At 49.2% G+C, this 71,040-nt stretch overlaps 1 protein-coding gene across 1 annotated transcript; it reads left to right on the forward strand.

Moving 5' to 3' along the window:
• Nucleotides 1-9,313: 9,313 nt before the first annotated feature.
• Nucleotides 9,314-29,827, forward strand: HERPUD2 (HERPUD family member 2). Its single transcript, XM_090287027.1, has 8 exons — nt 9,314-9,757; nt 18,513-18,590; nt 21,776-21,889; nt 24,262-24,413; nt 24,695-24,817; nt 27,241-27,564; nt 28,400-28,514; nt 28,983-29,827. Exons 1-8 carry the CDS (start codon nt 9,611-9,613, stop codon nt 29,142-29,144), a joined length of 1,215 nt encoding a protein of 404 aa, XP_090143153.1. The 5' UTR covers nt 9,314-9,610; the 3' UTR covers nt 29,145-29,827.
• The last annotated feature ends 41,213 nt before the right edge of the window (nt 29,828-71,040 follow it).

A 71,040-nucleotide genomic window follows, 5' to 3' on the forward strand; every position in this document is an offset into this window, starting at 1 on the left:
GCTTGGGCTTGATCAGCTCTCAGGAGTCAAGGTGGTGGTTGTATGAGGTCTCCTGGCCCCAGAGGGCATAGGTGATTCCAAAGTGCACAGAGTTCAGCAATGAATGAGGCAGGCAGTCGTTGGGGAGGGGGGCAGAAAGTAACAGGGAGTTATATAGTACTTTATATATATTAAATATTAACACAGTGGTAAGTATAGGCAGTGCCAGGACCCCGGCGGCCGACCGGCGGGGACGGAGGTCCGCGCCTTTTGTTCGGATTTTTCAGGCAGGGCGCCTGCCGCCGTTTCCTCTGCCCGAGTTTTCGTTTTCCGTCCAAGATTATACCTTTTCTCACACCACCTTCATGCACAGCAGTAGGTCCTGGTCTCTCTCCGCCTAGCAGTTCCTGCCGCTTCTGCCGCCTCCCTGGACCGTTAGCCGCCGCCCGTTAGACTCTGATAGACTTTGCCCTCCTTCCAGTCACGGAGGAGCTAGACACCCCACCCACTGCGGCAGAGCTCCGCAAAGCCATCGACCGCCTCGCTTGTGGGAAAGCACCAGGAAGCGACGGAATCCCTCCAGAAATCCTAAAGAGCGGGAAACCAGTCCTGCTACAGCCGCTCCACCATCTACTCTGTCTCTGCTGGAAGGAGGGTTACATCCCCCAGGATATGAGAGACGCCAACATTATCACCATGTACAAGAACAAAGGAGACCGCAGCGACTGCAACAACTACCGGGGCATCTCTCTCCTCAGCGTCGTCGGCAAAGTATTCGCCCGGGTCGCTCTTGCCCGCCTGCAGACCCTTGCTTCCCGCGTCTACCCAGAGTCCCAGTGTGGCTTCAGAGCTGGCCGATCAACAGTGGACATGATCTTCTCCCTACGCCAGCTGCAGGAGAAGTGTCACGAGCAGCATAAACCACTCTACCTCGCCTTTATCGACCTCACGAAGGCGTTTGATCTGGTCAGTCGAAGCGGACTCTTCAGCTTGCTACGGAAGATTGGCTGTCCACCACATCTGCTTGCTGTGGTCATGTCCTTTCACGACAACATGCACAGCACGGTGTCCTACAACGGCGCAACCTCTGAGGCCTTCCCAGTCAGCAGCGGAGTAAAGCAGGGCTGCGTCCTCGCGCCTACGCTGTTCGGAATCTTCTTCTCCATGCTCCTCCAATACGCCTTTAAGGACTGCAGCGAGGGTGTCTTCATTCACACCAGATCCGATGGCAAGCTCTACAACCTGGCCCGTCTACGAGCCAAGACCAAAGTCAAAGAGGTGCTCATCCGTGAGATGCTCTTCGCCGACGACGCAGCTTTGACATCACACTCCGAAGAGGGACTCCAGCAGCTAGTCACTTGCCTTTCCCACGCATGCAAGGAGTTCGGACTAGCCATCAGCCTGACGAAGACGAATGTTATGGCTCAAGGCACGGGGACTCCCCCATGCATCACCATCGACGGATACACCCTGGAGGTTGTCAACGACTTCACTTACCTCGGGTCCACCATCTCAAGCTCTCTGTCAGTCGACTTGGAGGTCAACCGGAGAATCGCCAGGGCAGCCACAGTTATGGCCAGACTGAACCGGCGAGCGTGGAACAATTCCAGCCTCACTGAGAAAACCAGACTGCGCATCTACCAAGCCTGCGTACTCAGCACTCTCCTCTATGGCAGCGAGACGTGGACCACCTACGCAAGGCACGAAAGGAAACTCAACAGCTTCCACATGAGGTGCCTGCGACGCGTCCTGCATGTCGCCTGGCAGGATAAGGTCCCCAACACCGAGGTGCTGAAGCGAGCCAATATGAGCAGTTTGCATGCAGTTCTTAGCGAGAGATGCCTCAGGTGGCTCGGCCATGTCAAAAGAATGGATGCAGGCCGTATCCCCAAAGACCTCCTCTACGGCAAGCTAGCAGAAGGCCAGAGGATGACAGGGCGCCCAAAACTGCGGTTCAAAGACATCTGCAAAAAGGACATGACACAATGCTCCATCAATCTCAACACATGGGAAGTTCAAGCAGACGACCGCCTAGCCTGGAGGCTCGCGGTCAGGCAAGGTACGTCACGCGCGGAGGCTGCGCGCAACGAGGAGGCGGCCCAGAAAAGATCGAGGCGGAAGCAGCGTCAGCAGCAGCAACAACAGCCATCTGCCTTCACCTGTACGAAGTGCGGCAGGGATTGTCACTCCCGAGTCGGACTGCACAGCCATTCTCGGCGGTGCAGATAGACTCTCAGGAAGCTACGCCATCGTCTCTCGAGACGGACGGCTGCCGCCGCCGCCGCCGACGACGAGTGAACTAAACATCTTCTGTTGGGGGGGAGGTGGGGGCAGGCAAGGGTGCAGGTAACACACGATGCAGTTACCGTTCCTACCTGCCTGGGCCCAGGGACTCCTTTATCTACAGTATACCGGGAAAGCTCTAGTAATTTAGCTGTATTATTGATTACATGTAGGCCATGACTCCTGGTTTCAATCCATCAGTAACTTGTGGGAGTCCCCTTTAGCTTCACGGACTAACACATGAAATCCGGAATCTCTAGTAAGTGTGCTCATATCCATTACCCTGCCCCAGTCTGGCGCCATATCTCTCCCTCCTCGGTCTAACGGTCTTAGAATATCCTCCCGCTCACGATCCTGATTTCTGCTCATACATTGGGTTGTCCAAAAAGTTCGCTTAGTTTGTTCCATACGATGGTGCTAGTAGTGCTTGGTTGTCTTTAACACCATTCAGACAATTGTGTTAGATTGGATTGTGACAGCTGTCACGTCAGGAAGCATTAAAAAAAAAGCTTATCAGAATTGGTGAATTTTCATGCAGCTATTTGAATATTGAAGATGGAAGAAGATACACAATATTTTTGGCCTATTATGTTTTATTATTTCAAGAAAATTAAAAGCGCAACTGAAACACACAAAAAAGGTGTGTGCCATGTATGAAGAAGGTGCTGTGACTGAATGAATGTGTCATAAGTGGTTTGCAAAGTTTCTTGGTCCTATTGACATTCTGGCCAAATAACTCTTTGCTGCGGGGTTGCCTTATGCACCGGAAGGTGTTTAGCAGCACCCCTGGCCTCTACCCACTAGAAGCCAATAGCGGGTGACAGCCAACATACTCAAAATATCCAAATCAATAAAGTTACTGGTGAAATGAAAAATGTGTCTTTTAATTTACAGAAAAACAAAACAACAACAACAAAAAAACCCAGGCTTTTTGGCCAACCCAATACATTAGCAAAGTCTTACAACCATTTTGGTGTGTAAGCTATTTCTTGCTGGGTCCCAGTGTGTACTTGAGCTGTGCATGCTGACATTTAACCCTACTTACGGGCCTGCCAGCTCTAGGGGTGATTCTGGTGGGTCTGGAGGAAAATAAAGAGCCCCTTTTAAGGAATCTGCCCCCAGGTGAGGTGAGGTTATCACAGAGTTTTTAAGCAAAGGGACGGCTGCATTCACTAAGAGGAGCCTTGGAGTCACTTCTAGTTTCAAGATTGTCAGCTTCATCTGGGCCAAGTAGATGTCCCCATTCCAACGCTCAGGGTCCCCTTCTTTCCCATTCCATACCCTAACTGTCCTATGAAAATGGGATGAGACAGTGAATTCCACTGCTGCTATCGTTCAGCAGTCCTTAAATTAAAATTCCGTGCGAGGACAAGCCATTCTTTCAGAGCGCCCGTGGAAGCATCTGGCCTTGGCCTGTGATTTGAACTGAGAGTTGAAAGACACGAGCTTGTCGTTTTCCTTCTGTAAGTGCTGAGGTGCTCTCAGGAGGCTCTGACTCATACCCTTGTCCTTACAGACAACGTAACTGCCATGATGGCCAAGTGCCGCAGCCACCTGGAAAAACTTTCCAGGAAGGACTGGATTTTATTGGGGCTCCCAGTGCTGTTACCAATGGTCTGTTTGAGGAGCTGACAGAAACTATGGACTCTCTCTAGATAAAGGCACATGTGTATGTATGTACAGTCCTATAGATGATTCAGAGTGTTGGTACCCAGACTAAGAGCCCCTGGGTTAGGCCAATGGCTATTCTCCAGGTCCAATTCCGTGGTTATTCTTAACTTTATTTGCACGTAGAGTAGCAACTAATACCTCCCAAATCAGCAAAGCTATATTTGCTTTTAGCAACAAAGGTACACACTTATAAACATTTGAGAAACATAGCCAACAGTGTTAGATAGTTCTGTTTTTTGGGAGAGGGGCTGGTGAAATTGATCTGAAGAGAGAGTCTGAATGCCAGAGGAAAGGTAAGCTGTTGTGAAACAATTCCAAGGCCATTACTAGCATCTGGACTTGGGTAGCTGTTTATAGAAGGGACGGGGTATCCATTATGACCTGCCGTGCTTTGGTAAGGTACATTATGGTAGCTGGCCTCCAACATGACACCAATGATCCTTACCTCCCAGCATTCATGCTGCTACATTGTCTCCTCCCACACTGACTCAGGGCTGGTCTTTGTGACCAGCAGAGCACTTAGCAGGTGACAGATTATGATTTCTGAGACCAAGTCATGAAAGGCATTGCTGCTTGTGTCTTGGTCTCTTGGATCTCTCATCCTGGGGGATGCAGCCGCCATGTTGGAAGGAACTCAAGCAGTCCTGTGGAGAGGTCCGCATGGGGAGGAACTGAGACCTCACACCAGCAACCAGCCCAAGTCGCCAGCCTTGTGGGTGAGCCACCTTGGAAGTAGCTCCTCAAGTCCCAGTCCAGCCTTCAGGTAACTGAATGCCATCTGCAGTCTTGACTGCAATGTCACAAGAGACTCAAACCAGGACCATCAGCTACGCTGCTTCCAATACCCTGGCCCACAGTTCGGGGGTGATTTGTTTTGTGGCAATAGACACAGACTAAGGTCAGAATTCTCTAAAGGGTTGGTCCCTCCCCACTTCTCTGGTCACCTAGAACAGAAGTCAGTCTAGCTACTTAGCTTCAATTTTCTTCGAGTATCATAAATAAGTCACTAGAGTGAATCATCAGAGAAATAAGACTCTGTGGTAGCCAAATGGTTACTCTAAGCACTGACTGGACAGGTCGTTTTGGAAAAACAGGAGATCCAACTGCTAAACCAGCCTATGAAGGGTTCTAGTACTATAGAGATGAACAGAAATAACACGTGTATCCTGATGAAGACTAGTCTAGAGAAGTCACAGTGTGTCTAAATGTTCATTATGGTCCCCACAATTGACAAGGGTTGTACGAAACAGTGTGTGCAAAGGCAAATCAGTATTCTGAGGGATCTGGAAACTATTCCTGAGGATGATTGAAGGGTCTGGGGCTGTTCAGTTTGGAGAAGATACAAGGAGAGAGCACTTGAAGGAATGGCATGTGGAATAAGAGGTATATTGTGGGTTGGTCAAGAGGAGAAAAGTAGCTTACCGAGACATCCTAGGAATGCGGACTCTAATTCCCTCAACCACCACTGCTGTGTAACAACAGGTCACGCTGAAGCCTTGGAAGGGTTTAGTCTGAACTTGGCTGCCTGCCGTTCGGAGATGTGGGAGGAGTGACTCTGGCAGTGTTGGGAAACTGATCTAGAGGACCTGTAAGGTGTGGTGCCTGAAAGCCTTTCTGTCCTACATGTGTCTTCTCACGCATGGATATCTTTAAGCACGAGAGTTCAGTGTAGTGGGACGTGTGTGCATCACAGAGGAGTAGAACCCTGCTTGGGGGTTACAAGTGGTGTGACTTCGGGCAAGACACTCAGCATTTCCAGGCGTCACTGTCCTTACTACGTTTCGGGGCTGTTCTGAGCACTCTTTCAATGACACATCACTCACATCTCTCATTTGCCATGTGATGGGTATGTGGTTTTCTTCCTTCCATTTTTCATGGTAGGGTTTATAATCAAACATCTGGGACTAATTAAGATTTTGAGAGTGCCATGGTAGAAACGAGCTAATTTTCCCAGGCTTCAAGTGTAGGATTTCATTTGTTTGTCAACAATCAACTTGATTAATATTTGATTAGAAGCTTTGTGGCATAGCATCTTTTTTTTTTTAAAGGAAAAGACAAGTCTGATGTGAGTAGAAATAGAAGGAATCAGAAGCCAGATGGCCAACGCTGTCCTTGAAATTTGCAACTGCAAGATCAGCACTTGACTGGTGTCTTTCCTCTCAAGAGTTATCAAAAACAAAATAAAAAACAAAACAAAACAAAAATCCAAACACCACAAACTAGATTATTCAACTTCAATACAGTATTTTTTCTTCCTGAAGGGTATTTCAAACTTCAGTAAGAAAAACTCAGTAACAAGCACTTTATTTTCTTTAAAATATTAAAAGAAACTGGAATCTAACAGAACGAGTTAATATAGGCTTTCCTAGCTGTCCTACCCACCCCAAAGACTAAAAAAGTTGTAAGTAAATAAACATCCCACAAGTACTAGAAATTAATTTTTAGTATTTGCAAATAACTTTTTACGAATCTGTTTTACGTTAACAAAGAAAGCTACCCTAATGGCAGATGAACCTGAACTCCTGAACATATGCTGAGTAGTTAACATTCTTAAAGGAGATTTAGTCTAAACAATCGCACGTTTTCTGTTATCTGTCAGCATCATACTCTTAAGCGTTCTCATTACAGGCTGTCCTCAGACCACAGATGGTAACCGAGATGCGCAACTGTTCTTTCACATTGCGATTTCTTAGCTGTGATGTGCAATGATTTAAACAGGCAGCTCAAAGCTCATAGTAACCTCTGAGTAACTGCTATCTTTCAAAAAAAAAAAAAAAGATTTTTTTATTTTTATTTTTAGAGAGAGGGGAAGGGAGGGAGAAAGAAAGAAAGGGTGAGAATTATCAATGTGAGAAAGAAACGTTGATTGGTTGCCTCTCGCAGGTACCCCAACCAGGACCAAACTGGAAACCCAGGCATGTGTCCCAAATGGGAATTGAACCGGTAACCTTTCAGTTCTCAGGCCGGCACACAATCTACTGAGCCACGCCAGCCAGGGTTATATACTGTGCCTTACTGTGGCCAAATTCAATAGCATCAAAAGCATTTTTAGGTACTTAATTGAGGTGGCTTTGAAGTATTAAAAAAAATCATTTTTTCAGACCCTATATCATTTTTATATCTATATATTTCAATCTCTTTAATGTTCCTTACATTTTTAAGTATTTTTGTCCATGCTTGTGAACTTTTGACGAACTCTGCTTTAAATAGTGCTTATCATAGTGAAGTGTACATTGTTTTAATATTAATAATTATTAATATGTCTCATTAATGATGTACATTTTACAGTGCCAAATGAAAGGACCCCATGACTCTAAAGGATTCCTGGAAGTCTGAGTCACAACCATAAGAGACAAGATCTGCAGGTTTGGGTGGTTGTGGAGACTTCCTGGCTTAAACAGGAATTAGACACACACACAAAAGACGCAGAGGTGACAGTTGGGGACTTACACGGTGGCACGATCATGCCATAAAGGATCCAGCCTCTGGGCTGCTCTGCCATTTTTGGAATGTAGGTCTTTGCTCTCCTGTTTGTTGCTCTCTGACTGAACTGTGGCTGCCGGACCGCCATTCCTCCAGGAAGAAAGACAGGTATGGGGCGAGGATGTGCACCGATCTGCAGAACGTGTCCATCTAAAAGCTTTCCCAGAAGCTCCAGGAGCAACTGCAACTTTCATCTTATTGGCTAGAATTGTGTCAAATAGCTGCCCCTGGGCGTACGGGAATCTTAAAAAAGTATATATATATTTTTAGCTACAGAAAGGGTTCCGTTAGGATGATTCGATTCTCGGCAGGAAGAGAACAGATTTCTGGTACAGGAAACCTGAGCAAGCTGCCCTTATTCTATGAAATAAGTGAAAGATATGGTGGGAGGTGTCCGATCCCCAAGAACCAGGTAGGGGAGGACAGGTGTAAGGGATCCTGCTGCCCAGCGGCTGAGACAAGACCTTCCCCTTGGTCTCTTAACACAGTGGCAGCCGGCGAGCCTTCACTGACCCTCCCGACACTGACCGGAAAGGGACCAGCTCCCCAAAGGCCGCTCTATCATCTGCTCGCACCCTCCTTTACGTGGAAGCCTGGAGCTGTGAAAATGCACATCCAGCAAACTTTCACTTAGGGTACTCGCCCCCAAACAATGGAAAGTTAAGTCAGCGTTGGGCAGTGAATGCATCTTTTGCATTCCCACGTCTAAGCCATAAGACAGAAAAAGAACACTTCCATGCCTCTTCATCTACCACGGTGCTCAACACACAGTAGGTGCTCAACACACAGTAGGCGCTCAGGACACACCTGTCAACTTTTGTGAAGACGAAGGGGACAGACACGGAAATTAACCTTTATTTGAGAGATCGCCGCTCGCTGGGACTGCAGCGGATGGCTTCCACGCGTTGCTCATTGGCTCATCGGCGCGCCGTTGGGTAGGCGTTACGGTCTCCACCGAGGGAAGGAAACCGAGGCTCGGAGCGGATGCCCAGAGTCACACACAGAGGTGGATTCCAGGTTTATTCAGACAGCCTTTGAGCTTTACGCAATGTACTCTCGCGGCCTCTTCGCCGAACGTGCCGGGACCGTGCTTTGCAGACGGTCGACCCCCAAAAGTGCTGAGCAGAGGTTTGACTTAGCATCAGGGAAGTGCCCCTTGCAGGGACAACTCAGGACGGAGGAACCCTTGTCACAGCGTCAGGGGGCGGCCAAACAGGCTGCGCAAACGCCAGCTCAGCTGACGGCGAGGCCCGGCGCCGACGGGAGTCGGGACCCCACGCGCAGCGAGGCCCGGCGCGCTCCGACGCGCCCGGGGGGCCACGGCGTGACCCGGAACTCCGGAAGGGCGTCCTGGGGGAACCCCGGCGCGGCGGCCGTCGGCGGGGTCGGCCGGGCCCCGCGTGACGCACTTCCGCCCTGCGGCTTCCGGCTTAAAGGGGCCCCAGGCCTGGCTCCCAGCAGCGGCTGCAGCCAAAGCGGCGCGCCGTCGGCCGGCGCCGGGGCTCCAGTCCCCGCCCTCTGCCACCTGCCGCCGCCCGGGCCGCGCCCGGCCCTCTGCCGCGCTGCCCTGCCCCGCTCCGGCCCCCGCCCCGCCCGAGGGACCGGGCGGAGCGCAGGCCGCGCCCCGTGGCCAACTGTCCCCGCGGCCAGCGCGCCGCCTCGCGAGACCCGGGGCTGGCCGTGGCCGCCGCTGAGCCGCAGGAAGGGAGCGGCCCCTCGCGGGCGCGGAGGGCGGCGGTGGCGGGCCCCGCGGCCCTCTCTCAGGTACCCCGGCCCCGGGCGGCGCGGCCGGCGCGTCGGGGCCTTGTTGCGTTGCAGGCTGGGGGCGCGGCGGGGGCGGGGCGGGGAGTCGGGCCGCGGCGCCCCCTCCCTGCGTCCCTCCCTCCCGGCTCATCGATTTCTCTCTCTTACCCGCCGCCCTCCGCAGTCCGGCGGAACCTAGCGGAGCCCGGGCCTGGCGGCCAGCGCTGCACCCGCGGCCGGGCCCCCAGACGCCTCCGCCGCCACCGCCCGTCCCCCTCGGCGCCGGCCATGGCCTTTGTGTGTCCCGATGCACTCGTGACGGACTTGGACGCGGAAAACTAGGAACCCACCCGCTCCCGTCCGCACCCCGGCCGCGCGGGGAGGCGCCACCGCGGCTCCTTCGGGCTCTGGGCTGCCGCTGCTCTTGACCGGCTTCGGCTTTGGGGGCACCATGGACCGCAGTGGGACGGAGAGGCCCGTGACCCTCGTCATCAGAGCGCCGAACCAGAAGTACAGGGACCAGACCATTAGCTGCTGCTTGAGCTGGACCGTGGGGAAGCTAAAAGCGCACCTGTCCCACGTGTACCCCAGCAAACCAGTAAGTGTCCCGAGGCTGGCGCCGCGGCCCCGCCGGGTCGGACGGGCCTCCCCGGGTGGACTGCGGAGCGTTCTGAGTTCCGATGAGCGTGGGTGTCCCCTGAGCGACCGAGCCATCATCAGTATCTTCCTGATGAGGCTCGGTGGGTTGGCACGCGTGTACAGTAAGAGCAAGGGACATAAGAATCGGCAGGTATTTAAAAAAGAAGAAAAAAAGATCACTTTTCGTGGACTTAAAAGTCATCAACCTAATGTGGGATGACAGTTACAGCCTTTAAAAAAATACACTACAGTTCGTATTAAAGCCTATATTGCTTATTAGACTGAAATTCCTTTCTTACCTTCAACCTCTGGCCCAGAAATTTGCTCACTGTTGAGCAATTTCTTTTCCCCTTGGAAATAAGTACATACCCCTGTAAAATTACACTTTGAAGACTAGCGTATATATATATATATATACACACACACACACACACATGTATGTATATATATGTGTGTGTATATATATATTTAAGAAGCAAAGAGTAATGAGCTTTAGATTCACTTTTCTCCCCCCCTCGCTCCCTCCCTCATTTCCCTTCTATACAGGACACAGAAATTTCACTAATTTGGGAGAGAACAGTCCTCCTGCCTGCCCACCACTTGGTACATCTTTTTATTCCTTTCGTACGCCCATTTGTAAATCTGTGTGGCAGGGCTGTCTGCGTATTGCAAAGATACTAAAGAAAGTAGCGGGAGTCCAGCTCCATCTGTCCGCAGTGGTAGGTTTGAAAGGGCATTGCTGATAATTAAGAAGTCTTGATAGGGAAAGAGGGCATTTGATCTATATTGAGATATTGATGAATCCGGGCGGTTTCAGTGTTGCAGTGTGACGTTTAGTGAGTTTAGATTTCTAGAATAACTACAGAAATACCGCGGTTATTGCAAATATAGGAGGTTTAGAAAAACGATCCCTCGTTGGCATTAGCTGTGTGTGTCAGTCCCTTGTGATACAAATATTTTTAGTAGAGGAAATTAAAGCGCTGAGGTATTTAAATTCTTGGGACACGCTGGAACGCTTCGTTTACTCAGATCTTTTGTTTGAAAGTTAAAGTTTACACAGGGGGTAATTTGTTTGAGAATGGTTTGCTTTACAGAAGATTTCCCATTGCTTATGATTCATTTGGCACAGTCTCAGAGTGGAAACAGCTTTGCAGGCTGGTCAGTGTTTCAGGTCATAGACCTCCGTGGTGCTCTTCGCAGCACAGCCCGGTGCGGCTCTAGGGCGCCCGCGTCTCAAGTCTGCGCCCAAGTCTGCGCCTCGGGGAGGCTCTTTGTACTCCTGGGTTAAACCGGGGGGCCTGGTTTGCACGGTGCCAGACCAAACACTTTTCTAAAACTCTCTTTCTGTAAAACCCCTCTGAGAGGCTCCGGTGCCTTATCCGCCCCCGCCCAGGCACTAATCTCCAGCGCAGGCTGGCAGGGCGGTGGGTCCTCAGCCCCGCGGGGACAGATCGGTGGCAGACTCCTTCAGGCCCCGCCCTCCGCGCCTGCCTGCTGCGGGGACGCAGGGGACCCGTGTGCGGCTGTCCCGACAGCATGGGGCCTATTAATTACCTGCTCACCTGACCTGGCAAAGCTGACCTCCCTCCTCCAGCAAGTCTGTGCCAAGTGAGTTGTGATAGCCCACGGGTACAGCTAGTGGGGCTGTTTTTAAGAAAAGGTCCCCAGGGACGTTTTCCTTAGACGACAGTTTTAAGCAAATGAGAGCTTTTAAACAAGTACTGTGTTCTCTCAGAACTAATGTTGCACTGGAATTCTATCCCAGGTTTGTCTGACTTGCGAGTGTCAGCGCTTAACCATTACAGTTCACGTGGTTTGTGATGGTTACGTGGAATAAGATTAAGGAAGGCCTCGAGGAACTTGGCCTTCTCAGTAGTCAACTTGCAACTTAAAAGAGCTATCGTAAGAGCTGTCTGTTCAGATGGTTTGTCATCGAACAGTGACAGATGTCTGGGTAACGCAGCATTAACACTGTTCTAATGAATGTCAGCTTAGTGCGGGGTCATTTCTGCTTAGTTTGTAGATTGTAGGGAAGATACGGGGCACGCTATCTCAAGACCTGAAAGCACGTTGGTTTCCTGTTCCTTCGTGGGACCCCCAGCAGCCCTGCGTTTCTGTGTGCTCTGCTGTGTGACTACGCTGACAGCTGAGCAGGGAGTGTCCCTTAGGCGATCTGGAGGAAATTCTTCCCTAAGCCCTGTTTGCTGGCTCTGCGTACAGTTGTTGCGAGGAGATAAGGGGCAGACAGTTTGGGTAAACTGTGCTTCTGTTTACAGCATTTCTGCATTTCTGGGGCTTTCGGGGGCACTGGATTTAGTGGGTGTGCAAGCGACGTCCCAGTACAAATCCACAGATTTCATTTCCCACGGAAATCATGTTCTGTGCCTGTCTTGGGAACCAGCTCTTTAAAGCTGTTTGACTTGACAGCTATATTAAGTACTGAAATGTTAGTGAAATGTTACTACTTTCAAAGGACTTGGGTCATAGTTCTTTGAACTAACATACAAGTTATAGATGCTTTCACAGGTCTTTGATGGTGTTGAAGTTGGGTATATTAAGAACATGACTTTTTCAGCCATACATAACTATAAGAGACCCATCTAGTTCTTCACATAAAAAAATTTTATCTTTCGATACCAACTGGGTGACTTCTAGAAATATCAAGTGTTGTTGGCTTTGTAAAACTCAACTGCCAGACTCCTGTCAACACTTAAAATACATTAGAGATGCATAGTATTTTATCTGCTTTTCATATCCGATTAAATGTTGAACAGCTAGACTCTTAGATAATAACATATCTAAAGCTTTTAGGAAGAAAAAGAACCTTCCCCCCGTTGAGGTTTGGTTTTTGCATGTTATACTAGGGCCAACCTCCCTCACCGTGGTTTTCGGCAGCGTCTGTTCAGGGGGCAGCAGAGCATCCTGGGTTGGCTGGGTAGGTGGCTCTTTCCCGGGGGTGGTTCCGTTCAGACTAGCAGCAGGTGTGTCTGCTGGGTGGCCCAGCTGCCCCTGCTGTGCCCTGCGTGGCCAGGCTCGTCTAGGACGGAGCAGGGCAGGCGGGACAGCGCCACACCTGTTAGGGTTCGCTGACTGCCTGATGTAGTGTGTGAGCGACAGAAGGGTGACGCCCTGAACAGGTATGGTCCAGTGTGTTTATAGGTTCAGAAAATTGCTTTTTCTCTATTTTCAACCACAGTACAATTAAAGAATTCCTTTTTCTTTTAGAACTTATGCTTATCTGAAGAATATTCAGTTTAAACCAACAGTATTTTTTATTTCAGTAAAATCCACATACTGTAAAACTTGCCCTTTAACGTGTACAACTCAGTGGTTTGTAGTAGTTCACGCTGTTGCACTTGTCCCCACTGATGGCAGAACGTGTGTGTCACCCGAAGAGGAACCCCATGCCCACATGCAGCCGCTCTCGTCTCTGCTCCCCGGTCCGCGCAGCCACTAGGCTCCTTTCTGCCTCCGGACTGGCCTGTCGGGGGAATCTCACGTACGCGGAATCGCAGCACATTCGTGGCCATTTGTGTCCGGCTCCCGTCACTTGCTGTGATGTCTACGAGGCTCATCACGCTACGGCGTATCTCACTCTTCGTTGCTTTTTCCGGCCCAGGATACTCCGTGTCCTGTTGATTGTATTTTGTGTATTCCTTTATCGCCTGACATACGTGGTGGGTTGAGCTTTTTGGCATGAATAATGCTACTGTGAGCATTGCTGGACGGGTCTTGTGTGGCTCTCGGCGTGTACCCAGTCATACGGTAACTCTGCGTGAACTCCGAGGAAATGCCTGACTTCCCCACGAAGGCCGTTCCAGGAACGCCCTCACCGGCGGTGTACGAGGATTCCGCTTTCTCCCCATCTTGGGCCCCACTTGTTTTTGTTTTATGTATTTTTTGGGAGGGTACCGTGTCATTTGTTACACTATCGTATTCTGCTTTTTAAAAAATTGGTATTCCCTTGTCGTGGAAAGGTGAAAGGATATTTGAAGTTGGCTGCTAATTCAGAGCAAAGTTAGTCCTAGGATATTAACACATGGTTGCTTCTTCATAGTAATTCCTAATATTAGCACCATTTGTAGAAATGAACCAGATAGATGGATTTAGCAGCAGAAGGTGTTTTAGGTTAGTATTGTGATTCATAGACTAAATAGTTCATTTCCATTGTTAATGATTACATGGAAAATAACCGATAGAATGAACTTCAGGGGTGTCTTCCAAATCTGTGTAAGCCTTTTGGACTTGGAACACTTTGGTTACCAGTCAGGCACAGGGCTAGGCCCTGAGAACAAAGGGAGGACCTGGACAGACACGACTCTTTGTTCCTGGCGCCCCTATTCCGCTCAGGGAAACGAGCGTGTGAATGTAATTACAGATGGTGGTTTGTGTTATGCAGGCAGCAAACGGGGGTATGTGACAGGGAAGACTCTCATCTGTAAGTCAGGGACGCCCGCTCTGAGGAGGGCCTATTAAAGCTAAGACCTGGAGGCTGGCTAAGAGCTCGCCGTGCGGGAGCCGGGAGAAAACGTGCAGGTGGGCTAGTCGGGAAGGAGCTGGGCCTGCCTGGAGGTCTGAGTCAGTGCCCGTTTGGCTAGGGGGTCAGGAGGGAGGAGCGCCATTGAGGCCGAGACAGAAACCCGGGCTGCTGGGAGCGTCTGGGGGTGGTAAGGAATGAGACGTGAACCCCGTGTGCTGGGGTCCCTCAGAGGGACAGGGCTGATTTGCATGTTTAAAGGGTCACTCTAGTGACTAACTCTGGGATGGAGGTTAAGGGGCTGTCGCAGACGCTCAGGCAGGACGGGACGGTCTAGACTCGGGGGATGGCGTGGAAATGGAAAGGGAGGGACCGACCTGAGCGGGACTCTGGAGGTGCAGTCCCTGTCCGTAGGATGTGCTGATGGTTCGCTGGGGGAGGCAAGTGGCCTTCTTTGAACCAACATCAGAGTGTTTTCTTGGTGTAGAGAAGGTAAAGTTAATGAAAAGCTTTCCTTTTATTATTCACAAATGTCACTTTAAACTGAGACCTGGAAGTTGTTCTGATGTGGCCCAGGCTTTCCTTTTCAGGCCATCGCAGCCCCAGCCAGACCTGCGCGGCGGTGCCCTGGGCCTGTTCTCCTGCATGATGCACGTGGTCTGCTGTGAGCCCTGCGGCCTTCAGTGCTTGCACGGTAGAGCCTCACGGAACTGCGTGATGTCAGAGCGGCAGGGAGGAGAAATTAGCATCAGATGCTCATGGTCTGTTTCCTGCGTGTTGTGCCCTAGTCTAAGATTTATGTGCGTTTTTACTTCCATGAAATAGATACTCTTTTTGCCCTCACTTTACAGGTCCATGAAATACTCTTATTGCCCTGACTTTACAGGTGAGGACGCTGAGGCACAGAGTGGTGGGAGTGGTTCTTGTACAAGTGTCTTAATATTCTTCATCTGTCTCTGCTGTGTTCCTCTGTCAGTCCGACTCCTTCGCCCCTTCTTAGCTGCTCTAGGACAGCGCTTTTTAGATTCTGCATCATTAGCTTTTTCCATCCTACTAGAGTATTCCTGTTGGCGCACAGACATGTTATTTCTCTGTTTTTAAAAACAATAACAAAAACACAAAATAGTAAAACAAGTAAGAGCAGACCCTCTTTTTTTTTTTTTTTCTTTGAGGATATATATTTATTGATTCTAGAGAGAGAGGAACATCGATGTGAGAGAAACATCGATCGGTTGCCTCCTGTACACGCCCTGACTGGGACCGGACCCACAATCTAGGTATGCACCCTGACTGGGGATTGAACCTGCAACCTTTAGTACACGGGACGACACTCCAACCAGCTGAGCCACACTGTCCAGGGCCCCGTCCTCTTTGATTCCACTTCCCTTCTAGCTGTGGCTCTATTTCTTCCCTTGTCCTTAGTGCAGAACTCCTTGTACACTGTTTGTATTCACAGTCTCTAACTGTACCCCTCCCCTTTTCTCTAACATCCCTTCCAGTTAAGGTTTTACCCTGCTCTCCACCAAGATTGCTTTATCAAGATCACTGGGGACCTCCACGTTGCAGGGTGCTCTGAGGGAGTACCGAAATACATAGGGTCCTGTGAAGGAGGGGCGTGATGAGTAATAACAAAAGCCTGGAAATACTCATATCCATCAGTAATGTGGGGCTTCTGTGTAACGGAGCATTACTCACCTGTCAAAAAGACTGGGAAGACATCCTATTCCTGCTACAGCGTCATCTCCAGGGTGTATTAAGCGGGAGAACAAGGCACAAAGGAGTAGGGGCAGTATACTACTTTTTACATGTGAAAAGAAGGAAATACTTGTGTTTATGTTCACATCCGTGGTGTTGGTAAAAAGAAATGATGGAAGGGTAATTCAGAATGAGGGAGGGAGGTAACAGGGACAGAAACTAAACCTCTTTGAGTAGACATCATTCTATATAGTTTTTACTCTGTTGCCATAGAATTTAAAAAATTAAATAGAGAAAGTAACTCCTAACTGGTAACATAATAATTTACTGTCAGGAAGGTGATGTAACTGCAGGAGGAATTATCCCAAGTAATTCTGAAACACAGTATTTGAACTGTGTATTTCTAGGGGGATATATGTAAGGACTGAAGGAAGCCCCAAGGCATTTAAACTCCACCCAATATTGTTATTCTTATTTTGAGATTGTATATAGTCGTCGGCAGCCGTCCGTCTCGAGAGACGATGGTGTAGCTTCTTAAGAGTCTATCTGCACCGCCGAGAATGGTTGTGCAGTCCGACTCGGGAGTGACACGGTATCTGTCTCCTCCCGTGTTGAATCGACATCTTGCGATGACGCTGGAGTGTCCTCTCCAGTGAAGCTGAAGCTACAGAGCCTGGGCAGGGTGATATGGAGGGTCTGCTGTTGCCCATGCAGCAGACCCCCCCTGTCTTCGCAGCTGAAGGGTCCAAGGGAAAGACGGAGTCAATACAGCTTGGCTTCAGGTGCGCCGCAGGAGTTGCCGGTGTTGACTACAACGTCAAACCGCCTTAGGGACTCCGGCTCCGGATTTTCTGTCGGGGTTTACTCCCTTAGCCTTTCCCCTGAAGAGGTATGCCGCAAGGCAGCGGAGGTTTTTTGGAGTCAGAGTTTTCCTTCTCTGATGTGCCCTGACTGGAAGATCGAACCAGCGACACTTAGCTCGCAGGCCGACGCTCAATCCACTGAGCCAAACCAGCCAGGGTCTTGTATATAGTAGGATAAAGCATATAAGTAAGTTTGTGAGTGGCATACGATTGTTAATGTCATTAGCAAGCAAGACTTTCAAGGTGAGAGAAGATAAAAGAAGTAAAAACCATATACTGCCCTATTAATTTAATTTGGAAATGTCAGTATGAACTCTTAAGTATCTCTTTCTAAAAAAATGCATGTTTTCTAGCTTTCCTTAGTGAAGCCTCTTAGAAAGAATGACAACTAACAGTAAAGTAGTCTTAGATCCCAGATTTTGGTCTTTAGATATCACTTCCCATTAAAAGGAATCAAGGCTCCTGGCTGGGGCCAGGTCTGGGGCAAGAAACATGGCAGAGGCACCTGGGGCCTTTTGTGCCTAAAAGCAGGGAACTGTTTGAGATGACAGAGGTCATGTCAGAGTGACACAGGAGCCAACCTGGACTCCTACCGACAAGATAGTCCCAGTTGAGGACTTAAACTGTGGCAGTACAGTGTAAGACAGAGAGTTCTACGAGTTCATCGTGATACTTAAACCAAAACCCTCATGTCTGGTACCTAAGGACCCCTGAACTGTAGGTCTTACTCGGTATGACAGTTTCTGTTACGCTTCTTTTTACTATGAAAACCTCTTTTACCAACCATGTTGAATGTATAGTCTGTTTAAACATTGTTATAGTTCTGCTTGGATTTGACATAAGAGTTGTTGCTATAGCTGCTATTTAATTGCTTTAATGTACTTTAAGGAACATTTGCCCGTTTCTCAATTATGAAATAGGAGGTCTTATGGGGACTATACATAAATGCTTTAATTTTAAATACCTTAATGCCAGTAGTGGGAACGCTTAGCAGATTTATCTTAAGTACAAAATAGAGTAGAGACAACCAGACGTATTTCCTATTTGGGGTTCCTTATAGAGATGACAACTAAATCTCCGTGCAATTCAGTTGATTTTTCTTTAGTCTCATGTTTGAAAAATGTACGAAGCTATCTGTGAGAGTGGTAGGAATGGTAAAAACGATTAAATAGTTGCCTACAGCTATAACTAAATTCAAATGACTCGAATTAAAACCAATAAATTGTTCTGCATGATGTTAGTAAAGAAAAAAATCTTGCATATACTTTTAGATGAAAGGTACTAGCAAAACAATATAAAATACCTCTGGTGACTTTCAAATTTTACCTAGTTGTTGACTATAATAGAAGGCCCCACCTTCTCATTTACACTTGGAACGTTTATGATAGTCACAGATGCGTTGCATTATGGCTGAAAAGACAGACTTCCAATTTACCTTTTTTCTGTTTCTTAAATTTGGCAATTATCTCTTTCATTGCATCTACAGTAAATATGCTACCATTTGCTGAGCTCTGAATGTCTTAAATGGAATTTGGAAAAACAAAAATCTTAAACTATGTCAGTTTTCTGCTTATTTGTGCCTAAAGGAGTTTATTTCACCCACATTAGGCATGTTATTCCCGACCTTTGTCTTGTGTAATTAGAAGAAGTTGAATCCTTTTCTTTGTCCCATTTCTTAGTTGACGAAGGATCAGAGATTGGTGTATTCGGGCAGACTGCTCCCCGATCATCTGCAGCTGAAGGACATTCTCAGAAAAGTAAGCAGCTTTCTACCACTACCTGCTGTGCCAGACCCAGGCAGTGCGAGAAGGGTCGTTCTGAACTTGTAGCGATGTCCAGCCAGTTCAGTTCTCAGGTCCTTAAAGTCAGCCCGTTTGGGCCGCATAACAGGTAAACACGACCTAGGTTCAAGTGAGGAGCCTAACGATCGAGTCCCATTGGTTTAGGTAGCAGTTCTGTATATCTGTCTGAGAGCGGAGTCTGCAGTGCTCAGGCATGCGGCATTCCGGGTAAGAAAACGCCGTCAGCTTAGCAGCGGTGCAGGAGGGGAGCGTTCCGGGTGTGGCGAGGGTTCCCGAGTGGCAGTCTCCTGTCACAGCCCCTTTTGACCAGCCTGCATGACGTCTTAACACAAGGTGCTCAGGTGAGGAGTTGAAGTTCAGGGCCAGAAACAGAAGGAAGCCCAGGTGTCCATCAGTTAGCAACCTTTGAATGCTGGTGCTTGGCGCTCAAATGTATTTCAGTGCTGTTTTTTGACAATCAGCTGGAATGCTGGTTTTTCTTTTTCTTTTTTTTTTTTTTAATGGCTTTTAACTCATGCTTATTTGTGAAATTTATACTTTTATAACTTTTTGCATTTGTGATGCTCCTTTTTGTTTGTGAATGTAGCAAAATTGAATATATAGCTTTGATATTTTGTCTTAGACCTCTGACTTAAATATTTTTGTTTTGTTAATAGTTTATTTTTTTATTGTATTTTTCTCATTACTGTTTATCTCCCTTGGGCCCTCTTCCACCTCCACCCCCCCCTCCCCCTGACTTAACTCTTAATGTTGTTCTGGGTAGCTCTGACCCGACTTAGGAGACCTTCCTCCTCTTCTTCTTGTTCATGATTAGCAGTGGGAAACTTTAAGAAGTCTTATACCAGTATATTTCTTCTGTTCAGAGAGTTGACATTTTAACTTTGCCACTGTGACTTCTTGCTGTCATTTGCACCTTAATCATGTAGTTTCAGGCTGCCAAGGTGGTTTGATACCTTCTTTCTGTCTCAAAAAGTGTGGAATTTGTAGCAGGTTCCCCCTCCCCTCTACCTTTTAAATAGACTTTATTTCTTTAGAGCAGTTTTAGATTGTGCGGAGGTACAGAGGTTTCACACACACCCCTGTCCTGATACCCGCAAGGCTCCCCACGAACAACATTCCACGTTAGAGCGTAGAGTGGTGTGTCTGTTACAGCCGGTGACCCTGCATTCCCGACACATCATGGTCTCCCGAAGCTGCCGGTCACATGCGGGCCCCTTGTCGTGGCGTGCACTCTGTGGGTCTGGACTAATGTGTGATGCCGTGAACTCACCGTGATAGGGTCATACAGAGTAGTTATACCCTCACCACCTGTGCCTCACCTCTTCATTTTTCTCCCTGTTTTTATGCTTTAAAACACACATTAGTTTATTATTTTAACCCTAAGATAGCTAGTTTGCACACGAACACTTTTTAAAAAGGTTCTTGCTGCCAGAAATGGTTTCTGACCAGAAGACTTAAAATAAAGATGGCTTCAGTCAAAGGACTGTTGGCTCCTTATATAAAACATTTTGAATGCAGTGATCCCTCACTTATCACGGGTATTACGTTCTAGACCCTCCGCGAAGTAGGAACCTTACATTTATTCTACACTCTTAGACCTGCGTAACTTTAGCAAGATACGTATACGGTACCACAAAATCCCCGCGATACAGCAAAAAATCCGTGGTAAATAATTAAATACAATATTTTAAAAATCCTGCGATACAGTGAGGCCGTGATAAGTGAGCCACGATATAGAGAGGGACTCCTGTAATGTGTTTATGTTTTAATAGACCTTTGAACTGTTTTTGTTAAAGTCAGTGTACTCCTTTTTTCAGTGAAATGCTACTATTAGCTTTACCTGTTTAGTTATAAACGGTTTCACAGATGCTTTTCTCCAAAGGCGAATGAGTACCATGAGTTAATTGAGTAATAGGACCTTTGAAACTAGGTTTCCAAGGGTAAGGATCTTCTACTTGGGTGCTGCTTAAGGTCCTGTGCTCTGAAGCTAAGGGGCATTGGAAGCGGGAGGGCTCTGGTGTGCCTTGCTAGGCGCCTCTCAGGGCACGCTGGCTCCGGAAATGCCCTGGAAATGCCCCTTCTTCACACCCTGACCTCTCTAAACCCCCCGGGCAGCTGTAGTGTGTGTGGCTCAGCTCTGCGAAAGACTATGTCCTGTATTTCTCTGACCCGCCCGTCGGGTCTGTCTGTTCACGGTGTCCTGAGCCCTGTTAGGGGAGGGGCCGGCCTTTACTTAACTGTGCACAGCGCTGGGTCTGAGGCAGGCAGCAGATAGGCTCAGCTTCTGCTGCCTTGTTTCCCCGGCTCCCAGCTGGGCATCTTCCTTACATTCCTGCCCCTGCCCTTGATCTCACTCTGCTTTTCCTTTTCTTTTCTTCTTTAAGTTGCCGAGCTATCCTGTGTTCTCCTTTATTCTCTCCTTTCTCCATCTTATTTACTTGCTTCATGCCTAAGTGTAAATATACTCATGTAATCACTAACCTAAAGTGTCAGGCCTAATCGTTATTAGAATATTTTTCTTTAGTCATATGTGTAGGTTTGTGGAAACACATGGGATATTTACAGAATTTAGTTCAAATATATGCTTTATATAAACAGAAGTATTATAGGTAAAAATCAGTTTTGACTTAAAAAACAAACTATATATCATCTTGCTAACATTAAGTCAGATGAGATTATGGTGAAATTATTTGAGTTAGTTTATTATAGATGCAAATTCTTAAGTAATGGCAATATTTTTACTACTCGGAGTTTGCAGGTCTAAGCTTCAGTGTGACTATTACAGTTCTGATATTAAGGTGCTAGATGTTTTTATATTGAAATAATAGATTGCTTTGACACAACTTTACAGCACTGTCTGCTTCAAGGCTCCTTCACATAAAAAAGTAATCATTTTTTTCACATAGCAATTACTGAGCATTTTGACCGTTTCCCAAACACAGAGAAAATACTGAATTCAAAAGGACTCCATATTCTAAAATGGTAAATTGACCTTCCAATGGCAGCAATTTCTTACTGACAAATGGCTCTGCTAGAAAGGCACTCAGGTTCTGAGTTAAGTATGTCAGCCTAGCTGCTGCCGGCGTCTGACCGCGCCTTTCCCAGTGCTGCCCCTTCAGTGCCGTCTTCTTCCATTTTAGCAAGATGAGTGTCACATGGTTCACCTCGTCTGCACGTCCCGGACTCCTCCCAGTTCTCCCGGCTCCGGCTCCGGCACCGAAGGTCACGAGGCGCTGGCGTCCAGCAGCAGTTCTGTGAGTTGTCCTGGGAGGAGCGAATGTGGAAGTCTTCGGGTTATCCTCATTCTGCCTGTGGAAGCAAAGTGAAAAAGCAGGACACTTGGAGCTGTGGGTTGTGAGATTGAGTTTTGAGTGGCTTGATTAAGGCATTTAAACTTTGTTTTTAAAACTCAGTATCCAGTGCGGTCCCTGGAAGCCTGTTCCCTGTGAGTTATCTGCTGTGTGGGGGTCAGTAATAGATCCAGTCTTCAGGGGTTTAATTACTGAAATGCTAAGAAAACAGAATTCTGACATGGTTATATAATAAAGCTCTAAGGCCAGTAAAATTTCACAAACATTTAAGGTGCTTAATATGGAATGCTTTATTCAAGGTGGATTAAATTATTTGAGTTTTGAGTATGCTAAATCTTGAAGTAGATTGCTTGGTCAAGAATTTTATTTTTTAAAATGACTGGATTTGGGAATACATTCCAACTGCTGGAGGAAAAATTACTTAACCTCATTTCTCCTGCCATGTTTTTTCATTTACCTAAAATTGTTTTGGAAGTTTTTCTTAATAGTTAAACTGTTCAACTTATATATTCTCTATAAGTTTTAAAGACACTGTTCCAAATCTTTTTATGTTAATTTAGTTTTGGTTTCCCATGAAAGCTTTTTGTGACAAGTTTGGAGGTGAGAGAACAAGAATCTAGCCAGAACTTGAAGGAGGGGATGAGTGGAGAGGTGGTAACCAGTCGAAAGGTCTTCCAGGAGATACTAGTTAGCTGCTGCTTTAAGAGCCAGATGCTCTAGTGGCTGTATTTCATTAGTGTGTCTCAGGGGTCAGTGTTCTCTGGTCCCAGTTGTGGGAATTCAGCTGGCATTACGCTGCAGTACGTGTTGTGAGCAAATCCAGGGGCCGTGATCTGTTTCCCACCTTGCACAGGATGGGGCAGGACACTGGCGTTGGCATGACCTTCTGTATAGAATCTTTGGAAATAGTCGTATTGCTTTGGTTTTTGTTGCAGAAGGATCCTCTGACTTGTGTAGTGGTCCCTCAGCCGTGAGTTCTTGTCATCAGCATATATGTTCAGTTTCTGAAGGTGCATTATGAAAGTCTAAAGTGTATCAGAAGAAAAATAAGTTGAATTCTCCTTAATGTTTTATGACTGAGAAATTTCAGTGGGATTTGAAACTGTCTTAAAAATCTAGTCCGAGAGAGTTATCTAACAAGGTCAGAAATCCTTAGTTCTAGAGATGCTGGCCTGGGCTGCCAGAGACTAGGGCTTTCTTCTGTTAGCATCCAATTAACCACCTTTTTATCATCCACTTAATGATAAATCTTCCAGAAAAGAAGCTTTTCCAAATTCATGTCTCTAAGAACGAGACTCCCTAGTAAGATATTGGACACCTATTTTGTGTGGAGTAACATCTTAGAGAAAGCTTTGACTTTCGTTAGTTTTGCAAAAGACCAGTGTCCTGGACCTTTCACAGGGCAGGGCAAGGGAAGGCAGAAAAGACATCCTGTCACCGGGAAGGCAGGGCAGGTAACGTGCAATTTTAACGAACCTGGAAGGAGGTTCAAATCATGCAGTACCCAGGGTTTTTAAGTGGAAGAACTATCATTTATATAAAATAGAATTGTGTTTTAAATTTACATAAAACACTTGATAAACTATTTTCAAATAGCAACAAAATTGGGGTGGTCTTCAAGGGGCTGTATTGTTTAAGGTTGCTGAGTCTGGTGAGTTATTGACATCACTGGAGCATGAGGTTTTTAAAATTCTGATTGGCATCTTGTTCATTAAAATTTTTTTTGTTGATCGTATCTATAAACTGACAAGTTTAGAACTGAAAGGAATCTTGAAAATCTAGTTCAATCTTATTTTCTGCAGGAAAGCTGAGACTCAGAGGTTAAGTGAAATTTTAAGGTTATGTTCCTTGTTAATGTCAGAGATAACACCAGATCTGATTTCTAGCATGTTCCTCGTAATTTTAAACCAGTTTGCTACTAATAGCATGGTCTACCATACCCGGCACGTAGTAACTGCTTGAATGACCCAGTAATTAGCTCCTTTACTGAGCACTTTCTACGTTTGAGGCATCTTGGAAAGAACTTCGCATGCATTAATTTAATCCTCACAATTTTGTATGTTCTTTTTTTTTTTTGTATACCATTACTCACTACTTAGCCTTTTCTAGTTGCTAAAAGAACTGTTGTATAATCAAGCAATTTTAATTATTCTGAGGTCTTCAGTCTTGTCAGAATTAAAGTATCTCAAGATTCAAATTCCTAAAATTCACTCTTTGCAGGGATTTCATAAAAACATAGTTAGCAATGTGTCTGTAATCTCATGATTGTAATGAATTAAACCTTCTTGAAAAAGTCATCACATTTCTGTTTGTAGAGCCCCGATCAGCCAGGATCCCCAACTCCATCGTCCAGTTCGGAAACCGTGCCGCTGGCCGTCGGCTCGTCGGAAGGACTCAGGCAGCGCGTCCTCCCTGCGGCACAGCCGGACGCGGGCCCCAGCCGGCAGCTCCCGCCCGGCAGGCCGGGGTGAGTGGCGGCGCCGGCCTCCTAGGGCTCCTTCGCGCCGGCCTTCCCGGGGCGCCGCTGCTTCCTCTCCCTGACGGCTCGGCCCGAGAATTGCAGGGTTCGGGGAAGCAGCGCCTCTGATCCGGCTCGGGCATCAGGGCCCCCGCGGGCGGTGGCGGGGACCTGGTTAAGGTGCCGCTTCCGATTCAGTAGCAGGACTTGGGGTTCAGGAGTGAAGATGTAGGCAGACGCTTTCAGCTTCTAGAGCACTGAGAGCCGGTCTCTCTCTCTCTCCCCCGCAGGAACGCAGACAACCAGCCCCCCGGGCCGCCCGTGGCCGCCGCGTTCCCGGCCTACGCGGCACTCAGCCCGCTGCAGGTGCTGTGGTGGCAGCAGATGTACGCGCACCAGTACTACGCGCAGTAGTGAGTGAGCGCGGGCCGCCCTTCTGTGTCTGTCCCGCGTCCGTCCCGAGCGGCGCAGTGGGGGCTTGCGTTTACCGGCGGACTTCCTTAGCTTTAAAAGGTTACCGGGCGAAGGAGCTCACGAGCATCTCGGCAGATACGTAAAAAGTCATTTGGCTAAAGGGAAAATGGTTCGTGTCAGTGAACCCTGTTCTCCCCCTCGCCCTCTCCCCACTAATTTATGGAAATGCATAAGTGTAACGTTTTATCTATTTAAGAGGAGAAAACGTAGGACAGTTTCCCTGGCAGGCGGCAACGCCACATGAAGAGATGGGACGCCGAATACGAAGAAGTAGAGGGAGCCCCGTGTCCCCGAGGCTCATGCTTCCTAGGACTCGGGGTGGCCCCCTGCTTCCTGACCACAGCGCTCTGCTCAGGCTGCGCCTCTGGTCAGCACTTCCGTGCGCTCATTCCGCCTTTCTGGCTTCTCGTCAGCGCCCCCCTCTCCCTGTTTCTCCGGCTCGGTCGTTCTTGCTGTTCTTCTCTTCCTGATCAGTCGTTTTGTGTCCTTGGGGCGTCCGCTAACAGCACCCCTTGTGCAGTTAGATGCGCCTGTGCACTTCCCCGGTGCCCGTGGCGCTCAGTCTGGCCGGGCAGACAGGCATTGACCCTGGGCCGGTCCCCATGGCGTCTTTCTTTCCTCCGTGGCCTTTCTGTTCCTTCGCTGTGACGACTCCCAGCTCTTTGTCTCCCGGTTTGTCCTGGCTCCCCACTTGATTGCTGGAAGCGTCCCCCAGGGAAGCGTCCCCCAGGGAAACGTGCCTTTCCCCCAAGTGCACCGTGTCTGAAATCTGACCCCACCGCCCTCAGACGCGCACTCTTCCACCTGTGAGGCTGTCCCTTCCTCCTCGTTCTCCTGGCTCTCAGCCGGCTTTGATTCTGGCTTCTGTTACCCCAAACCCAGCAGGGTACCAGGGTGAGGTAGTATGTCATCCGTAGCTCTGTCTGTCGCCTGTGTCTTCCTGCCTGTAATCTGCCCAGATGTCTTCTCACTGCGGACTCACTTTCCTGCCTTCGCTCCTTCTCCCGGGCTCCTCCCGCATTTCCTCCGACTCCTGCCAGGTTCCCTTGCCGGACGCATAATTGAGTCATTCATTCCCCATCCTGCCAAGCATCTGACAGCTCTCTTGTCTGCGGTGTGCAGTCTGTATCCTTATCTGTCCTCCACGCCGTATCCATGGAGCTGACCTGCTTTATGAACTTCATAGGCTAACTGTTCTCTTGCATAACCCAGGCAGGCTGTTTGTACCTTAGCTGTTGCCATGGTAACACAGTAGTTATCATCTGAGTAACTGCTTTGTGCTTAGTCCCCTACTGGGTGTGTGCAGCCCTGGTCATGAATGACCTGACAAGGGCTGAGCAAGTGGGGCTTCTCCTAGCTTGTTTCTAGGTCATCTCCTCTCATGTCTATTGTGTGACCTTGGAGCCTCGTGCTCACGCTTCGTGAGATGCTCACCTTGAGTTAGAATGTCTGTAAGGTAGCAAGTGTTTTGGAACCAAAAAGTATGCAGATACAGAGTATTAGCACAGAGGCTTACATAGGCTTTTGTAGCCTAGGAAACTTCTGTTTTGTTTTATTTTGCTACCTTGAGTTTTAAGCTTCTGAGTGTACGGGAACGTCAGCACACAGAAAGCTGGACTACAGCAGAGCGAGCACTGGGTGCTCCTCACCCAGCTTCGGCACTGAGCCGCTCGTGGCAGCCCCTTGTTTACGGCTTCCCCTTCTGCTGGATAACGGAAAACAAATCCAGACGTATTTTTTTATGGGAAGCACTTTATAGGGACATTTATTCTGATTTCCAAGCAATTAAATTATAAGCAAACTTCAGGACCACGATTCTTCATTTGTTTGACAAAGGCGCTACACCAGTGGCCCCCAGCTGGGGTCCCCAAAAGTCAGGGCCGGGGTTGAGAGGCTGTTATCGGGAATCTAGTTAATATCTTAAAATACTAATACAGATCATTTACCACTAACGGTGGACACCCAGCATCATGATTAATGTACATTTTTAGACAGATCTTTTGAAACTTGGATCTGAGGAAAAGGTGGTGGGCTTGGGGGTTCTCATTCCACGTAGAATGACAGACGGGGCCATGAGTGAGAAGGCTGGGAAGAGATCGGGTCATCACCTTGTGAAGTATTTGGTGCACGGGAGGAAAGAGCGAGTCGAGTGGCAGTTCTTCACCCTCCCCATCCCCCCAGGACCAGGCTGAGAGCCGCAGTCTTGGTCCCACTCTCCACTGAGGCGTGTGGTGGGGGGCGGGCAGCGATGGTCCACATCAGGTTCATGAAAGACACACGGCTTACCCAGGGAGGTTGGAAAGCATCGTGTAGTGTGACAGAGTGTTTTCCTTTTTAATACGTATTTTGGTGACTCTTCCAGTCAAGCTGCAGTTTCAGCTCAAGCCACATTGGACGCCACCCCCGCCCAGCCCCCACCGTCACAGCCTCTAAATCTGGCACATGTCCCTGGAGAAGAACCGCCACCGGCTCCCAACCTGGTGGCCCAGGAAAACCGACCCATAAATGAGAACGTGCAGATGAACGCACAGGGGGGGCCAGTGCTGAACGAAGAGGACTTCAACCGCGACTGGCTGGACTGGATGTACACGCTGTCCCGCGCGGCCATCCTCCTGAGCATCGTGTACTTCTACTCCTCCTTCAGCCGCTTCGTCATGGTCATGGGCGCCATGCTGCTGGTCTACTTGTGAGTGACGCCCGTTGACTCTGGTCCTTGTAATGGCTTCCTGGAACTGTCCAGCGGAGACCTGGCACGTGGTAGCCGGCTGTGACGGTCGGGTGCGGGGGTGTGAGTGTCGGGTTAAACCGGTCTGGCATCGGAAGCAGAGCGACTGTCGAGTGAGAACATTTTTCAGAATTGTCTAGAGGCAAATTTTCCTTTATTGTCGTTCATAGAAATTGTTAATTCAGCTAGATGTGCTCTCCCAATTATTTAGAACTTGAGGAAATACATAATTCATTCCTGTTTTTCTAATAAATTTTAGACAGAGAGAGAGAGACATCAGTTTGTTGTTTGCTTATTTATGCATCTTTGGTTGCCTCTTGTATGTGCTCTGATCTGGGATCGAACTCACAGCCTTGGTGTATCAGGATGATGCTTCAACCAACTGAGCTACCTGGGCAGGGCCTATTCATTTTAATTATAGGTATCAATAGTAAGACCTATAGATACAGGTCAGATTTTTTCCCTCAGAATTAGACTAACTTTGCCTTGCCTCCTGACTCCCCAAGACACAAATATGTAGTTGAATTTCATTTTGAAAAATAGCAAAAAAAGGTGTCATGACTCCTGACATGTTTTAATATCTAGTGTAGAGCCAGTTAAGCCCATGATAGACTTTTAGACTTAAAATGATTTCCGTTTTGCCGTCGTTGCTTTGAGAGGGGTAGTCGGCCTGAGTAGGCGAGATGGTCTTTTCATTTATTCTAGTTCTAATGATTTTTCTCTCATAGGACACTATGTTTCTTAGTTGTACAAATAAAACAGTTGCGACTTCCTTTCTTTTTATTTTACTGAACAGGCACCAAGCTGGGTGGTTTCCTTTCAGGCAAGAAGGAGGCCCGCAGCACGCTCCCCGCCACAACGCAGACGTTAACGATGGGCAAGATGCCAACAACCTGGAACTTGAAGAAATGGTATGCGAATGGGGTGTGGTATACTTGAAATACAGGGGTGTCCTCAGTGCTGTGCCCGACCAACACGGTAACAGAACCTTGGGGTGTCCCACGAGTACTCGCAGAGTAACGCACGAAGGAAAGCGGACGTACCGACCGTGCGGTTTCCTCTGGGAGAGCTTAGCCGTGTGCTAGAACCAGACGGGAGGAGCTAATGTCCCTCTTCCCTGAAACAGCCTAGAGAGGGAGTTCCGCACGCGGTGCGGGTTTCTCGTGTTAAACTGGCAGTTATCCCCTTGAACTCAGACACCGAGGAGTCGGCTGGTTTTGGATGTAACGAGGATCTCTAAGGACCAGCCGTGCGCCCTTTCTTACCCCACCCCCACACTGCTCCTCGCTGTGGGGCAGTGCTGGCCTCTCTCCTCGTCGGGCACGCGTTCGCGCCGGCATTCAGTCACTCAGGACTCTGTTTCTGGATTTGTTTGAAAGGAGCGTCTGATGGACGATGGGCTTGGAGAGGAGAGCGGGGAGGACGCCGGCGAGGACGCTGGGACGCTCCACCGCCCGGGGCTGATGGCGGCCGCCTGGTCCTTCGTCACCACCTTCTTCACGTCCCTGATACCGGAGGGGCCGCCCCAGGCCGCCAATTAGCCCTGCCCAGGGGGGTCTGGCTTTGGGAACGTGACTTAAATAACAGTGCAATTTCAAAAAAGTTTATTACTTCCTTCTCATCATCACGTACAGAGGTGTTTTTCTTTAAGCTTCTCCTGCGTTTGAACAGTTTAAGCACAGACGGATACTACATGTGTGATTTTTAAGAAAAGATCCTAACAAAACATAGCATAACAATATTGGTCTTCCAGGTTTTATTAATTTCAATTATGTGTATTATACCAGACAGACCTATATGTGTATCTTATTTCTTTAAAGAGCTGCTTCACATAGAAGTGTCTATAATAACCCAGCCCTTCAGTGTGTAATTTGAATAAATATTATCTATTTTCTGTGAATTATCCTAAAAGTTTTAAACAGAATGACCTCATAGTTTTTAAGAAGATTATTATTTACCTAACATGTGCTAGTAGCAACCTGTCCAGCCATAAAGCAATAATCTTCTCCATAATCTTAATTTTGACATTTGAATAAATAATGGGAACTTCCTATTTTAGGGGCAACCGTCCCATCATTCGGAATTGGTACCTTAAAAAAAGGCAGCTCTTCAGTGGAATTAATAGTGATATAAAATGTTTGATATAAGCAGTACTTTTATAAAATAAGATATGCTGAAAATCATTCCCTGTAATTTTTTAAAATAAAAGGTCAATTATGGTAAACCGTCTTATGGGTTATTTGTTTAAATTCTTCAGTAATGACTTCATTATATGCAAAAATTATATAAATTTAAGTAGTTGGGAAAATCTTCAAGGTCGTTTTCACCTCCTTCTGTTCCAGGTTGCTGTCTCCTAGTTCTCAGGTGGTCTGAACCTCAACAGTTTTAGAAAAAATCCCTGGGTAAGCCAGTTCAGTAGTTCACACGGAAGGAGTGCACTTCTTCTAGGGCAACTCCTGAAACCTGAAGAGGTGAGGACGGGAGGACTTGGCGTGGCAGAACTCTATCTCACATGTCATGCATTACACAGTTATGGTAGAACAAAAGAAAAGATTAAGAAAACATCCATGAGTTCGTCTCTAAGTTGTTTACTTATAATGATAACGGTGACATTTCCAGGGACCACTGGTTTACCCCTTGCAAAGTAAAATTAGGCTTCTGTTTATAGATATCAATCAGGACATCATGGTTGAATATGAACCGTTGAACCATGGTGATAGTTATAGAAAATATAGATAAATACCTATATAATATTGAGGTGAGAAAATACCTTTATCCCTAAACACAAGATTGCTATGTAATGTTTTGACATAATTAAAAGGCAAACAATTGGGAAAAGAAGATTAAAGAAGAGGTAAAAGGTAATTCAGTAAATTAAAAAATAGGTAACTCAGGCCCTGGCTGGGTGGCGCAGCCGGCTGGAGTATCATCCCGTACACCAAAAGACTGAGGTTTCGATTCCCGGTCAGGGCATATACCCAGGTTACGGGTTCGATCCCCAGTCAGGCATGCATGGGAGGCAACCAGTTGATGCTTCTCTCTCACATCGATGTTTCTCTCTTCCTTTCTCTATCTAAAATGAAAAACATATCCTTGGCTGAGGATTAAAAAAAAAATTCTGTAAAAAAACAAACAAAAAAAAAACCCACAAAAACAAAAACAGAGAACACCCCATTAGGAACTGGAGAAGCATACTCTCTTAGCTTGGGCTGCTATACCAAATTACTGGGTGACTTCAACAGTAAACATTTATTTCTCATAGTTCCTGCAGCTGGGAAGTCCAAGGTCAAAGTGCTGGCAGAGTCGGAGTGTGGTGAAGGTGCACTTCCTGGTTTGCATAGAGATGAAGCAAGGTCTCTCCTCTTCCTACAAGGGCACTAGCCCTATTCACGAGGGCTCCACCCTCATGCCCTAATTACCTCCCGAAGACCCCGCCTCCTAATACTTTCATATTGGGTATTACGATTTGTGGGGGAGGTCACAAACATGAAGTACGTAACAGGTACAAACATGAGCAATAAACATGAAAGGTCACGTGTGCCAGTTAAAACCATCAAATCGGTGAGATCATAGTGCTGGTGAAGCTGTAGAGGAATGTAAAATAGCATAGAGCCCATCCAGTAAGTATTTGTTTTTCAAAGTTGCACAGAATTGTTCAGTGTCATCTCATTGTTTCTAGAGGAAAGACTGACTTCTTAACATGGCTTGCAAAGTCCTGAGAGGCTCCCCTTGTCCCCTTCCCCCTGGGCTCCCCTCATGCGTGCACCTGTTTCAGCGAGGCGGGGCTCCTGACCAGCCCTCCTCCCAGCCCCGGGACTTGAAGCTGCTGTTCACACCGAGTCATTTCTCAGATCCTGCGAATGGCCGGTCCCTTGTGGAAGCACGACTCTTTGCATTTAACATTGTTGCAGTTTGAGTTTATTTCCTCACTTGTCTCTTCCGGCAGGAAAGGAGAGCGGGGAGGTCGGGGAGGGTGCTTACGCTTATTTTATTTTCTGATGTAGACGAGTGCTCGGCAGTTAGTTCAATGCTGAATGAGGGGTTGAAAATGTGCACGGTCTTTGAAGCAGCTGCAGTCTGAAAGGCTATCCGATGTGTGCGATGCAGCTTTTAGGATCCTCATTGTACTGCTTATAACGGGAAAACAGGAGAACTGACCGATATTCGTCACGGTGAGCTGTGTGCCAACAACCTGGTTAGGGTCCCTGGTAGGGGCGGCTTGTTTCAGGGCTGGTGCAATGCTGCATCTGGAGGGAAGACCTGGGTTTTCTTTTTAACCGGGAGCCAGATAACGCAGCTGTCACAGCTGGAAGAAACACTCCACAGGTCAGGCCCTAAAACAGGGCAGGTGGGGAGAGGAGGGATGCCACAGTGATTACAAGAGTAGCCGCTCCTGTTGGGAGTCGGAGAGGGGTGAATGGGGCCCCAGAATTCAGACGGGAGCAGCACCGCGGGGACACCTGTCTGGAGGAGCAGGTAAGTGCGAGCCGAGGCCTAAGGAGGGAAGCGTGCGTGTGGCTAAGAGTTCCGAGAACACTGCTGTGTGTTACCGGTTTTAATTATTTCCCCCCTGTTGCTGATTCCCTCAAAAACCAGTGTCAGCTGCGTTTCGAACAATTAAAGGAGGAGCTGTGCCTCTCCTGGGGCCCAGTGGTACCTACAGGGCCGTGGTGGCGTGGAGACCGTTTCCAGCTGGCAGAAGAGCACCGCGGTGGCCCAGACCCGGTCTCCAGGCCAGATGGGGACCAGCAACACCAGGACGGGGGTGCGGGAGGTAAGCACCTGCCGGGGCTGTCCCCCTGACTTTCCCATCCCAGGAAAGGCGACTTTCTGCGGTCAGCAGTGCGGGAAGGCCAGGCTCTGTTGGGGGGTAACAGGAAGGGCGGCCCCGCGGGCTGGAGAACTGGGGACTCTCCCCCAACCCCCCCAGCGCGGTGGCTCTGTCGGGCGTCATGGCCCATCGCTACTCTAACCGGCTTCTCTGGCTCTGACCCCCGCGTCACTATGGACACTTTCAAGGAGGGAAAAGGCCCTATTTGGAGCCTCCTTTGCGCAGGCCCCCGGGCAGCTTTTGCTTCACTGAAAAGACGGAGGCGCGCCGATTTACGCGCCAGCTTCCCGTGAGTCTGGGGCCAGGCAGACCCCAGGCCCGTGGTCTGGAGCGGCCGCCGGAACGTGCTGTTCTCCACCCGAGGCGTCGCCGGGGGTCCGGGCGGGCGGCCGGCTCACACGCTCTAAGCGCGGACGGGAAAGTGCAGGGAACGTGCGCCGCGGGGCGGACCGCGCGTGCCGATCGCGCACAAGTCATGCTGTGGGTGTGTCAGGGTTTAAACACTTAAAAATACTCCATGCAGTTTTTGAAAATTCTTTTTATTGTGGCAGGAATGTTTGACGTGAGATCTACCTTAACATATTTTAAAGTGTAAAATACAGTAGCATTTAAAAACATTGAAACCAAACATTGAAAAACAAAGAAAAACGATGACGCTTCTTGAACCTAAGTTTTTGTGAGACAGTGCAAGCCTTTTTTAAATTAAAATACTATTTAATCTTTGAAATAAAGGTTTTGCTGGTTGCAAAGAGAGCCCAGAATAATTAGGGTTCCTGTTTCACAGCACCTGGAGCTTCTTACCCTGACCGGTGTGGCTCAGTGTGTTGGGTGTCGTCCCACAAAGCAAAACGTCGCCGGTTCGATTCCCCGTCAGGGCACGGGCCGGGGTTGCAGGTTTGGTCCCCAGTTGGACGCATGTGAGAGGCGACAGATCGATGTTTCTTTCTCACATCAATGTTTCTCCCCCTTTTTTTCTCCCTCTCCCCCCACCCCAGCACCTCTCCAAAAAAACAACAAACAAACAAACCCGTAAATAAATAAACAAAAAGGCACGTGGAGCTTTTCTACTGTCTGGGCGTCTCAGTACGTGGCAGGCTCTCCGCAGCGCCATGAGGCCTCAGCCCTAATTGGGCAGAACAGCCAAAGATCTGCCTCCTTTTCTAGAGCAAACCTTGGTGGCTACCGTTGGGCATCATTGTTGGGGGATAAACCCTCTGGGCCCCACACCAGGAGACCAAGTTCATGAGTCTTGCCAAAGCTGCCTTCCTTGATCCCACTGCTAAATTCTCTTACTCCAACTGACCTACTTTCCAACACGAACATACCAGTGCCCGCATGAAACCGTTAACATGTGTGCAGTAAGCCGTTCCGTCCCTGGGTTCCGAAGCCACAGGAGAGCTGGTGAAATTCAGAAAGGTGGGACAGGTCAGGTCTGCACGGGGTCTTCACCGGTTATCACTCCTCACGGGGGACGCCCAGGAGAGAGGCTGCCGGGGTGTGTAAATTTATGTGATGACTAACGACAGTGATTACGATGCTTTAAACACTGTTTTTACCACGTTCGAACATTTACTAGGTTCCTGGGTTTGGGCTACGTGCTACACCCAAAGAACCGTTCTGTCTTCTGGAGGCGGCCCCCTGTGGCACCGGCTTCCGCGGCAGGCGACACAGGTGGGAGCCCATCTGTGTCCGGGCACCGGCTGGGGTTGTGAGAGGCTGTGTTCAGCTTCGGTGAACTTTTTCTTGGAGATTCGGTGTGTTTGCCCGTTTCATGACGCGTGGTTTACGAGCGAGCGCACCTGCCCACACTGTGCTGCATGCTCAGCAGGTTTTGACCGAAAACAGCATGACCCCCGTGCCCCACCCTCCCTGTTCACCTGGACGCACCTGAGCGACGTTGTTGTTTCCCCAGATGATGAGTCCTCAAAGGGGAATGGTCTACTGACGTGGAAGAGGTGAAACGCTGGAAGACTTCAAAATGCGTGAGTTCAGAACCTGGTCGGAGCGGCGGGAAAACAGTCTCGACAGGTGTATTGCATCACACGGAGAGCACTTGGAAGGTGACCGAAGCTTAAACGTGTGAGAATAAATACACAATTCTTTATAAGTAATTTCCGTGTTTTTTAGAGGCGTGGAATATATATCTCAGAGCCGCCAGGAAAGCAAGGGTGTTCCAGACAGGTGAGGCCTACACTCCCACCTGGCGCTTTTTTTGGAGGGGGGGGCAGGCCACTCAGGGACCCTTGTCACCATCATGACTTGGGGACTGAGAGCACAGAGTGGGGCTGCATCTGACTGGGTTCGAACCGCAGCCCTGTCCCCAAGGGGCCGCGGGGCTTTGGCTGCGTCGTCTCCGTTCCGTGTCTGACTGGGGCTGGCAACTTATAGCTGCGTTACAGCCAGCACCACCCTCACGGCCATCAGCTAGCTTCCGTTTGTTTTACCCTTGTAACCGAATTGAGACGGATGTGGTCTGCTGCGTGTCGTTGGGCAGAGCCATTGGAGCCAAGGCTCCTGCAGGGATTCACTTCAGGAGGGTACTTGTTGCACTCACTAAGGCAAAATACATCCTCGGGGGCTGCTGGACCGGAAGTCTCATTTGGGCTCAGAGAGCTGCTAAATGCTAAACCATCTAGAGAGCTGTAGCTCGTTCAAGGCTTGAATTTACCACACAGCGTAGTTTCCCAGCGGCCTTCATGTTTCACAGAAGCAGTTAACCCCCTTCTGGAGAAGCCAGCTCTCCCTCCCTCCCGCTCTTCCGGCCCAGAGTGTCACACGGTGTCACCCACGATCCAGGCTGCTGGATCATTCAGCAGCCTCGCTGACACAGAACCAGGCTGAGGAGCTGGTCCTGGGCTGTGCACAGAAGGCTTTTGTTCCACAGGCCCACCCCTGACCTAACAGACTGGGTCACCTTGGTGCAGCCAGTGTGTTTCCTTTCTAGTCTCAGACTGCTTCCTAATTCAAGGGCAGTGGCTGAGAGGTGAACCTAGTTTTTGAAAGACTCGTAGAGCACAAAAATTAGAGTCCGGGATGCACCAAGTGGAAGTGGCTTGCTATTGGGATCCAAGAGGGCTCTCCCCTGAGTACAGGTGAGCTGGATGTGGGCCTGTCCTCAGTGGGACTGAGGGGCAGCCTCAAATCATCCCTGTCCCTACTGGAATGAGGCCATTTCCCCAAAGCAAAAATCTCCTCTGAAGAGAGACAGCGTCATGCCATTTCTCAAATTTTGTCTATGATTTCTTTCAAAGTCTTAATAAAAAGCAAGTAGCAATACAGTAAGATAAGATCTGACTAAAAATGAGAAAGTGAATAGAAACAGACTCTCGGAAAATTCAGAAATTTAGCCTTACACTAACTATGATTATAATGATAAGATGAAAAAATTTCAACAGAGAACTGGAAACTGTAGAATTGCAAAGTAATGTAGCTAAAATTAAATCAGTAGATGGTCTTGATAGTTACAGTTTTAAGAGGGAATTATGATGCTCAGGGAGGACAGGGAAGATAAAATTTGGGGAGAGAATGGCTAAGAATTTTCCAAGATTGATGGAAGACATTGTGCCACAGATGTAAGAAATGTATCGACCTCTAAGTAGCATAAATACAAAGAAAATGATGCATAATTACTTCTGAGGAAAACTGCTGAAAAATAAAGATATTTAGAATGTGGTTAGAGAAAAATATTAATCACTTCCAAAGGTCTAATAGATGATATTTTCAAAGAGCTTAAAAAACAAAAACAAAAACATAAAAAAACAGCTAACCCGGAAGATATATGCGGCAAAAATCTCCTTCAAAAAGACATTTTCAGGCAAAGGAAAACAGATTTGTCAGCATGGGAAAGAGCAAAAGTACTAAAGGAAAAGGCGAATGGTGTATGAACAGCAATAATAAAGGTAAATGTATGTATTCATCTAAAAGGATATTGACATATAATAACAATTTTATGCTTTGTGGGGTCTCACACATATAAAGAACTAAAGCACGTGACAGCAACAGCACAAAAATCTGATAGGAGTTAATTTTTCTGAGGTCCTTGAATTGTCTTGGACATGGAAATAGGGAAGGCACTAATTTATATTTGCAATTAATAAACCAGAGTGCAGATTTTAATTTTTATGATATTTTCAAATAAAATAATAAAAGTGGAAAACAAGATAACAGAAAAGGAATAAGAAGCTTTAAAAAATCCAAAAGAAGGCAAGAAAGGAGAAAGAGCATAGGATGTATGGGAACAGTCTTGTGGCACCAGACTCAAGGAGTAGAAGATGGGCTGTGTATGTGATGGACTGTGTACGTGTGTAGGTTTAGGGGAAAACCCAAAGGATGGAGTAGCAGCATTCAAAAGGACAAGAAATGGTAACATTTTCTAAATCAAATAAATGCTGGCTCAGAGTGTCCGCCCCCCCCCCCCCCCCCCCCCAGTTTGGGTCAGCATAATTAAAAATGTTACTAATAATAGATCGCACTTAGCAAATGCTTACTGTTCTAAATGCTTTGCAGGTACGTATTCATTTACTTAATCCTCCCAGCGACCCTAGGGTTAGGTCTATTTATTATGATTTCTATTTTACAGACGGAAAACGAGCAGCAGCAGATCTGGTGTTCAGAACAAGGGGATCCGCGGCCAGAGCCCCTGATCTAACCCCTGCGCGGGGCCTCTGATTTCACAGCTTGTCCGACTTTCTGGGGTACACATTATCGTGCCTCTTCCACGGTTGCCACGGAAATTCTCTGTGCCCAGGGGATAGAGAAGAGCATGAGAGGGGACATGTGTTCACTGCAGGCCTAACGTGAACCCAGGACTCACCTGGGTGCATAACAACCTTAAATGTCACTCGCTGTATTAATAGCAGGAAAAAAAGGTTCAGGGACATCCAGGGACTGAAGAGGTCATGTTGCATAAGAACAGAGGAAGGGTTCTCTCCTGGTCCACCTGACTCCCGTGCCTGTTCCCAATAAAGCACACGGGCTTGCCACACCGCGAAGTTACGGTAAACTGATTAAATCTTGGCACGTTGCTTCTGCAAGGTGGTCGCTCTCTGCTAAACCATTAGTTACAATAGCTTTGCCTGGAGGCAGCGTCCGGGTTGTTGCACTTCATTATTTTCAGCATTAGATGGCGGTGTAACACCACATAATTCTACCCAGGGCCCGTGAGCCCTGGAGGGTTGCTTCTGACCGCGAGGGCGCTGGAGGGCAGGGGGCTGGCCCTGGGATTCTGGTCTTTGAAGACTGGAGACAGTGACCCCCCCAACCAACTCCAGGCCGTGCAGTCCTGACAGCCTGGACTTCTCTCAGTCATGCAAGGGGCAAACTCTGGTCTCCACCAGGTACTGGGGGTGCCCTTGGCAGACACCCCCGGCAGAAGTTCCTGCGAGTGGGGTGAAATGTCTGGGCATCTAGGAGCATGGCGCTGAGGTGAGATGCTTAGGAGACCTTAGGTTTTAAAACTCAGTTTGTCTGTAAACCTGGGGGGTGGGTAGAGTCCCGGCCCTGCTGAACCCCTTTTCTGTCCTCCTTGTGCCCCTTTTGGGGACTTGCTCGTGGTCATGGAGTTGTCTGGGATCAGAAGCCAGCAAGGCCCTTCCCTGTTGTGCTGCCGGCTATCTGAAGAGCTGCCCTCAATAAAACTGTTAACATTAATAAAACTTTGTGGAGTTTGTCATAAACTCAATGGGCTTAACTGTTTGACTCCCCAAAAGTGTTAACAGAGTGAAAATTTTTGTGTGCCCTCTCTGCCTCGATGCTCGGATTAACTTGAGGCTACTCCTGAGGGCTGACAGAGGCCAAGGTGAATTTAGGAGGAAAACTCCAGAGCAATTAATTAAAAAATTAATTTAAAAAACAGGGTCCTCCCTCTGAAGCCGTTTCTGATGGATGTCCAGTGCAGGGTCCGGATTGTCATTCTGTCACATGCTTCAAAATTGATGATCCCTGTGATCCCCAAGACTCACTCTTGACCTTGGCCATTGACCTCCGCAGAAAGGTCAATTGCAAATTCTCAGGGAAGCTAAAGCCAGACTATGACTCAGACACTTTGTTATCTTACCTTCTTCCAGGAGCCTTTATATAATCATGTCATTATTATCCTTCTCTCACCCAGTTAGGTCAATTTTTTAAAAACTGTAAAGAAAAACAAGCGAGTGATTAACATGAAAGTCAGGAAGTGGGGTGTCTCTTGGGGGAGGGCCCTGTGGCAGAGCCTATGAGTGACAGGCCTCTCTGCTTGGGTATAAAGGGGCCACATCTGCCAGCCTGCTTGTACTCAGGTGCAGGCCACGTGGCTGTTCTCAGCAAAGAAAGCAGACCTGTGCCACTTCTTGAGAAAAGCAGTGAAAAGCAGCTATGAGTTCTTACCTGTTATACTGGATTAGACGCAAAAAACTGCAAGGTGGCAGAATTACAAGATGGAAGCAACCTAAAGTCTTAAATTAGTGTTGGAGGTGTCATGGAGAGTTATGGACCATGATGTGAATGAGGTGTGTGTGTGTGTGTGTGTGTTTGCACGCACATATTCATGTGTGCATGTGTGTATCTTAGGCTACTGAGATCTGTCTGTAGCTGCTACTGTATTCTAAGGGGGCATCTACGGTAGTTTTAATATTCTATTGATTAAACTAGGTGATGGGTTACATGGGTGTTAATTTTACTATTGTTCTTTAACCTGTGTATCTTTTGTACACTTTTCCGTATGTATGATACATTTCACGATAAACATTTAAGGTCGCCCTTTTCTGTGCATCATGAGCACTTTAAATGGAAGGAAAATCAAGCCTGTTACTTGAATAGGAGGTGGAAAAGTTTAAGTGGGAGCAAGTTTTGGGCAAGTTTTTCACAATATATCTCCACAACCTAAATGCTGTCCTTTGCTGCAGCGGTTATACCTCTAGGAGTGGAGCCTCTGGAAATAACCCTAAGTACTGGAGAAGCTCGGTGCAGAAGGATGCTCCTTGCAGTGTGATGACCGGCAGTGAAAAACGGAGAGAGAAGAGCGTGTCCCCTCAGTGGAAGGCCTTGCGGCTTTTCTAAATGATGGTTGTAAAGGCTACCTGGTGCCCTCAAAAGTGCACGTGATAGGCTTGGTGAAAAAGGACAGAATACAACATTTTCTCTGTTGGAAGAGGAGAGATGTGCAAAATATTGAGACACAAGCGGGTGTGAAGGGCACAGGGACAAGTGTACTGTAACGGGCAGCAGCGTTCAGCTCTTGGTCAAGACCTTGCATTTCGCCATCTAAAATGACAAGATGTTCTTTTGTTATAATATCCCCTTCTTCCCAGGGCTTCCCGGGCACCAGGGGCTTCTCGTGGGGACAGGGGCTCGTGGGCGAGAAGTCAGGTGCCGGAGCACAGGCACCTTCCCTGCCGGCCCCTTCGCCGCTGAGAGCCCAAGGCGAGCTCCTCGGCAGGGGCGTCCATCCGTCCCCATCTGCCGCCTGCGCTCTCGGGCGGGCCGCCAGGTTTCCACGCGGTAGGACAGTTCGCCACCTCTCGAAGGCCTTGAATCGCCTTACACCTGTGTCTCTTTGGGACGCTGCCGGGGGGATGGGACCCTCGAGGGCAGACACACACGAGAGGGACGAAGAGAGGAACATACAAGAAGGGGGTAAAAATGTCCGTAACGAGCTTGCGCATCTCGAGGAAACCTCTAATCTAATGAGAATGGATTTTGTTGCGAAGCCGGTTCATGAACAATTAATTATTCATGGCAGGGACCTCATTAGGATTTCATTTTGTTTAAAGGCCTCACTGTGACTTAGGCAATTGGGTTAAGCTGGAGGAGAATTTCAAGAAAGAGACAAGGGAAAGCTTTTCCCTATATTGACTTTTTCTAATATTTTCAAGATAGTTATCCTGAGTTGGCATAAGTGACACTCTAACTAAGGACCTCTGATGGTTTGCCTGAGCAGGAGTCTCCACATGGGTGTGTTGTGGACCAGTAGGTCAGATGGAAGCGGAGTGACAGAGATTTCTGAAAGGATTAGATTGATTCCAGATTTCTGCAATGGATTCATTTGGCTTTTTGGTTACTTTGGGAGTGTAGCAGTCTTCTTGAAATGACAACGGGATTTGCACAACCTGTGACATTTGCACTCGACGATTCTTTTCCCAGGGTCTTCTCGGGGGTGAGTACCTGTTCAGTTACGGTAAGCGTAAAGTCAGATACTCTAATCAAAACCCCAGAGATCTGAAGTATGATAGGCCCTACTGCCTACGTATCTTAAAGGCAAGCATCATAAATTGGTGCAGGGTGAGATTTCAATATGAGATTGATATTAAGCATAGGGCTAGAGATCTGGGTAAATCTACAGAGAGGCATTGCGTACAGGTGCAATTCCAATGGGCCCTTGAGAAATGTTAGTTGAGTTAATTAAGGAGTTCTTGTCTATTCTGTCTGTGTTTGTATCCCAGTTTGCATCTCAAGCAACTGGGACAGTGCGTGGCACATAGTAGGTGTTCAGTAAGTATTAGTTGTTGAGAAATTTTAAGGTTGAAACGGTAAACCTGGGCACGTGCGGGGAACATCATAGCAACCAGCAACTGCCGCTGAGTGGAGGGGTTGGCAAAAGGGGGAACCTTTCCCCTGTTTGGGGACTAAATAGGCCTGGAGCACCCTGAGGATGTGACGTGTTAGGATTAGCATCCCGGGCCTGCAGAGTGGAGGGGCAGAGAGGAAAGGCCACAGCTGTGGAGCAGAAGCGCTGGGGATGAGCTCGGAGCTGGATCCTGGGCCAAGAGCCACAGCTGCAGCAGCGGCCACCATATGCAAAGAGTCACTTAATAATAAAGACAAGAAATATGTAAGTTCCACACTTACATAGGTGGTAAGTACCACTGAAAACGATTTTTTTTAAAGAGTGGTATTTTTAAATTGTGATTTCATTTATAAAAATCTACATAGTTTCAGACACCTGTCTCATGGAGAAATAGGATATTCCGTTATCTTTGTACATTTCCAACAACAGATTTTTATAAGTACTGCTTAACTGATGATGTTATCGAGCCCAAATTGGCTGTTTTTATACAGTGATACTGTAGTTCTAATTTTTCAGCAGCGGGGAAGTCCTCCCAGCAGCTCCTGTAACTCAATGTCACCACTGACAACATGTGTGTGTTTATGTATGTCTGCTCTCCGCGGCTCTGCGCTGCATGCAGGGCGAGACAGCATGGTGTTTTCTTAGTGTGACACGTGACCGCAGCCAGAGTTCCACGACACGGTTTACACGGTGTGCAGCCGGGTGCGTGGGCCCTTAGAACAGGCCTTCTTCTCCTGAAATCAAATGCTTGGCGGTCAACGAGGCTTCCTCCTGAGGGGTGAGGAGGAGCTGCACCCCCAGTGTGAGCTCCAGGGCTCTGACCCAGAGCGGAACAAACACAGGCCTTGGGAGGAAGCCCAGAGCTGGGGGTGGGGGTGGGGAGAAATGTTTCTTCTGTTGGCTTAGCTGCCGATGGGAGAGAATTTGTTTTCCTACCGAGCAGACCCTTTCGGGCATGGGCAGAGAGACGACAGTTTGTGATGGACTCTCAAGGTAGTTCCCCCCGATCTGGTTTCTTTTAGCCTGTGAGTGACTTGTGGTTCCTGTCGCCTAGGTCCTCGGGTTTGTGGGAGTCTGGCAGCCAGTGACAGTTTATAGTAAAGACCTGGGCTTTTGTTTTATTGACCCTCTTTGGGGAAACACAGAAGCAGAGGTGCGTTCTCCCTTTATCTCTGTTTCCTGCTGCCCTTCCGGCCTTCACGTTGGGTAGTGTGGGGCCAGCTCTAACTGCGTTGTCTCCTTCACTATTCAGATCTCTGGGGCCCCTTTGCCGAGAGGCTGAGCACCAAGGCTCTTTCCTCAAAGCCACAACACAATGAACGAGAGGTTTGTGCATCCCTCTGACAGTGTTCTGTTTCCTTACCAGTGTGACTCCTCTATTGCAAGAAAGAAAACGGGGACGATACCAGGATGGAAGGGGATCAGGGCAATACGAATTTTTTGGAAATGTGTGGGCGGTGTGCACCTAGATGCCTGGCTGCCATCTTGCCCAGCTTTGGCTCGTATGTACATTAAGGATGCCGGGGGGAGTTCTAAAGGCTAAATTCTGCACTGGGATTACTGTTAGGCCTCGGCCAAAGTAATCTCTTCTGACTACTGAGATTCCTCAATTTGTGGGAGGAAATAAAAATAAATCAATGCAATGGTGTAGTTTTAAGGTCTCTTCTGAGAGAAACAATGTCAGCCAAGCCTGTACCTTTAAGCCAGGCTGACCTGCCAAACACAATGAGAGCGAGTATCTAATAGGCACATAGTGGGTGCTTTAGTTCAGTGGGCTCCAATTTTGGATCCCAGTTCCATCCAGTTATATTTGGCTTCTGCCTTTGGCTTTGTCTTAGAGCCATAGCCCGACTTTTGCTGCTTGGATTTGGTGTGTGAACTTCGTTTCCCCATCTTTGACTCTTAGATGGCTTGAGAGCTCAGGTTCTGCCCCGCCCCCCCCACTGCTCCAAGTAGACTCAGCCTAGGGTTTGAGAATCAATTACCTATCCTTCTTTAGTTGCCTGAATATTTGGATCTCAAACAATGAGAGCGACACTGATTCCCAGCCATCCTGACTATGGTCCTCATGCAGGGTCTCTGAATGGGCTGAATTTTTTCCTTCCTGCAGCCGGAGGCCACAGTCTTAAGCCTCCTTTTGAAGTTTGAAGATCCGCCTGTAGGTTGGAAAGATTGTTATTTGCTTAGGAGTGAGACTAAAATTTTCGTGCTTCCCGTGGTAGGCAAACTAGTGGCCCTCCAAAAATGTCCCCATCCAAATCCCGAGAACCTCTGACTAGGTTAGGTTACAGGGCAAGGTGGAATTAGGGGTTGCAGAAAGAATTAAGTTGCTAATCAAATGGCATCAACATGGGACATTTTTCTGGATTATTGAGGTGAGCCTAAAGCAGCTATAAGGGCACTTCAAAGTGGAAGAAGGAGGCAAAAGAGGCGGTCAGAGTCTGAGAGCAGTTTGAAGATGACATGCTATCAGCTAAGAAGACAGAGGAAGAGGCCACGAGCCAGGAAATGTAGGCATCCTGTCTGCAGGAGACCTTAAGTCAAACATTTAAATATGGAAGTGCTTGCTCAAAGTGTAGGCCGTTTCAGAGACTTCGGAGACAAATTTCCTGATCGAATGTATGATCTCTGCAGAAGTGCATCAAGTATGTTTCCATGAGCCCTTGCCAATACGGGGGATTTATATTCGAAACTCTCGGCCAATTGTTGGATAAGAAAATTGTCTTTCATGGATACAATAAATGTTCATTAAGTTTTGTGCCAAGCACTATGCTGAGCAATGAGTTACTTTAATTTGAAGACATTTAGTTGCTTGTTGGGAGTGAATACCTTTTTATAAGCTCAATATTCCATGTACATGTATATATATTTCTTATTTGTAAAACTCACTCTGGCCGTAATAAGACAAATGGACCATGGGAGGGAAAGAGGGCCAGAACTGAGGATGAGGGATCCTTCCAGAAGCTATGGCGGCCGAGGGAGGCTGGGCGGGGTGTGCACCATGAAGATGCAGGGAGAGGGTCAGGTTTGGGACGTCTGTGAAGGTCGAGCCCAGGGGACTTGCTGATGGATTGCATGGGGCCGTGGGGCAAAGGGGACGCACAGAGATGATGTGAGAGATAAACGCAGTCCTGGGAAAGTTCCATCTGGTGCATGCCTTGTGAACGAGCATCGTTATTTCTATTTCTTTTTAAATGTATTTTGGTTTTTAATTTATTGGTCGTATAGATTTCAGGTGTACATGTCTATGACACGTGATCTGTATGTTGCGTTGTGTGCCCTCCACCCAAAGTCAGATCATCTTCCGTCACCATATACTTGGCCCCCGTGACCCCTACCGCCTCCTTCGCTCTGGCAGCCACTAAGCTGCGTCTGTGAGTTTCCGCTTTATAGCCCACGGATGAGGGCAATCATAAGAGTCTTAGCTTTTTCTGACTCATTTCACTTAGCATGATATTCTCAAGGCCCACCCACGCTGTCACAAATGGCAGGGTGTCACCTTTTATGGCCGAGTAGCATTCCCTGGTGTACGTGCGCCATGTCTTCTTTATCCAGGCCCCTATGGAAGGATGCGCTGGTTGTCTCGTTACTTCCATTTCTAATTTCTTCTGTTTTCCCTGGCTTCGGGCCACTTTTTAGGTCAGGGGCTCAGTATGGCTGTTGGTATGAACATCGCCCCCAGCCGAGCCCCCAGCACATCTGTAGTGGGACGAGCTTGCCTGGACTACTTGTTACCACAGAGGGGACCGCAGCAGGGGGCAGCTCGGGCTGTAAGCCTGTGGTAGGTGACTCTGTGGAGCACTGGGAGAAGCAGAGTGCTCTCCTGGGGTGGACACCATCGGGGAGTGGAATGAAGTCGGTGCTTGGATGCCTTAGTGTTTCTTACCCAGGAGGTGGGGGAGATGGGTTGGAACCGCAGGTGTAACTGACGAACAGGGAGCAGCACCCACATCGGCTGGAAGCGGCAGCCGAGGGACCATTTCGTGGCTTTCCCGGTGGCCTGGTTTCTGTCTGTACTTGACCACTCACTCCCATGATCCCGCAGTGACCGCAGCCGAAGCTGGTGTTCTGGGAAACTGTTTATCTTCAGTAGAGCGCCGTGGTCCTGCTGTTAGTGCCGCCGCTGGCCTTCCGAGGCCCTTTCTTGCCCCCCCCCCCCCCCCCCCAGTTCTCACTGTGGGCCAAGGGCAGATAAAGTTAGGCCATAGGACATTGCCCCGGGGTGTCGGGAGTCTTGCCGTGGGCGTGAGCGGGGCCTGTGGGGCAGCAGGCCGGCCCGGGCCGAGCGAGCATGTGTTGCAGGGTGCGTGGATGCGTGCTGAGTGGTCTGCCACAGCGGCCGTCGCTCAGCCTGGACTCTGTTCAGGAGGAGAGGCAGGAATGAAGGACACGCTTAGTCTTTGTAACACGCTGTACAGCCAGGGGCCTGAGGACAAAACCCGGGCCGTGGAAACAGCCCCCGCGTCCAGGCTGGTGTGCTCCAGGGATCCAAGCCACACTCCCCTCTTCTGGTCCGACCACGGGCCGGTCCGTGTCTCCAGCTGCACGCAGGTTGGTGAGGTGCACAGTGTTCTTGTGGCATAGCGCCCCCTTAGCGAGTGAGCCGAACCAGTTTTGGGGACCTTAGTGTAGACGTGACATGAACATAAAAGTAAGAAGTAAAAGTAATACTGTAAGAGGCCCAGACTTTATTGAACAAGAGTCATTTTTACAGAAAAAACCCTGCTTTTAGTTTTATATATTATTTCTGTAACCATTTACAGTGAAAAATTTATTAATTACCCTTCATGACTGTATATAGACATGCACAGATACATATAAATATAAAAATAAGTGATAAATATTTTAGCTATATCTTTAAAATATAATTAACTTATTGATATATTTTTAAATGATGCACGTATTATATTGCATTTATCATTATGTTTTTTCTACCATCATTCATAGGTATTTAAGTGATTGCCATCACTGGCTGAAATGAGGTGAAACAAGCTGATCCTTAACTGATAATCCATCCACTTTCGATAGCTTATCAGATTAGAGACCATATTTCTTGCATGACTGAGAGTAAGCCAGGAGTCCTCATAATTTTGGATTTATTATCTAAATACACTGATTTTAATAGGGAAACAATCAGATCACAGCCACTGAGGAAATGCCACAGGCCCCAAGGGAGGCAGCCAAGGACCCTCCCCTGGTGACGTGGTGACACACAGGGCGCGTGTGACTATGACGGGATCAGCACTGAGTGCCCACCTCCCTCCGAGGGGCTCTGGTTGGAAGCCTGTCCGGTTAGAAGGAGGAATCAACAGAAGAAGGTTTGCATTTGGTGAAACCACTGAAGCCAAGTGCGTTTTGGAGGAGCTTCTGGGTTCCCGCCTTGAGTCACGGCTCCTGCTGACGCTGCTCCGCCCATTGCAGGTAGGAGGGTTTGTGGCCCTGACTGTCTGTCCCCTGACTGCTTTCATCTCATGCGTGGAGGGGACCATGCACCGGCAGAAGCAGGCTCTGTCTCTAGCGCCCTAGGGACCTGACCTTGGACTGCGGTCACACGGGGGTCATGTAGTTCTCACAGCAAGCCTTGCTGGTAGATATATATATATATATATATATATATATATATATATATATATATATATATATATATATATTTTAGATGCTGTAGGACTTTATTGAGAGAATTTTAACAGTCAAATATCCAACGTAAGAAGAGTCTGCATGTTTTCAGATCTTTTTCCTTTAAGATGGTTGGTTCCCTTCCCCTGCTTCTGGCATGTAAACAGGTTCTGGTTTTGGTGAAATGTCCCACTTGAACTGAGCATCATCTCTGTCCTCATCCCAAGTCTCTGGCTGAACCAGGTCCGGGAGATCAATGTCCTGGTTGGGCTCTGCTTCCGGCGTTTCAGAGCACTCTAAGTGTGGTAAATCCTTCCCGTGGACATCAGGACCATCTTTCCCCTTGCCTTCAGTCTCTGGGTGAATCAGTGCTTGGAAATCAGCTTCTGCGTCAGGACCTTGATCCTCAGGTGGTCCTGGGTCTTCTTTCCCTTGGTCAGGTGCCATGTCCTGACTCTCAGTGGGTGGCTCCACCGGCTGAGGTTGTTCCTCGCTGGGCTCCTGGTCGCGGGGAACCAGGCGTTCACGTGTCTGGGCAGACGCTTGATGATCTGGTGTTTTTTCCCTGACGGACCTGGTTCTCCCATGTTCATTCATATTTCACACAGCTGCGTCTCAACTCCCCAGAAGGAATCAAGATGGAAGGAGCACCCGCCGCGTCTCACACAAACATGCCTGTTGAGGGGTGTCTGAACCAGAAGCCTTTCTGGGAATTCTGGGAGACATGGTTCAGCCTAGCCGAGCGGAGATGTTGTAAAACTCCTCAGAATAAACTGTAGCTCTCCTGAAACTCAGCATGCCTTTGCAAATGATGACTTCCGAGTCTCTTAACTACGAGCCATGGCGGTACTTGACTTCCATTCTGCCGATGAGGGAACTGGAGCCCAGAGAGACGAAGGAGCTTGTCCCAGCTGCGCAGTGACCCGGGGGCCGGGGTTTCCATCCCGTGTGGACCAGCTCCGCAGACCGTGCTCTTCTGCGCTGCTCAGACTGCCAACCTGCAGGGCGTGAACTGCTGGTGCCATTGAAGAGGACTTTACAGGGCGTGTGGAGACAACATTAGATCACGTTTTCACTGAAAATTATTTTGTTTCCTTTTTTACTTTTAAAAAAGTCTCACGTTTATTCATGAGCCAACCTACTACTGCAGGAAAAAAATCAACAGACAAAAGTCATTTTTCCCAATGATTTCCTAATTAAAATGCTCAGCTGTCCAGACAGTAGTGATCTTTCCAGTGATTTCAAGATGCGGGCAACTTGGAAAGAAGATGGATATGTGCGAGGAGACCCAGTTTGGCTCTTCCCCGTTTTCTCCTCCTGATTTTATTACCAGTTTTCATCCGAATCCCCTGGGGAATGGGCTGATTCTGCTTTTGTTTCTTGTCCAGGAACCTCTTGGCCCTGCACTTCTTCTGAGGAGACCCGGCGAAGGTCAACCGCACGGACCACGAAGGCGGAGAAAGAGACAGATTATTCCGTGTCTACTTCACCAGTGAAAAAGTCTTAGGTCAGCACCCACGTTGCTTTGGACACCTCTCAACTCGCTAACGTTTTCTTATCTTAGCTTTTAAGAAAGAAAGATCAGTCCTCAGGCTCGGAAACTTGCAGGTAACGGCATCCCTACTATATACATCTGTCCATGCAGAGCCCGTGGCAGGAGTATCTATCGATCTGTGAGAACGTGAAGCACTAACGGGAGCTGTGGGCGTAATCACAGCCTGCATGTCCATCTCCATACGAACAACTGTAAACCTATTTTTGCCCACCCCCATGGGTGTGTACATACGTGACACACATTTATTTAAATTTATGGTAGGGGATTTGGAGTTCCTTTGAAAATAAGTTTACTTAAGAAGAAAAAGGAGAGAGAATAACCTCCCCAAGGAAAACGGCCAGTTTATTGAGTGTATAATAACACAGCACACTTTGCAGCCCAGATTGTGAATTTGCGGTGTGCACAACGGACGTGCCAGACCAGCCCTCCCACCCATGCGGCCCTTCACCACGTGAGTCCCCGCCCCCCAAGAAGAACAGGCTTTACCCGCAGCCCCAGTGAGGGGAGCCACGGACATGTTAATTATCGGGATATTCTTAGGCATCATTGAATCCGCTTCAATTTGCCTAGACAGATAGACATCCTAGGGGTCCGGAGCAAAATGTAATAAACAGAATAACCGTAGGCTTTAATGCGATCTCACACAATCCTATTACATCCCAATTCCTTTTTTGACCTTTTTAGGACAGTGCTTGCCTTACGCGCACACGCCGTTTGCAGTTCGGAATGTCTTCTTCCTGTGCTGTGCCCGGGAAATCCATTGGTCAGAAGGAACAAACGTCTTGCCTTGTCTTCCATTGGTAGTGATGCCGTCCCAGGACAGGCACGATGAGCGTCTACTGAGCATTGTTCGTGAAGAGCTCCTTGCTTTTCATTCCCATGCGTTTTGAGTCCTTAACAACATCTTTTATTTTCCTCACATTAATTAATAAAACTCAGGATCCATCTTACTGCTGCATCAGAAAAGGGGCGAGGGGGCTGAGTTAGACATAGAATTTGAGGCTAGAAGAAAGCTCCGCTTGTGTGTAAGTTTATAATGTGCTTAGGGGCCAAAGAGTGTCAGTTACACAGTCTGGACAGAACTATTCAGAATTACACCGTCTGTACATAGGACAATCAACGTGTGGTGCAGGGGACCCCGTCCACTTCCACACAGCGGTGGGCCCGTGAGATCATCATGACGTTAATAAATTAATGCACTCATTCAAAATTAAACAGCTAAACTATCATTTATTGGACCTGTTATATACCAGGTTCGAAGCTATACTTGGGATAAACAGCTGCATAAGACATGCTGACTGTCCTCTGGAGACTTCTGTTTAGGGAGGAGGCAAGAGAGACAAAGGAAACCCTAGTCCAAGGAGACAGGGACAGAGGCAGAGGAGGGCTCCGGCCTTGGTGGTGGCACCAAGGAGGCCGTGATGGGCTCCAGTTTAGAAAGGGTTAGGGGGTGCTTCACAGAGAAGGGGGGAGGAGAAGGGTCATGGACGCTGACAAGTTGGAGCCACTTAAGACACAGGCGAAGGGAAGTCATGTCAGGGCAGACACTCCGAGGAGGAGGAGTCATTCTAAAGTGGACTGAAGTGCGTTCTGAAAGCATTACTCCTTTTTTAGGGCTTATTAAGGCTGCATTCATGTCCAGCTAACGGAAAGCCCAGTTAACAGTGCTGTACCCGAGTCAGGATTTCTTTGTTTGGGCACCAGGAGTGTGATGTCAGCGGCTCGGTCTGGGATGATGGCCCAGGGATGGGCTGGGACACCAGGCTCTTTTCCTGTTTTTCCTGCACTGGCATAGCGTATGGCCTCTGTCCTCGTCATTGTGCCTTGTGGTCACAGGCTGCTGGGTCAGGCTCACGGTCGCATCCAAGCAGGAAGACAGGAGAGGGCCTGAGAGGGTGAAGGGATGTTATCGCTGAGCATGTTCTTTTACAATATACGGCTTTTATGGAGGCATCTCCTGGGTACTTGAACTGACATCATTGGCCAGAACTTGCTTACACGGCCTCCCTTCTACGTGCAAGGGCATCTGAGAACCAGGAATGTTACATCTCCAGCGCATGACCGAGGAGGGCCGGAGGGACGGGGCTGTGCGTGTCTTGTGAAGCTCCAAGGCACAAAGTCTAGCACCAAGGGCTCGCAGGGACACAGTTCGAAGCTGAAGTCATGTAACTTTAGCACTAAAGAGGGTCTAAACATCTAAAGGAGGAAAAAATATTTCCTCTGAGCTCTGCATTTTGTAGACAAGACAGCTGTGGTCCAGAGGGCCTAAGGGACTTGTTCTAGGACTTTGGCCACCTGGCTTCTAGTCCCGGGCCCTGACTCATGTATGCCGAATGCATGTGCTGAACCTGATCTGTAGTTGACCTTGATCTGCAATGAAACTGTAATTATAAAATACTACTGAAAACGTCCATAATTACTATAATCAGAACAGAAAACAACAGCTGTAAGGAATGAAAACTCTAGCAGAAACTGAGAACTTAAGCTACACAAGCAAATAACTGATAAAATAGTTCCCTGTGTTCTTGGTATCTTACTTCTCCCTGGAAGGGAGATAAAGATGAAAGATGGAGATTTTATTGGGCAAGAATAAAGCCTCCCATCTTCTGAGGAACAAAGATCTAAAACAAAGTTGGTTCTTCAAAGCAGAATTCCACTAGTGATAAATCATGCTCCAAATTCTTTTAAAATGTTAATTTCACCATTACAAAGTCTCATGTTTTAACGCCTACACGGCTGGATCACTTATTTGACGAGGAGAATGAAGTGCTAAGTCAGGTTGTTCTCAGAACTGGCTGGACATTAGGATCACATGGGGAGCTGTGGAAAAGTCCCCAGACCCCAAGCTGAGCCCGACTAACTACCTCAGAACCTCTGAGACCGGGGCCAGGCCCCCATGGCTGGGAGCCCCTGCACCAGGGAAAGAAAACGGTCACTATTAGATACAGTCCCTTCCTCCTGTCATTGGAGAATATGTGACATCCTTGGGGTGTGGGTGCACAGTTATTGTGGGCTTCTTGAATTTGGAGGGGCTTCCAAAAGTTAGAACTGATGAGGCTTTCTAAAGCATTTTTCTTCTTAGAGAACTTGAATGTTGTCTTCGCCACGTATGGAAGTTCCTGCGTCGTGACAGTTTGGAGGAGCGCGTGGTGGGAGCTCTGAGGGAAGGCTGGTCACCCATCCTCATGAGAATGAGGCACCCCACCCAGGTGACTGGGGACCTGGGGAGCAGCCTTGTCTGTGACTTGGAGGTTTTGTAGTCAGGACAACCTGGGTTCAAACACCAGTCGCCCCCCTCCCCCTGCCCCGCTTACTGTCAATATTCTTTTGGCCAAATTATTCAACCTCTCTGAGCATCTGGTATTTTATCGAGGAAATGAGACTAGTGATATCTGCTTTGTAAGATTGTTGGGACGTGTATTGAATTTAAGGATGAAAAAGCCCCTAGTATAATCTTGGTACTTAATAGATGTAATTAATAGATGCAATTAATTTTTCTCTTGGGCCTTAAGTGGAGGACCCTCCACATAATGTTCTCCTAAGGTGGGTACTGTTATCACCCTATTGTATAAGTGAGGAAACAGAAGCTGGAGGCGTCCACCCAAGGTCACACAGCTGATTAGTAGCGTGGACAGAATATAAACCCAGGTATTCTTGCTCCTAAAAAGAACATTGGTTTTTCACTCATTGTTCCTTCCATGGAAAGAATGTCTATGTATATGAGTCTTAAGCCCCTCCATTAGAAGAAGGTGAGATCAGAATAAATACGCACAGAGTAGTTTGAAACAGAAAATATATTTCTGATCTTTCTAGTTTCTGGGTAGTTGTGGTTCTGGTTGACCTCATGTAGGATTTCTTCTGTCCTCCTCAGGCCTCTGGCTCTTTGCTTTGTTTTGGAATCCGCTTTGCAAGTAGACCCGAGCATGATGCCTTGGGAGCCAGGTCACAGCAGCTGGAGGGAACGAGGCAGGAAAGGAAACACATATCTGCGGGGGATTCCATGAGTGCTTCTCTGGGAGCTATCTGGTTGATGAGCTCAGTGAGGTTGCAGTTTGGCCCACGCTTTGGTTTCTGGGAAATAGATTTTCCTCCTAGACTTTGTCCCTTTGTGGATAAAGGATAAAGGACAGGGTCACAGGCATCTTTTATCCAGATTACCAACTTCTGTGAGAGGGGAGCCTGACTTTCTTCTGCAAATGCCGAGTGGCTTCCGGGGTCAGGGGACGGCCGTGTTGTTCAAACTGGAGGTCCAGGTGGTGAACGAAGAGGCAGCGTTACCATCTTGGAGCTCCAGGTGGGCCTCCTCTCAGGTGGGGTTGTTTGTAAGGCTAGAAACTTCCCTCTCCGGGCACACAAAAATATTTTGTGCATTCATATGCTTCAACCGATATTTATCGAGAGCCCAGCATACGCCAGGGTCAGCATTGAGAACCGGGTGGAGGCTCGGATGGTGAACTAGTGACGCAGGATGAGAAATAGGGGACTAGGATATTCAGCGGGAGGCAGCGTGCCCGGGATGGGCTCCTCTACGAAATCCCGGCCTACCCTCCCGCTGTACCCTTGGGACAGATCAATTACGTGGCACAAGGGTGCAGACTTGTGCTCCATCTCTTAATCTAAGACGCTATCCAGCCAACTCGTCATTTTCCTGGGTCCTTAGCTCCCCTCCTATTTTAGCCCTTGACTTTAGTTTCTGAGGTTCTCTGACCCAGAGGGTGGACTTGGTTTTGACCTCCAGGCCTCCTTCAGGAAGCATTTTGATACTCACCCTCCAAGCCATGCAGCCAGCCAGGATCGGTTGCCCCTCTCATCGACAGCGTATGATTTGAGTTTGTTATATTTAAATACAAAAGTTAATAGATACAAAGTGACTAGAACCAGTACTACAGCTTTGGTGGTTTCTGTCCCATGGGGCATTGGACTCCAAACACAGGGCTGTCTCAATAAAATATGAAGATAAAGTTCATAATGAAGGCAAGCCTCCCAATGAGCTACTAAAACTCAGATTCTTGCCACAGTGGCAGGATTACTCGAGGAGCAAAAACATTCTATCCCCCGCTTTGCCCTAATCTGCAGCCCCGAGCCATTGCTCAGTGAGAGCTCGCTGGTTACCCACATGACCACGCACGAGCCCCGTTTCGTGGGCTCTCAGACAGGAATGTTCACACTGACCTTGCGGTCTGCAGAGCGCGCACGAGGAACGGAGCTCTGCTACCCGCAGCGTGCCTAGCGTCGCCCTCGAACGTGAGCCCCCGCAGTAAGTAGCAGTTTTCCTTCTCTGCCTGTCCTGCCCATTCTCCCTCCCCCTCCCTGCCCTCCGCCTCCTCCTCATTCCCAGCCGTCTGTGTTCTCTCTAAAGGCACCATGGAGGTGCCGTGTGGGTACCCTGGCGGAGCCCCCATTCCAGATGATGTGGGCAGGGTGCCAGACCAGTGTCCTCTGTATAGCAGACGCCCAGGGGTATAGAAGAGATGCTATCTCATTGGATTTTCTGCAGCAAAGACAATGCACCCCAAAATAAAGAGTTGACTGCGTTTCGGCTTTACTCTGCTCCTCTAGGCAAAGTGATGACTCCTCTCTCTCCCTCCCTCTCATCCCAGCCCCAACCTTTTCTCTTTCTCTGTATCTTTCGTTTTTGAACTCTGACAACATTGAATGCTTCCTTCCAGAGCCTTTTCACATCTCTGCTTCCATTTCAAGCTTCACCTGAACTCAACACTTCTAATGCTGGATTATAATACAAGTCCCAGTGAGGCAAACTGGAGTGGGGGAGTCACTAAACAGGGGTGTGTGCGTGACCATGAGCGGGAGGAACCCTGTCGCTTCCTGAGTTACAGGAACGGAGGCCACTGAGCCATTGCTGTTGCTGAAGGGGCCTGGCTTCCCCTCCGGGGCTCTGGTCTGTCACTAAGACTGGATCCTGGCTCAGGTGCGTCACCCCTGGTAACTGGCTGATCTGCTCTGATATCTCCACCCTCCACCCTCCACCTTTCGGCAGCATCACACGTGCAGACTGAATCGAGCAACTGAGTGCTGAATAAGTGGGGACATCTCTGTCCGCTTCTCAAGGCGTTGCTCATTATTACTCTGGGGTGAGGTGGAGAAGCCACCAGCACCGTTTTATTGTCTTAAGGGGCTGCTCTGGGAATCTTTCAGGGGAAACATAGCTGTGGTCTTGGACAGGGGCAGAGGCGTTGGCATGATGGTATGTCTGTTCTTCGGTCTGGGAATGAAGGGGAGTCTGAAGGAAGTTGGCTGAGTACAGTGTCCTGGAAGCAGGGTGGATGTTGCAGGCGGACAAGCCGGGTTTAGCCCCCAGTTCTGTTACTTGACCCCTGTGTGTGTGAGGTAGACCAGACGGCCTCTCTGAGCTTCTCCTCCCTCATCTGTAATAAATCGAGGGGGGCAGTCATTCCTTCCCGGGCGGCTGTGAGGCTGGAAGAGAGGACTGTGCACACGCCCTGCTCTGTGTCTGTTACACAGTAGGGGCTCAAGTGTGAGTTCCGGTTCCCTGGACCTAATCTGTGCCTGTATTTCTTCTTTCCAGACCCAGGGTCAGCATATATTTAGAAAACAAAATCATTTGCTTGACCCTACAAAAAATATTTACTCTTTCTAGACTCAGTCAGGCTAGCCAAGGGAGAGTGTTTAGCTAAATCAGGGGAATTAAGTGCATGATCCTCATTCTTGCTCTTTTCCTTGGATAACTTCTGGGTAAAATCAAAACGGCAGCTCTCTGTAACCTGCAGAGAAGGCCTCGCTGGTTCTGGAATGAAAGAAATGGGAAGCAGGCAAGCTCTGGTCCTGCCTGGCCAACGCTCCGAGCAAGGCCTCTGCCGGCCGCAGGGCAGGTCTCCGTGAGACCGGCAGTCCCTGTACTTATTCCCACCTTGTGTCCTTTAGGACTGCAGTGACTGCTGTCACGTTGAGTTATAATATAATTCCTTATGTCTTACACTGCCCTTGAATTTCCAGCATATCTCAGCCTGCACCATTTCATGATCATCTTACCAAACCCTCACAATTTTTATAGTTGGAAATATTAGCACCATTTTAGAGCTAAGGGAACGGAGTCAGCGTAGGTAGGAGATTCGCCTGAAATAAGGTCCCTGAGCAGGCGATTCTCCCTGCACCCTTGACATGTCTTCCTGGGAGTGAGCTGAGGGGTAGGACCAGAGCCAGGCACGGGGACTGGACAGGGCTCTGCAGACCGTGTTCCCAGCCCCCTCTGCCGTGGCCTTGTGACCCCGCTGTGTTAACTCTGCTGCGCCCAGGTCCTGGGAACGAGGTGGGAGCGGTCGTGACAGTGCCCCAGAGGAAGACCTTATCTTCACTCCCCTGGGACAGCTCTGAAGTCTTTGAAGGAAGAGGCATCTCTGAGCTTTCCAGTCGGGAAGGCCTTCGGGAGGCAGACTCGATCATCTACACTCACCCCCGCCCGCTTCCAAGGTGCGCTTGCTGCTCTGTCGTCTGCCAACAGAGCTTGTCAGCGCCTTTGATGGCAGGACCCAGACAGTGCAGAGATGCGGCCCAGCAGTGGCGGAACCTGACTCTCACTGGCAAAGGCTATTTAGAGTTGTTATTTATGCTGTTTGAGAATCAGTCACCAATTTTGCTGCAAAAATATCCATGTGTGACTTTAGCTCCTGCGGGCGTGTCACGTAATACAATGCGTGTGCACTCTTTGGCCTTCCCCAGTGTCTAAAAGAAAACCCAAACCCACCTGGCCCCAAAGACGTCAGGGGCGGGATTGTAGCCTTCTCTAGGAAGAAACGGGAGCAGTTTCTTTCTGTGTTCCAATGCGTCCTCTTCCATGTGCCCCGTTTTCAAAACCACTGATGTAGAGCAATCTGACTCCAGGTGTGGCGCACCAGCTGCTGCTCCGTGACGGGGTGACCTTGGGCCAAAATGTAATAAACTCTGTCACGACATCGCTCACTTGTTTCCTAGCCAGACTTACTTCATAAAGGAATCAGCAGCTCTCCTTTCACCCCGATCAAGAACGGCACGTTGAGAATGCGCTAGGGCTGGGACCCTCCAGGACAGGAGCCTGATCTTAACCAGCTTTGCGTCCTAGTCCTAACCCAGGGCCTGGGAGGTGATCAATGGTGGACGCTCCCTTCCCACGTGCACCGGGTGCTTCCTGCCCAATGACTGAGTCTCGCTAGCTTTCGCCTGCCTTCTGACCCTCGCCCCCTTCCTCCCCGCCCTCCTCCCCCAGTGTCCCCAAGCAGGAGGAACTGTTCCTTCCCCTGACCCTCTCCAGCAATGTCTCCCCAGTTCACTTCTTAATGTCACCCTGCTTCCTTCTCAGTTATTTCAGTTCACGATCCCCGTCCTCTGCCAGCTGTGAGTTCCTCTGGGCAGAGACCCTGATTCCTGTGTGTGCTTAGGACACTGAGCTCTTTGGTCTTTGGCAAATCGCTCTAATTTCCCTGGGTTTTCACTCCGGTGGCCGCTGAGCTGGGGGAGCCTCAGCAGAGCCCTCATCTCTTTCTTGGCAGTAGCCTCCCACCAGACGCTCAGTAAGCCTCTCCCACGTGCCCACGGGAGAGCGCAGCCTCTGGTCCCTTCCTCAGGTGCAGAAGATTCTCATCATCTGTAGTCTTCTGTCCGGTAAAGATCCCTCCAGTACGGAATGAGCATCAAGGCAATGCAGGCGGGGCTCCTGAAAGCCTCTGGTCACAACATTTTGGCCAAGTAATCAATATATAACCTTATTTTATATGTGCTTCCCTCTAAAGACCCCTCATTTAATACAATTTCATATATGTTTCTTACAATTAATTACATTCAGTGTTTGTCTTTTAAAATAATAAAACAAGATCGCAGTCACTGTAAGGGGATGACAAATTTCTTTGGCTTTCAGCCTCACAAGAGTGCCGTCCACTACCATTTTTTTTATTGGTCATCATCTCAGGAATCCACGTTAAGATGCCTCTCCCCCTCTTCCATAGCTTCACTGGAGATGCTACTTTAATCCCCGCCGACTGGACCCACGTATATGAAACTCCAGCTCAGGAGGGAGCAGGGCTCCCTGGGCTTGATCTGTCGGGAAGGCCGGTGACCCAGGTGCCTCGGGGCATGTATGGTGTCGCTGCTGCACTGTGGTTTGGGCATTGTTCTGGGTGCCCAGCCCCCAAGACCGACCCTGTGATCCCCTAGAAATTCTGTGAGTTGCTTGATCATCTTGAATAGATTCATTTTCATTGTTTGCTGAGGGACGGGGTGTCCTGGCTCTTGTAGAATGTTTAGTAGCATCCATGAGGAGCACCCGCCTCAGTTGTGACAACTAAAAATGTCTCTAGAAGGCATTGGGTAGGGAACAGTTTAGCTTAATAGCACCTGGCAAAACTCCCCAATGAGAAGGGCTGGTAGATAATTCCAGAAGCATAGTGCCGTTAGACTTGGATAGTACTTGAATTTGTAAATGTATCTGTTTGTGCTTAAGTTAACCAACAATAACATAGATACATAGATGGGCAGATAGACATTCAAATAAATGTGTATATATTTCATTGAATAGTCTGTATTTAGGGTTTCTTAATCAAATGAAAAGAACCTCTTCAGAGGAGAGATCTGAACAAGTAGACAAATTATGTGTCAGGCCTCACCAACGTGCACCTTGTCGGGGCACCGAATAATGAGAGAATTTGCACATTTTGTGCGCTTGCCTGGATTAACTGTATTTACTTGACTCAACATTTACAAAATGGTCCCCAAGCAGGGATCAGCTCTTTGGGTCTGCAAGTAGACCTGGGCGTACACGTGCGTCTTCAGGCCATCTTGGTTTCCATCAGGAACGTGGCGATTTTCTGTATTTTAAACGGGTGGTGGAGGCCAGCGGTTTCGGCCTCCCTTTAAGCACAAGCTCTCAATGAACTCACGCTGGGCCTTCGGGAAACTCAGTTACAGCCAATAAGTGCATCAGGCTCCTGCTCTAGGGTTACCTATTTCCTGTCTAGATTTCTGTCACATTTAGATAAAAGGGCGCATGGAAGGAGAGATTTATTGGTGTGCAGTGACTGTCCCGTCCTTATCATCTCACTTGACTGAATTGGAGCTAACGGCTGGTCCGCCAGCCCGGCCGCGGCCTCAGTGGGAAGAACTTGGTCTTCTCAGCATTCCGCTGCCGCTTCTTCCCGTGTCCAGGCCAGGGCTGAGCCAAACGTTTCCCAGAAGCCAGCTGGTGTCTGGGGGTCTTCGTGCCATGATGGCAGGGGCGCATTTCCTCACAGTGGCTTAGTTGCCATTGGGTTACCTCCGTTTCCCCAAGATGGTTTTCCTTGTTTTTCGTGCTATCGTAAACGGGGTTATTTTCTTTATTTCTCTTTCAGATGGCGTGTTATTAGTGTGTTCTGGGCCAGGGCTGGCCTTTGTGGCCCAGTGAGGGGGGAGCTGAGGCTGGAAAGGAAAGCCAGGTGGGGGTGCCAATGAACAGACCCCCTAAGGCCCAGGGCAGGGACTGCTCTCGTGTGGGGGGGGCGGTTGGACCAGATTTCTGGCCAGACAGTAATTCTGCAACCATGTGACAGATGGCTATGGAAAAAGCTTGACAGAAGAAGGCTGCCCAAGTGCCCAAGAGAAAATCCGAAGGCGTGAATATAGTGAGGCCCACAGGGATGAAGCGGGGTGGGGGTGGGGGGCTTGTGCTGGACGCAGCTGAACGGCCTTTGTGGAGGGCTGGGTGTGAGAGAAGGTGGGGGGGGGGTGGGCGGAGGTGGAGGTGACTCTGGGACATCTAGTGGGGGCGCTGAGTGGATGGCAGCCCCTTTGACAGCAGTAGGGCATGCTGGGCATAGACAGCAGGAAACGCAAGGCTGCTTTGTAAAGCGTAGGGGGTGGTTCCACCCTGCACTGCCTCTTCCACGCTGGCAGCCTGATTTCCTGTCTGGTAACTGGAGCCGCCCCAGTACCTGCTGCCTGGAGGGTGGGCCAGGTAGGGGCCCCCGGGCACTCCCTTTGCAGGCTCCCAGAGGCAGAGTACCAGGGAGTAGCTGTCCAATTTCTTGGACTTGGACAGGAATTGGAGGAGCTTTGCCCTGGATGATTAACTTCTCGGTCTGCCTTGTTTGCAGCCGGTCTGGAAAGTTAGCTTGGTGGGCCTTCTAAATTGTAACCAAGTGTTTTAGATGAAAACCAGTTCTCCTGGTGTTTGGATGGTGGAATTCTTTTCCATCTAGTCTGCAAATGGCTCCCAAATGGGCACATTCAGGAACTGCGCTCCGCTGAGCTGAGATGTGCCAAGTTTTAGAGGCCCTGACGTGGCTCTCAGGAGTCCAGGCCACGCGGAGAGGGCGTGGACCCACGTGGCCGGAGCAAGTCCCAGGGCTGGCAAAACAACCAGCCCACAGGCCGGAGCATTCGTTGGAGCACCACCTTGAAGGGACAAGTGAGTGACGAAGGAGGGAGGGAATGGGTGGCCGGACAGCCATCAGGCTGTGTCCTCACAGCAGTGGCTCCTGAGTACAGTGATTTGTCTTGGGAACTGTAAGGTCCCTGCAGCTTTTGGGGTGGAGCTCACAGTTTTGTACAACACCACCGTTAGGTCTTTTGTGGCCAGCCACAGTGAAAAACTACAGGCTTTTTTAGACAAAAACACCCCAAAAGCATAGAGCTACACCTTGAGTGAAGGTGTCTAGCCTTTGGGGAACCACTAACTGATTGGAGAGGGGATGATTCCAATTAACCTATAGCCCGCAGGACACGAAACAACAGAATTTACAATTAAGAACAGGAGCACAGTGATTGCCCAGAACTGCAATGTCTCAAGCAGAGGACTTGATGGGAAAGCCCAGGACTCTGTGGGTAGCAACAGTGTCTCAGCCACACCGTTTGGCAAAGACAGCAGGAGGGAGAAGACCGAGTGGGTGACCACCCCTCCGCAGACCAGGGAAGCCAGCCCGCTTCTTCGGTTCCCTGCAGGAGCTCAACAGGGGCTGCTGTCTGCTGCTTGCAGACGCGGGGCTGTTGTCTTACGGGGCGGGCGGGGTCTGGTCTGAGCGCTCCCATGTAGCACCTTCGAGGACCAGAGGCGGGCAGCTGGGCCCCTTGGTAGCTTCCTGACTTAATTAAACCCACGGAAGCACAGCCCCTCGCTCTACCCCCCGCAGCAGGAGGCCCACCCACAGCCTCCATTGATGGGGGTGCTCTTCTGGGCCTGATAGTGTCTCCTTGAAATATGCGCGTGTGTTGGGAGATGGCAAATGAGCCCTATCGTGCCTTTCCCCTCTGGTTCCCAACGGGAAAACCGGGAGCTCTTTCTACAACAACTTGGCTCCACAGGAAACAGGGGCCTTGGGTGGAGACTGGCCACTTGCTCATCGACCCCTTTCTTCCTTCCGGAGACCCAGCTGCACACCCTTCCCAGCCCCCTTGCATCTGGGTGGGGTCATGTGATTGGTTCTTGCTACTGGAATGTCAACAAAAGTGACGTGTCCAGTGAATGGGAGGTGTGGCTTCTATGTGGTCTTTCTTCAGTGCTCTTTGGCTAACGTGGAAGATCCCATGAAGAAACCTGCCCTGGATCTAGGAGTCCTTTTTGGATAGGGTGCCCGACTCATTCTGGTTTGCACAGAGGGTCTATGTCCTGAGAAACCCTTCCATCCTAGGAAAATGGGAATGGTTAGTCATCCTGCGCTTGGAGGACAGACATCAATCAGGAAGAGCCACTCTGGCTTCCGAAGGAGAAAAACCAGGCTTTTTTGGTGGTAATCCCCTGATAGTTGCGGGTTGTTTGTTATCATCTTAGCTTACCCTGACTAATCCAGGCAATTTTTATGCCCCTTCCCCTTCATAGTATCTCTTTGTTCTTGCTGGGATTTTCCTCAATACCCTGGTGGTCCTTTCTCTTGCCTCGGCTTTCTACATAAAATATCAGTAAAGCGTGGGATGGACTTTAATTATGTTTGGTTTCCAGACTGCTGACTCAGAGGGAAAATGGGGCAGGGTTCACATCACGTGGCTATCTATTGCTACAAGACAGATTGCTCCAAAACTTGACCAACTTCAAACAGTGCACACTTATCACCTCCCAGTTTCGGTGGGTCAGGAATCTGGATACGGCTTACCCGGGTCCTCTGGCTCAGGGTCTCTCGTGAGGGTGCAATCAAGGCATCACCACGGCCACAGTCCTTTCAAGGCTCCACCAGGCTGGCCCACTCACGTGGTTGGTGGTGGGATTTGGTCCGTTGCTGTGGGCTAGACGTCACCCTCCGCGTACTTGCTGAAAGAAGAAAAGGGCTGGGGCTAGACAGCAAGGAGGCCATGGCCCTGAGGCCGCGATGAGCGCGGGGTGATGGAGGAACAACAAGAGGCCAGAGTGGCTGGAGCACGTGTTCGAAGGTGGTCGCAGGTACTGGGCAATGAGGTCGGAGGTGGAGGCAGGACACAGATCCTGACTTGCAGTGGCAAGGACCTTGACTTTTATTCATGTGAAGGTCTTGAGCAGAGACATCTGGTAAGAAAAGAATCAACCCAGCTTGTCGCAGTTATGAACTGCAGTTTGAGAAACAGACTTTCCAGTTTTAAATGTTAGTCTCTAGAACTTGGTTCATGTGCTTTGCTTGAGAGGTTAGCCTTCCTAGTGCTCTGCAGAAGTCATGGGTGCCTGAGTCTGTGTCAGAACCCGGACTGCGGCACATCCCCTGAGTTTGTGGCTGTCACCTGGGAAACCTCTAGGGGCATTTGGAACCCCACCCCCACAGACAGATGTGACCCACCGCAGCATCGGCCAATGAGATTTTTTATTTGAATTTTCATCATGGGAGACATCTAACTGCTTCTGCTTGGGCTTCCCCACCGTAGGGCTGCTTGTGCGGCCTGGGAGCTGTGCGTGATGGAACGGAGCCCCCAGGGACCTATGTGGGCGTTTCTTATTTATCTGGTTTCCTCTGGGGGTTAGTCTTCTGGGTCAACTTGGCTGGGCCACAGGGCCCAGCTACGCGGTGAAGCATTGTTCTGAATGTTCCTGTGAGGTTTCTTTTTTCTTTCTTTCTTTCTTTCTTTCTTTCTTTCTTTCTTTCTTTCTTTCTTTCTTTCTTTCTTTTCTTTCTTTCTTTCTTTCTTTCTTTCTTTCTTTCTTTCTTTCTTTCTTTCTTTCTTTCTTTCTTTCTTTCTTTCTTTCTTTCTTTCTTTCTTTCTTTCTTTCTTTCTTTCTTTCTTTCCCTTCCTTCCTTCCTTCCTTCCTTCCTTCCTTCCTTCCTTCCTTTCTTCCTTCCTTCCTTCCTTCCTTCCTCCCTCCCTCCCTCCCTCCCTCCCTCCTTCCCTCCCTCCCTCCCTCCCTTCGTTCCTTCGTTCCTTTCTTCCTTCCTTTCTTCCTTCCTTCCTTCCTTCCTTCCTTCCTTCTTTGTTGAGATGAACATTTAAAGTCCATCAGTGGACTTTGAGTAAAAGCAGTTACCCCCTTCATAATGTGGGTGGGCCACATGCAATCAGTTGAAGGCCTGAACAGAATGAAAGACTGACTTCCCCTGAGCAAGAGGGAATTCTGCCAGCAGGCAGCCTTCGGACTGGGGCTGCCACAGCGGCGCTTCCTGGGTCCCCAGCCTGTGGGCTCACCTGGCAGATTTTGGACTCACCTGTCTCCATAGCGTGTGAGCCAATTCTTTAAAATACATCTTTTATATATATGATATATGTTATCATTTATCACACACACACACACACACACACACACACAGCGTACAATTCCCTGAGCCAGAGGACCCAGGTACGTGTATCCAGATGTCATCTGCCTTAAGTAACAGCTGTGTCTTGAGGCTGGTAGGGCATTTCCCAAGAGTGAGCACGGAAGAGGTGCTCAGTTTGTGGGGTGCTGACTCTCAGCCAGGCACCGAGCCAGCCCCGAGAGGAACATAAAACTGAGTGAGTTCCCTCCTGGGCCCCAAGGCCAACACCCACACAGGGAGCTCTAATCCAAGGCAGAACATGCACCCAGCTTTAATAGTCCAGTGTCAGGAGGCAGTATGTGGGTTCTGCTGCCGGGGCCGCCTGGGTGTGAACCCCGCCTCGGACACTTACTGATCATGGACACTTAGCTCCTCTGAGCTGCTGTTTCTTCCTCTGTTAAGTGGGGTTAATAGTCTCCAGCCTAACGATGGATTGGTGTTCAAAGAGCTAATGTGTATAAACCATTTGGCAAGTAGTATGTACTCAAAAGGCACTCTACTTAATATAAAAACTGTATTTTCCCCCCTTACAGCTTACATTCAATATTATTTTATCTTAGTCTCAGGCATACAGCGTAGGGGTTAGACAATCACATACTTTACAAAGTGCCCCCTGGTATTTCCAGTGCTCACCTGGCGCCACAGAGAGTTATTACAATATCACTGACTCTGTTCCCTGTGCGTCGTTACATCCCCGGGACTGCGCTGTAGCTGCCAGCCTGACATTCCCAACCCCCTCACCCTTTTCGCCCAACCCCCCACCCCGGCCACCGTCAGGCTGTTCTCTGTGCCCGTTCCTGTTTTGCTTAAAACAAAAACCTTCTGTTATATTGTGAACGCTTCAGGAAGGCACCTAACCGCTGAAATATTTGGTTTGCTCGCCTGTAAAAGGGCCACGGCGATAATAGATGAACTGTTGTTTTCACTGTGTTCAATCGCACATGTGTGGAGAAGGCCGTGGAAAGACGTTCTCCGTGATCTGCACTGATGCTCTCTGCCTGTTGGAAGTGGAGTCCGCCAGGTGGCCCACAGACCAGTACAGTTAGGTTCTTATGGTTTATTTTACGTCCATGATTCCTCAGGCGAGTCTCCCTTCCCTGTTTGTGAACCGAAGCTTCCGAACACCAAGCGGTGATCGTAGTCCAGGAAGCGTGTTATGAACGCTGGGCGTGTAGTTACAATGTTCTCCGCGGCTCCTGGCATCTCCTACCCGCCTTCTAGAGATTAGAAGACCGCGGCGTAGCGGCACACAGAGAGCTTTAGAACAGGCTCAGAGATCAAGGATGCCACCCGTCCTCGTCCTCACAGTAACCCGAGAGGACGCCTGCAGCAGCCCCTGGTGACCCTGTCTTCTCTGCACAGACCCTCCTGGGGCTGATCCTCTCCCACCCTCTGCAGTGAAGAGCTTTTCTGCTGTCCAAGCCCATCCTTTTGGGCCAAGGTAAGCTGGCAATGAAAGTGCTGGAGTTCGCTACTTCACAGCCATCTCCTGGCCTGAAATAAGCCATTTAATTTCCCCGCTCCGGGAACTATCTCCCTGGGGGCGATAATGACTCCCACAGCCTCTCTGGGTCTATTAAGACTTATCTGAATGCCCTGGAAGAGGCTGAGCAAATTTACAACCAGACAGGGGCTGACAAGGCCTCGAGCAATTCAGTCTTGGTAGAACTTGGCATTCTTCCTGCCAGAGACATTTTTTAATAATTTGGCCATAGGCTGAAGCCCCGTAGGATATCTAATTCGTGATTATGTAAAACAGCTCGAGCTCAACACGCTCTGTGTTCCACCCTTCCCCAACATAATCAAAGTGGAGAGAGAAACTGTAAGATGTTCTCAGCGGACAGTATCCCTCTTGAGGGCCCCGTTTCTCTAGAAGTGGTGTTGACACCTCCAAACTGTCCACTGGCAGCCGCTCCTTCGCTCAGGACCTGGTTTGTGCTTGTTCCGGGAGCAGCCCAGGCCTGTTGGCAGGTGCCGCAGGGTGGGACATCCGTCCCGAGTGGGTGCTCACCATCGCCCCTGCACCCCACCCTCTGAAGCAAACACAGTCTTTGCCTGCCCTGCCCGTGGGCATCAGGTGGGCAGGAGAGGCCAAACTGGAAGAGACGTGCTGTGATTGGTACCTGACACTGCCAAAGTGAACTTACCAAAGAGAGGAAGGAACAGACAAGGGAGGAAGGGGACAGTGGAGGGCAGGAGCAGACCTCGGAGGGCCCAAGTCTGGGGGCCACGTTGCAGAGGGAGTTGCGACGAGGCTGGGAGAAGCGCAGAGCAGCCATTGAGGTGGGAGCTACCTGGGGCCACGTAATGGCAACAGAGAAATTCTGGGGCGGCTGTGGGTTGTGAAATTCTCTTTCCCTTGACTCTTTTTCTCAAACACCCATAAAGCTGGGGCTTGACTTTCATTATTTTTGGTTTCTGGACTGTGTTCCCTCAAATGAAAAATTGTGTAGAGCCCAGAGGACTTGGGTATCAGCTGTCTATTGCTCTGTGACAGATGGCTCCCCAACCTAGCCAGCTGCAGACAACACACATTTATCATCTCACCGTATCTGCGGGTCAGGAAGTGGGGCACAGCTCCCTGGGGCCTCCAGGCCCCGCCGGAGCAGGGTGCCACCCCAGCTCAGTCCCGGGGGCAGTGGTGGATGTTGGACTGAGAACCTCAGTTTGTCCCTGGCTGGAGGCCACCTTCAGTTTCTAGCCACGAGGGCTTCTCCACAGGCCAGCACAACATGGAAGCTGGTTTTGCCAGAGAGAGAGAGAGAGAGAGAGAGAGAGAGAGAGAGAGAGAGAGAGAGAGAGAGAGAGAATGAGAGAGAATGAGAATATGAGCCATCCAAATGGAATTTAGTCTTTTGTAACCTAATCCTAGAAACAGCATCCTATTTTTTTCCCCTGTACTCTCTGCACTAGAAGCCAGTGCCAAGCTCTGCCCACACTTACACTTGAGGGGAGGGAATAAGGGGAGGGGTAAGAATCCCAGGAGGTGCGATTATGGGGACCATCTCAGAAGGCTGTTGCCCACGCTTGCTGCCCTGGCCCCCACCACCATGAGGTTTAGGTTCTGTAGATTTTCCAGAGGAATTGCTGAGGAACTGATCCGCCTCGGGGCTCAGGCCTGGTTTTTGTTCCTCTGAACAGTTTTGACTTCAGCGTCATCTCGTTACCGATTTCAAGGCGCAGTTCTGCGTGCACCGACTTGGGTGCTCGTGCGCTGCGCGGAGACACTCGTTACGTTCTACCCTCTCCCCAGCGGACCGTGTAGGGTCTGTGTGATTTCAACTGCCTCTGTTCTGTTTTATTTAATTGAATGCATTGGGGTGACATTGGTTAATTACGTAGGTTTCAGGAGTACAGTTCTGTAACACATCATCTGTGTATTGTATGGTGTGCTCACCACCCTGAGTCACGTCTCCTTCCAACACCGTTTATCCTTCCTTTACCCTCTTCTCCCTCCCCCACCCCCTCCCCTCTGGTCATCACCACACTGTTGTTTGGGTCTATGAGGTTTTTAAATTTTTTTCATTTTAATCTCTTCACTCTTTTCTAGCCCTTTCTGTTCTCTGGATGCTGGTCATAGAGAAGAAAGCCAAGACTTAAGATACTCAGCATGTGACAGGTGCGCAGAGCTGACAGGGAGAAGGCAGACATGACCAAAGTAGGGTGAAGGCCACTATGACGGGAAGACGTCTCCCATTTCTCTCCATAAATATGTTCCGACCCCATCATAGGCTGTGGGTGGTTAGGGGTTGGAAAAGAGTTGAAAATGGGAGTGAATCATGATATGTTGTGATGGGAGTAGCGTATCCTCTTCTTAAACATATTTTAAAAAGAAATTTAAGTCTTGTTCAAAATCTCTGGCAGCTGGGGCTTTACACACCTTGCCTCAGTTTCCCTAGGGTCCAGCCAGAAATCAGGCATCAATAAGACTTCCCATGATTTGGTGAGTCTTGGTCTTACTTTAAGTTCCTTGGGGACCATGCCCACTCAGTGAGGCTAACATTGCCCCTGTCTTTGACGGCTGGCGTCTGCGGATGCCTGGGACCTTCCACGCATGTGGCTTCATTCACTTTTGTGAAATTCAGTGCCTCTGTCATTATTTGCACCTTCCATTGTTTGGAATCCACCTCCCACCCCTGCCTGGCACCTGCCACTGCATCCCTGCGTGCTCCTCACAGCCCACCCCGGGGTAGAGGAACGTGACCCACCAGCTCTTCTCCAGAAACTGCCTTGTGTGTCTGGGGTTTGGTCACTGTCTTAGATGATGTACCTCTTCTCGGCTGGTTCTCTCTCTGACATCTTCATCGGTTCTCCTTGTTCTGCCTGAACAGTCCCAGTTTTGTTTCTTAGTAACTAATGGCGACTACTTTCTCTTTTTACTCATTTTATCCGGGCCCCAAAGTCCATTCCTTCTCAAGGTTTTAACCACTGTGGCGGGGTGGCGCCCACCAGGCAGTCTCCAGCTGGGATGTTCTCTGGAGCTCCAGACTCGATGTCCATCCAAATCTCTCCCAGAAGATCTGAATGTGCCCCAGACCCCTCAAACCCAACCTGCTGTCGAAGGCTAATTTAATACCCTACTCCACCTACCAGACCCCTCTCTCCATTTTCCTAGGTGCTTGGAGGCCTCACTGTGCCTTCAGATTACAAAGTCAGACCCCCCACCCCCTGCCCCCGGGCCCTGCTTCATTCTTGATTTTTCCTCCCCAGATCCTCACATCCAGTCAAGCGAGGCGTCCTAAAGGTTTCACCTCCTATGTGGCTTTTTTCATGACATTATTTTAAATAAAAACATTTGAGTAGTTCTTTTGAGAGGCCTTCTGAACACAACTCACCAAAAGGAAAGAACGGGGAGATTTGCTGTCAGGGTCGGCTCCCAAGATATCCGGACATCAGTCATGGGGTTGCTTCCAGGTCTTCCCTCTGAGGCTTGGATCCCAGGCTGGATGGAAGCCCGGAGCCTCGAGTCTGAGTCCGGCCTTTGTTTTCTGCACAGTGTAAGCACTTGGCAAATCCTTGTCGAATGAATGAGTTTGGGGGGCTTAGCCTCCTCCAGAATGAAGAGCGGGATTAGACCAGACTGCAGCCAAGCCTTCCTTCTGCTGCCACATTTATGATTCCGATGCAATCACAGACACAGAACAGCTCAGAAGCAATGGCACATTCCCTGGAGAGACGGTCTATCCATGAATTCTCTTGTAGGGTTTCTTTCTATCTTTAAAAAAATCTTCATCATTTTAATTTTTGCTCACCAGAATAATGCATGCTCGTTAGATACCCTGAGTAGTTTGGCATATAGTCCTTCAGAGGGTTTCCTATGCATATGGCCAGACACAATTAACATATGGGTTGTTTTTACTTAATATACTACGGTCATCTTTCAGAGGCAACGTTCTTTATGGAAACACGTAGTGAAATTCTTTGGTGTTTGATTTGAGCGTCTTCTGTTAAAAGTACAAATAATACTCTCCTGGTCTGGTCCTCTTGAGGGAGGGGGTGTCCCTAACCTGGTACTTTGTTTAAAAAACAGATTCCCATCCCATACTCCATACAACCCCTCTGATGGTCTGCTCCCGTTTAGGTCCTGGGTTGCCTTCATTGGCACCTGCAGACGGCGGTCATTGAACAAGCAGACGGGGTGTCTGACACCCATGGGAAACACCACGAGTGGGTACCAGGGGGCCTGTGTCCCTGAGACTCACAGATGCCCTCTCCCCACCCCCTGGCTTGGAGGCCGCAGCTCTTCCCGGGGCAGCCCAGCTCAGCAGCCCGAATCCCCCTCCTCTCTGCGCCCCCAAGTCTTGCTCTGGGGGCTGCTTGGTATGCAGCCAGCAGCCACTCAGCGTAATGCGCCTTACCTGCCAATGTGCTTTGAGGGATATTGTTAGCATTAAATCTGCCATTTACATTTTCATGTCTGACATAATTGAGGAATGAATGCTCTTATGGAAATTAAACTTGTGGTTCTCCTGGGCTGCTGTAACCCTGTTAAAATGTAATGTGATTTTTGATGCTTCTTCTTGAGGCTTTTATTAAATAGAATATCAGGATGACTAATTCCCTGGGCCTAAATGCAGGCTGGGAAGAGCATTATTGATAGGGCCGCGTCCAAATGGTCCTCCGTGCTCAGCCTCTAATGGCCTAATAATGCATTATACTTGAATCAGAAATACTCTGAGCTGTAGTGCTTATTGCCATTATTGAAAACACCTGGATGCTCCATTCATCAAGGTTACATCCAAAGGGGCCCATTTGTTTATTAGGCTGTCAGTAAACATCTTTATTTGGTCTGGGTTCAGCCCCATTTGGCCACGCGGGAGAGAGAGCTCCGATCCAGCCTGGGAATCTCTTGTGGTTTCTCCTGATTAGTTTTCTCGTTAGGAAAAAAGCAAAAGCTAATGAAAAGTTGGGAGTGGCGTTACACCGAACACATTTCACCCCACATCATCGGTGGGGTGGTGGCGACCAGGGAGGCGGGCTCCTGCCGGGCCCTGGTGGCTTTTCTTTCAGCAGCTGCCAGCGTGGCCTCTGCCCGTCCTCCCAGCGGGGCCAGCATGTCCGGCGCTGACTCCCAGGGCAGTGCCCGGGGATCCCACTGGAGGTGCCTACAGCTCTGCAGCCCCCCTGGGCATGGAAGCAGGGGCCCCCACACCCCAGGGGGGGCACAGCTCCCCTGTCTGCTGACTCCTGCAAAGCAAAGTCGAATTCAGAGAGTGGCATGCCCCTTCCACGGACATTTCCAGACTCCTGCGCGCCCTCGCTTCAAGGAGGCCTTGGTGGCAGCTGTTGTGATGAAACTGGAAATGCGTCAGGGTGCCTCTTTTTAAAAGCTAGTTTTCAAAAAACAACAACAACAAGAAAACAAACTTATGGTTATGTTTTTTAATCTATGTTTCCAAAAAAGAACACGACAAACATCTGAGTTCATAAAACATAAACATACAGCTACAGGATTTTTGTGACGTAAAAGAACGCCTGTGTCACCCCTCCCAGGTCAAGATCTGGGGACTGTGCCAGACCTCAGGAGCCGTCCCCTGGGCCCCCATGCCCACCCCTAGGGTCCCCCTGGCAGCCTTATCGCCTGACTCATGCAAGGGGGCCCTGACATTTGAGTCTGGGGACACCTCAGGACTAGCCATTGGATCTATCCAACTCTCCCTTTTAAAGGCATCTTTGAACGAGGTCCTAGCCTTTGTTTTCTGTCCTGATTCAAATGCAGTAAGAGGTGAGGGGTGGAAGGATGAACACGGTAAATTGCTCAGTAAACAGAGAAAATCTACCCGGTAACATGGGTCTGAGACGGAAACCCTCCTGGGGGGCTGGTGGGGGGCATCCATGTGAGCCCTGGGCTGGTTTGTGACAAATTATAATGCATGTGTCTCAGGGAGGGAGGCCGGGAAGACGGAGCGGGCATCTGTTAAAAGCCACGTACTAGGGGGGCATTCTGCACCTGCCACCCCCAAAGTGGAACCAAGTCTGTCAAAGATGGTCGTGTGCTGGTGCTCAGAAAGCACACAGCCTCAGCTTCTGCTGCCTCTTTGGGGACTGCTCCCCGTGACCTTGCTTTCCTGGCTGTGGGGGGCCCAGGCAGCCCAGGAATGGGGGTGGCAGTGGGGGGAGGGGGCTGGATTGCTTGGACCCAGACCTGCCTGGGGGAAAGGAGACCTGCTCACCTGCTCAGAGGGGAGGGTCGGAGTTGTTCAAGTCGCAGAGGCCAGGAGGGAAGGTAGGTCGGATAGGACAGGTTGTTCTCCGCTGTGAGTAGGAATTTCCCGGGCCCGGTTCTCCCTCCACAGCTGTGCCGTTACCCCAGTCCTGCCGCTGCAGAAAGTGGTGGGCTGGGTGAGGGGCAGCTTCCACCTGCGGCCTCAACCCCGCCTTGCCTTGTCGGCTGTGGCTGCATGGGGACCCCGGCCCTCCAAGCCCCTGCAGGTATCACGGTTCCACATCCCCGTGCCCCACAGAGACCAGATCTCCAAATAAGACCCGGCCCTTCTCCATTCCTCTTGCTGCCCCCACCCCCATTGATTTACGGACTCCAGCACCACTTCCAGGGAATCTGCTTTGAGGCTCCAGAGGCAAACATGAGTGGGCAGGGGGCGGTAGGAGGGCCCAGGGGAGGCACTTCTCCGTGGGTGTGTGTGCCCACCCTCCCTTTACGAGCTCTGGCCTACGGCAGCTCTGCTCACTCCCTGGGCCTCGGATTCTTCACCTGCATCGTGGG

The sequence above is a fragment of the Furipterus horrens genome, unplaced genomic scaffold (genome assembly GCF_987537825.1).
Source record: "Furipterus horrens unplaced genomic scaffold, mFurHor1.1.pri manual_scaffold_9, whole genome shotgun sequence".
Taxonomy (NCBI): Eukaryota; Metazoa; Chordata; class Mammalia; order Chiroptera; family Furipteridae; genus Furipterus; species Furipterus horrens.

What these genes read in the sequence shown, in the direction of transcription:
- HERPUD2 (XM_090287027.1), top strand. Translation starts at nt 9,611, where the DNA reads ATGGACCGCAGTGGGACGGAGAGGCCCGTGACCCTCGTCATCAGAGCG. An exon ending in CACCAGTACTACGCGCAGTA is followed by an intron (nt 24,818 to 27,240) that starts GTGAGTGAGCGC and finishes TGACTCTTCCAG; the next exon opens with TCAAGCTGCAGTTTCAGCTC. An exon ending in ACCTGGAACTTGAAGAAATG is followed by an intron (nt 28,515 to 28,982) that starts GTATGCGAATGG and finishes TTTGTTTGAAAG; the next exon opens with GAGCGTCTGATGGACGATGG.